Raw genomic sequence first — 63,977 nt, forward strand, 5'->3', positions numbered from 1 at the left:
TGAACAGCCCTTTTATCTATTCTGTAGGTACAAATGAAGCTGTCAAATTTGATCAGACGCTTGATATGACAGGCTGTGGGAGTCAGGACCCCTTGAACAGAGTGGGCCTTGTCTGTCACAGCCTGCCTGACACTTCCCATAATGCCCAGACTGATGAGATTCTGAGTAGGGCCCAGCACATTTTCAACTCTATTTTGGGTGAAAACCCTTCTTGAAAGATCTTGAAAGGAGCTGGCAGTTCAGCTGCCCGGATGATTAATGAGGGTTGGCTCCGCTGGATGGATTTCTCCTGGTGCCAACAGCCGTCCTCCCAACAGGCTAGAACATGTTGCCGTTGACTTCCCCCCGACACTTCCCCCTCACAGCAACACCCCACAAAAAAACCTTTCCCACCAGCCCTCGGACATGCCCCCCACCCCACCCCGCCACCCTGCACCTCTGCTCACAGCCACCTCTGTCCATGCATTGCCCCCACTCCTCTCTGGTTGTCTGAAGCAGGAGCAGCCCAGCATATGGAAACCGTTACCCGTCACAGCTGAGTGAGGCCTGGCTTCAGTGAGCAGCGCTCGCAGGTTTGAGGGGTGCAGAGGGGGGGGCTGAGGGGGGCCTGGAGCGGACAGGGACCCAAGCTCTCCTTGAGTACCATGTCCCACGCCCCAGTGGTGGGAGATGCTCCTCTCTGCTTTTTCTCCATGGATCTCAGGGGCCTGGGGACAGAAACCAAAAGGTGTCTCAAGCCCCAGAGAGATAAAGCATCCAAGTCCTTGTTTTTCTCTTGCCTCCCATTGTTTCTCAGAGGGGACATTATTGCTGCTTGGAGGAAGACAGGTCTTTACCGGGTGGACCTTCTGTGTGGGGTGAAAGGTTTAACATCCTTGGTCTCTAGACATCACTTGTTGGCAGTGTTGCACCCCCCTCCCCGCCCCACTTCAATAGGAGACAACCAGAAACAACCCCTACAATCCCCAAACCTGCTGGAATGGTACTAGTGTGGTAACGAGGCTCCTCCGTCCCTCCCCACCGAGGACCCTGCCCGGTTCTCTGCTCCTGCAGCTCTCACACCCCTGCAGCCCACTCAGCCAGGAAAGCACCTTGAACAAGGAGAAAGGAGGTTAGCCTGTTGCCCCATCCACCTCCAGTACCGACTTTTCTCTTCTGCCGCTTTCCCCGAACCAACCTTGCCCTATACCTCTTCTGCTTTCCCATTTTCTGCAACAGATTATGGCTTGTTCATGCTGCAGGGAAAAGAATGGCACCCAAAAGTTCTTTGGGGCTTATGACCTCTGAATCCTTCACGAACCAGCCAGTGGAGGGCAGCTGGGGTCAGGAACATGTTGTATTTTTTTGTTTGTTTGTTTTGGTTTGGTTTTTTTGTTTGCTTGGGTTTTGTTTGTTTTTTTTTTTAACAACCATAGATTTCTTTTTTAAACCAGTCTCTGTGAACCGGGGACTCTGTCAGAGGAGCAGCTGGGTGGGTCCCTGTGACCAGGGCCATCACCCAGGGTCTCAGGTGGAGCAAGGTAAGCACATTCCATGGGCCAGGCCATGAGGACGGTCCCCAAGAATCCCAAGCCATTTCCCATTTTCTTCTCCCCCTTTCCTTGTGACACAGAGAGAGAGAAAAATCCCATCATTTCTCTACCCCCAGGCCCCTGGGTAAATGCCCAATCAGCTCTGAGATCATCTGGCCCCCAAGCGGACCCAGCACCAGCATGGCATTTGTTCAGTACCATCTACTGAGCATCCGCTACATGTCAGGCACAGGGCTAGACTCTGGGCCCACAATAGTGAGTGAAAAGGCACATAGTGCCTGTTTTCCTGGAGCTTATAGACTAACAAGGAAGAAAAAAAACTAAACACGTCAATGTGTAATTAGAAATGTGATAATAGCAGTGAAGGAAAAGCAGAGTGCATACAGAAGACATGTCACAAGGAGCCCTCATCTAGAACTGAGGTCAGGGAGAGCCTCCTGGGAAGATGACCCCGAAGCTGAGACCTGGAGGCTCAGTAGGTAGCCAGGTGAAGAGGGAAGCGTGTCTCTGGCCGGGGAGACCCACACCTGAACATCTGCCTTCTTCTCCTGTCGGGAAGGTGCTTTCCCTTGGAGCTATGCTTCCAGGGAAGGACAAAAACTCAGTAACTCAGCCTGAGTCTGGGAAGAACCAGAAAGTCAGGGGAGCCAAGGGCTGTGGAGCAGGAGCCCTGGCTGCCCAGTCATCCCTCAGTCTGGGGCACCAACAACCGCCTTGGCAAGGCAGAACCCGGGAACCGACGCAAGCCACAGGGCGGTCAGAACCACATCTTTCCAAGGGCTGCAGAGAGCCCCTGGGGCAGAGCATTGAGGTTTGCCAGCTCCTGGAGCTCTTGCCTGGAGCTGCTGATAGAGACAGAAATCAAACTAATGATCACTCAAATCAATATGCAATTACAAGCGTGAAGCTTGGGAGAAACTCAGCTTTCTCCCTTGAAGAAAGATAACTTTCGCATGACGACTGGAAGAGTGTGTTTCTTACTCTTGGAAACCCACTGGTGCCCATTGTCGAATGAAGACCAAACCTTTAACCTGGCATTGGAGCCACCCATGGAATGGCCCCACAAACCTTTCCACCCTGCCCTACCAGAACCCTCCCAGGAACGAAACACAACTCACCGTTTCCTAGACATCACGCTCTTGCATCGAGTTGTTCCTTCTTTCTAAAAAGCATATCTCCACACAGCTCACTGGCTCACGTGCACCCCAACCAGTCATGGTTCCCCTGCGCCAAACCCCTTGAGCCACATACTTTTGCCTCCTTTATAGTCCTTCTCTATGGGAGGACCCCTCGTTGTGCCCCCCCACCACTGGACCATAACTTGCTTTAAGGCAAAATGGTGTTTTGTTGATCTGTGTGTCCCCCGCGTGCCTAGGGCAGTGCCAGGCATGTGGTGGATAGTGAATAAATGCTTGCTGAATTCCATGTAACCGGAAAATAGCCAAAGGGTTTAAACATTTGTCAATACCTTTGAAGTGAAGTCATTAGTTGGGTGAGAGAAGAGGCCCCACAGGTAAAACTCAAAGGCAGGACAGGGCCAGAGCCATCAGGAAAAGAGAGAATGTAAACTTCCGCCAGTGGCCCGGTGACTAGAAGCCTTTCCTTCTCTTCTCAGTGTCCCCATGCACAGAACAGGTAGGGTGGTCCCAAGGGCACGGGCAGCCACTCTGAGGATGTCAGCTTGGCCAGCAAATCCTTGGGGCAGACAGAGAAGACCCCCTGGGCACTGGGCAGTCAGCGACCTTCTTCCTCTACCAACCCACCAGGGCAGCTGAAATTCCCCCACTCAACTCATTCTTTGGAGCTAAACAATAAAGTCCTTCCAAAAAACCCTTAATGTGTGCCTGTCAAAGGGTGGGGGGGGAGAGAGGACAACCCTCTTAATACATCAGAGTTCACCAGACGTGTTTGGGAACAGCCAGCACTAGGTAGACAGAGAGCAGGGACTGCAGAGAATGAGACGTGAGACCACTGAGGGGTGGGAAGCAGCCAGGTCAGCAAAGTTCTGGAACATGAATGTTTTCCCAGGAAAGGCAGCTCCTGGGGTAGTGCCCCACCCCACAGAGACGCTGGCAGCTGGGCAGGGCACTCACCAGTGTGAAGTACGAGGGGACTTCCTTTCAGAGAGCAATTGGCCACAGTGTAGACTCTGTCTAATCCTTGCCACACCCAGTGAAAGCCGCCACCACGAGGCAGGGACCTTCACCTGGGCCATTGCTGGGCCTACAGTGTCCAGTCTATGCCCGGTACACAATGGCTACTCAAGACACATTCCTTCATCAAGTGAATGAATAAGGCTGTAGAAAGGAGATCAGAATGGACCCCAAAGGAAAGTTCATTCTCCCTCTGCATTCTGCAAAGGGACCCGAAGACCCGTGGAAGTTCAAGCTCATGTTGCTGGGAGCCATCCCTGAAATGACTGTCAAGTCCCCGTAGCTAGCAGACAGAGGTCCACACCTGAGTGGCTCGGAAAGGACACATTTTACACACTTACTCCACCAGCTCTTGGAATAGAATGGAGCTCCCTACTGTCTTTCACAATTTCTTCAGGGAGAAAAAGAATTTTCCTGGCCATTGGGCCAGAATATAAAAACAAGGCTACATAAAGCAGGCCTGAGAGGGAAGGAGTAGGCCAAAAACAATATGCTCCTCTCTCCCCTGTTTTTTTAGGACCTCAACTTCTTTTCCCAGTGAGGAGGAGGAAGAGAGGGGACCAAAGCCTAATGACCCTCTGACCCCTCGCCAGGACAGAGGCCCTCCAGGCAGGGAGTCAAAGCAAACTTTTCCGAGACTGATTACCGAGAGGGTAACTAGGTCCACCGAGCACATGTGAACAGGCTCCTCGTTTCCAATTCAGGACTGTCAGATGGTGATTAATGACTAACAGCCACAGAGCAGCCTTGATTGCCAAGTGCCGTATTGTTAATGCTGACATTTAATGAGGCCGGACACAACTCCAGCACAATTCCACACCATCATCTGCAAATAGCGCTCGACGGACTTAATTGGTTAAGTATCTGTGTGTGTGTGCGTGTCTGAGACAGAGAGCGAGGCATAAAAGGCCAGGGAGAGGGGTGAGAAGTCTGTGTGGAAATTTGCCGCATGTGCACATCCATATTTTAATATGTATGACTGTCTCATCACACAAGTCAGGTGAGGTAGGTCCCCATGGCCACGTCTGCAGACCTGCGCATCACCTTGGTCCCCCCAAAGCAAAGTCTCTGGCAGGTGAAACCTCAAACTGCACACCCAACTCCGACACTCCACCTGCCCCCTGCTGTGGTCTCCCCACCACCGCCACGGTCACCGTCACCGCCTAAGTCTCTGGGGGTCAGCCGAGAACTGGCATGTCTGTGAAGTTAAAACACAGGCAGGAGAGTTGAAAGAAGAAGTTGTCTGCGAGTGGGCGTGGATCCAGGGCTCCTGCAAAGCCACTTTCTCACTGGACTCAGATCAATGGGCCCTTGGCCTGCCTGGCGGGGCAGGTTCCTCCTTTGCCAAGAGAGAGCTCTTCCCCCCATTTCGGAACTCAACATTCTCTTAGGAGAGGAAGAGAATCCATCTTATTGTTCTAGAAATTGAGTCCCAGGCAATGGGGACAGAGAGACTGGCCCAGTAAGGTGACAGAGGGCACAGGAAAAGAAATGTTGGCTCCAAAGGGACAAGTCAATTCAAGGAGTCTGGACTCGCAGAACCCTGGCAGTCCTCGGGACGTTGTGGCTTTGCTTCCCTGGGATGGAGGAAGGGAGTGACACCCAAGTGGCCCAGCTAGCTGGAGAAATACCGAGTGGACAGAGAAGAGGAGCCTGGACAGCGGGGCCAAATGAGCAGCACAAGAGGTCAGTGTCACCACTCAGGGGAGAGGCCAGTTCAGAGGAAGAGGCCAGAAATGTCTAGAAAGGCCAGGGAGTATGCAAAGCAGTCTGAATGAGGGAAGGCCTCAGGGAGAAAGAGCTGGGAAGGCCGTTATTCAGGTGAGGGTTTGGGGAGGTTCAAGTCCCGTTAATTCCCCCCTTTAAATCCTTGTTCCTGGAAGCGTGGCCCTCAAACCAGCAGTGTTGACAAGGCCTGGGAGTCTATTAGAAATGCAGATTCTCAGGCCCTGCCCCAGACCTGTGACCCCAAATCTGCATTCAAGAAGACCCCTAGGTACCCGCGTGCACATCAAAGTTTTCGAAGTCCTGCTCTAAAGGCCCAGTCAAGAAGCACACAGAGGCAGGCCTGACCCGAAGACCTGCTGCCTGGACACCCCCTGACATTTGCCCTCTGTACGAGGGCTCCCTCTGTTTTCCTTGTCCTCCTTGTGGGTCCTATTGCTTTTTCCATTCGGAGCAGGGCCTAGCAAGATGGCTGGACAGCCTTAGTTTTAGGTCACGCTACCAAGAAGGTGCCCCCTGTGGAGGGTAGGGCTCTGGTCACAGGCAGGGACTTTTCTCCTGTGGGTATCCCACGTCTGGGGCCTTTTTCCCAGCCCAGTGGTTGAAGCCTAAACTCCCCGTGCTGAGGAATCCAGTTCATTACTGAGGCGTCTGTAACTACCATGGCCGGCTGGCCTTCGCTAGGCTGGGCATTCCTGACCTCCCTGAACACCCTCCCCAGCCACCTCAGCTGGGGGAGGGGCAGCCTCGGAAAATGAGGATTAAAAGCTAATGTTTTCTCTTGAGGCTCTGGGCCTACAGGTGCCCTCCTGTGACCCAACCTTCTAACCCCTTCCTGTGAACCAGCCCATCTCCCCTGCCTCGGCCCCTGTTTGAAACAACCGTTAAGGGCTCTTCCCATTCATTGCCTCTTCTTCCTCCCTCGGCCAAATTAAGATCCTTCCTCCCCAGCTTCAGTAAATGCTCCTATGACCCTGACCCTAGAGCCTTGCTCTGAAAGTGTAAGAAACAACTCAGACTAGAGCCCGGGTTCCAGTTCCTTCATTTCTGCCTCCCAGGTGACCCTGGGCAAAGCCCCTCACCCCTCCATGCCGCAATCTCCTCCTTACAGGAGGGCGTTGGGTAAAATGTGTGGTCACTAAGGTCCTTCTCAGCCCCGACAGTCCGTGATTTTATCTCAGAGGACTATCGTGAAGATCGAATAAAGTGAGATCATGGTCAGAGAACATGGAGGAAATTAAAATGATATGCAAACATATGGTAATGAGGAGTCTCTTTTTCTGGAATGGCCCGTCAGGCTGGAGTCTTTGTAAGGGTCCCACAGTTGTCACGGTTCACATTTTCCTCGACAGATTGGGGGCAACTCGAGGGCAAAGATGGCAGTTTCTATTTCTTTTGTACCCTCTCTCAGTGACTAATTCTCACAGAAGCCACCCAACAGTGTTGCTTTCCTCGGTGACAGTCTGATCACCCTCCTGGCCACCCAATCACCTAAAAGAACTTGTAAGAAACTTAACAGGAAAGTGGTCACCTTGACTTCTTAAGGGAAGAAGGTCAAGAACCTCTTTCAAATATGCATGTCTTACTTCTCTTGAGTAAACAAAAAAATAGTTTGCCCCCTTAAACTTAGTTGGATTTGGACATTTAAATGGAATTTTTAACACTGTCTTGCAAATTAGCACACACCAGGCCAATTCCATCCCCCAAGCACTCGCTGGGTGTGCTGTGCTCTGCTCAGTAGAAATATTACAGCGGAATTCTTAAACAAACATGGCAGGACTTAGATGTCAAAATAAATATCGCCCCATTGAAGATGATGTACACTACTCTAAAGTCTTACCTTGCTCTGAACTCTTTGGAACTCTTGGAAAACCATCTTCAAAGCCTGTCACATTCTTTACTGACAATGACAAATCTGTGTGTGTCCATTAGGTGAGAGAAATGTCTCTTGAAGACAAGCCTAGCGAGTAAGCTCGTTGGCCAGGCTCATTTAATCAGGTCAAAAATCTAAATACCGTGCCTCTCATAATGATGCTCTTCTTCACGACCATGTAGGAACAGCGCGCAGCCCTCCGCGGGCACACTTGAAAGGTCTTCTCTCGCAGACTTGCAAGGCATGGGCTGTGCCTGTGAAATCAACCTCACGAGAGAGCCCCTCGCTTCTGCTCGGCCCTCCACCCGACCCCCGACCCCCTCGGACTATTCTCAACACAGAAGCCCAAGAGTGCTTTTTAAAAATAAGTCAGATCGTGTGACTCGTCTGTTGAACCCCTGCAAGGGCTCCTGTCCTCCTGTGTAGAGGCCAAAGTCCACGCGGACTCCTGAGACCCTGCATGTCCCAGCTCCTGGATCCTCTCCCACCATCCCTTCCGGTCACTCATCTCCAGGCCCACAGCCTCCTGGCCATTCCTCAGCCACACTTGACGTGCTCCAACTCACAGGCTCGGCTCCAGCTGTCCCTTCTGTCCAGGAAGCTTTTCTCCCAGATACCCACTTGGGAAAATCTCTCATTTTCTTCACGTCTTTGGTCGATGCTCACTTTCTCAATAATATCGAGTCTGACCTTCAATTTAATACTCTATTAATAATGCCTTCTATTAATACCCTCCACTTAATAACTCCACACACATACGCACTCACCGACAAACATTCACTCCTGATCCCCCTTACCCTATTCTTCTTTTTCTTTTTTCCATGGCACTTACCACCTTTCACTTTACTATAAAACTCATCTCTATATTATTTGTAGTGTGTGTGCTTGTCTGTACCCCCAATTAGAATGTAGGCACGGGGGGCTAGTATCTTTGTATGCTTAGTTGACTCCCAAAAGCCCAGAGCGGGCATGGCTTTTGGACATGTTGGATTGGACAATGGCTTTTGGACAATGTTGGACTGCATTGGACTGACTTGGATTGGTTTGGGTTGAGGTGAATGACAGGTCCCAACTCATATAAAGTATAGTCCTTGCCTTCCAGTTGCATACAGATCTGATGGTGAGAACTAGTGACATGCACATGAAGGTGACTGAACAGTACACACCAATGACTAAGTGGAACCCACGGTAATGCCTTAGGAACTACGGTAAAAAAAAAAAAATGAACGCAAGCTGAAGGAGGAGAAAGAGCCAGGGCTGAGCCTTCTATTTAATCAAGCAAATCTTCTCCTGGTCCCCAGCACGTGCCCCACTCCTTCCAGCCTCATTTGTTCATGCCATCCCTCTGCCTGAAGTTCTCTACCCATCCCGCCCCCTCGCCCACACCCAACCCACCCATTAATGCTCGGCCCTAGCCCCCTTCCTCCACACAGCTTTCCTCACTGACTTCTATTTCCTCTGAGATGTACAGCACCTATATTTTGCATCAGACCACTTAGTCTTTAAAAAGAAATGTGTATGTGTTTTATTTCCCCAACTAAAAACCACATCCTTTGCTTCTCTCTTTGGCACAATGCCAGGCACTGTGCAGGAGTGACACCTGACACGGGTGGCACCAGTTGGCTGGGCAAGAGGCAGAGAGAGGAGAGGAGGGCACGCTAGGCACAGAACACCTCCAAAGCAAAGATGCCATGTTGTGGGTTGCCTTTAGAAGTATCTCCATGTGGTGGCCCAGACCAATTTTATCAGAATACCAGGAATGTGACCTAGACATCACTACTTTTTAAAAGCTCCCCAAGTTATTCTAATGTGTGCCTGGAGGTAAGAACAACCATAGCATTGGTTGGGGGGACCAGGAAAAATAATAGGAAAAAGGGGTATAAGGGAAATTTGAAAACAGGCCCCCAAAACTATAACTGTGCCTGTCCTTTTTTTCCATTCTGTTCCCATCAGTTAATCGTGGGAATTTGCCTTTGTCAGAGCAGCCTGGATGGATCGGCTGTGCGCAGATGTCTCTGTCCTCTGCTATGGAAAGAACGGGCCACACCAACACATGCGGGGGGCCTGGCGAGGCCAGGGTCACTCTGTACCCACAGGATTCAGGAAAGTTTGGGCGAACTAGAGGACTATTTTTGACCACTTGAAAATATAGGTTGCAATGCCTCCCCCACTTCAGATTGCTAGTATTCTGTTCACTCTCGCTAATGTCTGCCCATCATAAGAGACAAGAAGTATGTAAGTTGTATTCAGGCCCCCGATCCTGAGAAGCCTGACTAACTCTCCACACCCCTCCTCCCGCTGCATTCTCTGGAACTGCACAGAAGTTGCTCTTCTTTGCTCCCGAAGGTAACCTGGCTGGAGGGCACCGAAGAGCATGCCGGGAACTTGAAGAGCTGGTGAGGCCTCACCTTGTCGGGTCTGTAGATGTTCTCTAGCACACCACCTTTCCTCCTCTGTCCTGTCCCTCCTTTCTCTAGGTACAAAACTCACAGAATCAGACCAAGCAACCAAGCTGCACTTCCTGTGAGCTGCCTTCAAGGGCCCCTGGGCAGACGGGGCCTCTCCTTCCCACCCACCCACCAACCGCACCTCCACACACCAGAGATCACGATCGTCAAATGTTTAATCCACCACCTGCCGCCCTTAGGGACTCAGCTGACAAGACAAGTGCCTCTGGGAGAGGACAGGGCTTCCACTTGAAGTAGGCAGTGAAGGGCTGAGATGAAAGCTTTCCCTGAGTGCAAGATCCGCTCATTGGGGCTGGAGGGTAGGGGGTTGGGAAGAGCAGGGAAAGGAACATAAAGCAAAATACGTTGGCACTTGGTGGCTGAAGGAGGGAGCGCCAGGGGAGACGGGGGAGCATGTGGAAAGACAGGCAGGAGCGCTGACGACAGGCTTCCCCAAGTCCACCAGCTTGCCAAGACACAACCCTCCATCCCGAGGGGTCAGAGTGAGGGCTGACCTCTCAGGCCACCTCCTTTCCCCTTTTCACTCCCTGGTCTCTGTGCAGGAAATCAGGTCTGCCAGGTGCTGGCCAACCTGTGGCCTCTCCAGGCTGAAACCGGCCCCTTGGAAAGTCAAGGGGGAAGAGGCCAGCCCCCAGCAGTGATCCCCATATATATGGAGAGGTAACTCGAAACCCCAGAGCTGGGCCAGGGGAGGAGGGGACAGGCGGAGGGGGATGAGGTTTTTCCACTTCCATTCGCAACTGTCAGGCGGGTGATTAATGACCAACAGGTTTGGAATCGCCTTTATTGCCAGATCAGTATTGTTGCCCGTGACAGCTAATGAGGTTGGACAGGCTTCTCCACACTGAGCTTTATGGGGCCGGCTCCCTCCCCTGCAGAGCTCACAAGCCCTGCCAGCTTTTATGCGCAGGAATGTTCCAGCCCCACCCCCACCCCCTCCTTCATTCCCCCAACACACCTCTCCCTCAGTGCCCTGAACCACCATCTCACCCAGAACCCGCGCCCTCCACACAAGGAGCTGAGGGGCAGAGGTGTCTGACCCCCAGTCTGCCCAGAGAGGCCCATCTGTTACACCCACGCCCCGTCCCCCACCCCCACTGGGGCAGGTCCGTTACAGCCCCCGGTCGAGGACACGACATGGGGAAGAAGGCTCTGCGTGCTTGCTCTGGACAGTCTGACCAGCAGCCTTAACAAGCATTCCACAGTCTGCTGTAAAAGTCAAGGAGTATTTTACACACTTACCACTTCGAGCCAGAAAATGTGTTGAGGAGGTGAGGAAGGAGGAGTGAATGAATCTAGGACAGGAGGTCCAAAAAAGTCGATAATGATTTTTAACCAAGCGCCTTGGGCCCAGGTACACATAAACCAGGCTTCAGTGCAGAAAGTCAGTCGGGCCCAGGTCTCCGGGTAAGGAAACTCTGGCTTTGTTTTCTGCTCTTACAAATAATCTCTTTTACCTTTGTGTTCGCTCACATCTTGATGCGGTTAAGCACGTGTTTGCCTGGGGTTTAATATTTGAAGGAGTTGGAGCAATGTAATAAGCAAACAGCTTAAAAGGCCCAGAAAGACCCCCTCAGCTTAAAAATCTATTACTTTTCAATGTGATATAAATGTATTTTGCTTCTGCTCAGAGCAATTTCCTAGTTTACTCTTATTAAACCAGGAGACGGCTTAGCAGAGTTCTTGATTTATGAAACACATACTAGATTCATTAAAACCTTAAAAGATTTAATACATTTTATCAGGACATTAAATCTGTGCAGGCTTTTTAAATCAAATACCTGCCATATTTCATCCCCCACACCCTGCACACTTACTGAAGAACACTAAAATGCGGACCGACAAACATTACGGGTGTTTCAGGCCCGATTTCTCAGTGGCATTAAAGTCCTCCCCTCCAGGGTTTACAGCCTGGCCTCTCCCCAAGTCTGATCTTCTGAAGAACAAGTAATTTCCCTCTTTGGTATTCAGTTCAGTAGAATAAGCTGAAATCTATGTTCTAAATATATACACAAATGTTTCTACCTCTTCCACCCCCCCTCACTTCCCCACCCCTGTAGCCCCTGGCTGGTGGTTTTTGTCCCCACAGGTTCTCCAGGGCACCCCATCCAGGGACACCAGCCCCCACCTTCCCTCCTCCTCCAGAACTCCTCCTGGGCTCCCTGTGGCCACACTCATGACCTCTCCCCACATTCTCTCCTCCCCCAACTCCCTCTGGCCAGACAGAACTGTGCTGATACACGTCTGTCATACTGTGGGATGCCTGGAAAGCTGGCTGTCCCAGTCTCAATCCCCACCCCCCACCCCATTTAAGCCTTGCTATACAACAGTGATTTTCAGCTAGGGGCAACTTCGTCTTTCTCCCTCCCTCCCTCTCTCTCTCTCTCTCTCTCTCTCTCTCACACACACACACACACACACACACCAGGGAACACTCAGCAATGTCTGGAGGCACACTTGGTTGTCACAACTGAGTGTGTGTAGGAGGACAGTGATGGGGGGCGAGGGTGACGTTGCTATTGGCATCTAGGGTTAGAGCCAGAGATGCTGCTAAAATCCTGCAATGCACGGGGCAGACCTTCCCCTCAACAACAACAGAAGAATTANGCCTTGCTATACAACAGTGATTTTCAGCTAGGGGCAACTTCGTCTTTCTCCCTCCCTCCCTCTCTCTCTCTCTCTCTCTCTCTCTCTCACACACACACACACACACACACACCAGGGAACACTCGGCAATGTCTGGAGGCACACTTGGTTGTCAAAACTGAGTGTGTGTAGGAGGACAGTGATGGGGGGCGGGGGTGACGTTGCTACTGGCATCTAGGGTTAGAGCCAGAGATGCTGCTAAAATCCTGCAATGCACGGGGCAGACCTTCCCCTCAACAACAACAGAAGAATTATCCAGCCTGAACTATTAAGGTGGAAAGAGTAGGAAACCCTGCTATGGAAACTTAACAGTCTCCCCCACTCTTCTCCCATGCTTTCATCACTCAGGATTGTGGCTTATAGCTAGTGGGTGTTGAATAAATGTTTATGGAACAAAATTTCCATCCTAATACACTGACATTTTCCAAGTTCACAAATATAAGGGGGGAAGTATTGGGTTGACAATCAGATGATCTATCTATGACCTTGAGAAGCAACTTCACCTTCTAACTTGCACGATCTCATTTGTAAAACGAGATTAGAGGAAAACTATCCTCATGGATTATTATGAGGATAAAATGAGTTAATGTAACTGAAATCACTTTTTATATCCTAAGGGGTCATGTGATCTTTATTATTTTATTTAACAAGCACTTATTGACTGCCAATTATGTGCTAAGAATTATGTTGGACCCTCCGGGATGGAGGTGGGAGACACAGAGATTAATAACTAAGCCCACACCCTCCATGAGCTTACATTCTCAGGGGAGAAGCACTAACATCTAACCAGACTATTTCAGTGGATTCGAGTGAGTACCATACAAGAAGAATACACAACATGCTGTGAACAGGCAGAGGAGAAGCAGTTTTGAGGGATGTAAAACATGTCTTAAAGGATGAGTAAGAGGTGGTCTAGTAAAACATGAAAAACAACAGAAGAACATCATAAAAGTTGTGTCATATAAAGATCTCATATGACAAGCTAAGAAAGCATAAAAGCTGTATCATATAAACATCTTACATGACAAGCTAAGAGATTTGATATTTGGGGTTGTTTTTTTTTCCATAGGGGACCTACGATTGGGTGTTTAAGCAGAAAAGGTGCACGAAGACCACATGGAACACAATGCACAATAGAAGGTGCTCTGATTTAAGGGTAAGACGCAAGTTGGAGTAAGGAGATCTCCATCAGTAGATTCTTACAATAATCCAAGTAAGAGCTGATAAGGCCCTGAACTAGCACCATGTGTAGCTAGGAGGGTACAGGATCAAAGAATAATTTAGAGCCAAAAAACTAAATGATGAGGCAGATTAAGGCAGAGTCTGAGTGTCTGGCGTGGATGGGTGAGTGTGCAGTGACTCCTTTATTGGGAGGAGTACGTTTATTAGAAACTATGAGCTCTGCCCTGGCTGGTGTGGCTCAGTGGACTGAGTGCCGGCCTGCGAACCCAGCGATCTCCACTTCAATTCCTAGTCAGGGCACATGCCTGGGTTGTGGGCCAGCTCCCCAGTTAGGGGCGTGTGAAAGGCAACCAATAGATGTTTGTCTCCCTCTCCTTCTCCCTCCCTTACCCTCTCTCTAAAAATAAATAAATAAAACTTGAAAAAATACAAGACACCATGAGTTCAAGTTGAGACATGACTGATTTTTCTCCCTCCAACATCCACAACATCCAAAGAGATAGTACTGCCTGTAACTCATGGCTATTGATAGGCACTTGGGAGGGTCATCCACAACCACATAATTAGAATATTGAGAGCACGGGAGAGCTTCCAGAAAGAGAAAGTAGAGAGAGAAGAGCAGTCGGTCAAGGACAGAGTTCTGAGGAACACGTGAGGGTGAGCTCCTGCTGGAGACCACACAGGGAACACCTTGGACAAGTACGAGGAAAACCAGGAGGGACAGGGTCACACATAGAGGCCAAGGGTGGGGAGGGTTAAGCATTAAGGGGTAGGTCGACCCTATCAAGGGCATCGCAGAAAGGGATGAGGACTACAAACAAGGGGATGGGTAGTAAGGAAGTAAAGAATGGCGACCTTAAGGGACTTTTTAAAGAAGTTTGCTTGGAAAGGAGGCAAATCAAGCGAGGACTAGAGGCTTACACAGGATCAACAGAGGGGCTTGGGGGTCGGGGTGGGGAAATTTGCCCAAGACTGTAGGCTGCAGCTAAAGAACCGGGAGAGTGAGGAGGTAATTGAAGGCTCTAGGCCCCTGGGGAGAGAGGAAGAATGAGATTACGTGTCCAGGAGGGAAAAGACTGTCCTAGAACGGAGGGGACAGGGTTTTCCTTATCCTCTGAGAGTCGCACACCAAGGACACAAGGCAGATCTTTGTCGATGACAAAAAGGAGCCTACCAATGACACAGAGAGATGTAAAGATAAAGAAATACAGACATAATGCTGTACCGTCTCTTTTTTTCAGTGCCTAATATTAGTATAGATTCAGAGATGTCAAAAGAACGGTCATCCCTGGCAAAACTGGACAGGCCACACTGAGAACACTCAGGCCTCTTGGCACAGCCGCCCATGGTGGCAAGCTGCCTCCCCACCACCCCCCACCAGCCTGTGCGTTTTGACCCAGTCCCCTCTATGAAGACTTCCTCCCTTTTGCCCTCTGTTTCTCCAAGAGTGAAATAAATGGGTTGGATTAAAATCAGAGGCAGCAGTGTGTCTGTCCATGAACAGATTTATGGGTAAACAAATTGTTGTGTAGTTGTATAATGGAATATTACACAGTAATAAAAAGGAATGAGTTTTTGATATGCTCATCAACATGGATGAATGTCTAAATAACTATTCTGAGTAAAAAAAGAAAAAAGCCAGACTACCTCTCCCCCAAAAAAGAGTATATACTGTACGATTCCATTTATATAAAATTCTACAAAGTGCAAACTAATTTATGGTGACAAGCAGATCACTCGCTGGTTGGAAATGGGGGACAAGTAATGGAGAAGGGTGGGAGGGAGAGGTTGCCAAGAGGCATGAGGAAATTTGAGGGCACGAAGCGTGTGTTCACCATCTTGACTGGGGTCTCGGGTTCACAGGTGTGTAAGTGTGTCAAAACTTACCAAATTGTATACTTTATATGGGTTTTATTGTATGTCAATTATACCTCAATAAAACTGTAAAAACATACAATCATAAAATCATCTCTAGGTGACTTCCAACTGCCTTCCAACTCCATTTGCTTTTTCCTGTTTGAGCTCTTTATAGAACTTGCTCTAGGAAACACCCCGAGGCCCAAGCGAATGTCCTTTCGTTGTTAGAAGACACTAACCCTGGTTTTTCAAACGGAAAATAAGAGAGGAAAGTTCTAAGCAGCCCTCTTACTAATGGACAATATAGTTCACTCCTCCTTCCCCAAGATCGCCAAAGTTGTGCTGGGATTGAATGTCCTGAAAGACAACCTCTATTTTCTGTTTAGGGCATAAAGTCAAGAAGACCGAGCAAACCTTGTGACATAAGTGAGCTAAAGCCAAACATTCTAAGAGCTGCCTAGTTCCTCTGGGGCGAACCCAGTGATTCATGAAAAGGGTTCTTCTGAGTGTGAAAGGCAGGGTCTCCTCTCCTTTAGAGCGATTCTCTCACCAGTTATCCTTTCCGAGCACTGACAAAGCAGCCTCGATCAGGAGACAGCGAGGTGGGTGACGGTGGTGGGGACTGTTTCTTTGTATCCTGCCGCGACCTACGACTGCAAAATCAACTGGCCCAACTTACAGTTTCGCAATTTCTGACCACTGGGCTATATTCCTAAAAGGTTCCACGTGAAATAAATGTCGTAAGTGTGTGTGTGTGTGTGTGTGTGTGTGTGTGTGTGTTAGGCTGACTCATTATTTTCTAATTCATTGACTATAATGAAGAAATAGACTTGGGTCGTATGAATTCTGCCTTTGCAATCTGCAAGTTTTGTGATCTTGGGCAACCCTTAACTTCCCTAGGCTGCAACTTCCTCCTCTAAAATAGAGTTGAACTCCAAGGGCTGACCTCAAAAGTATATAAATAGAAAAAGGCAAGGGCCTGGTACATAAACAGAACTCAATAATGCTTTATGAAATCTGAATTGTAAGTACCTGTTCTGTATTATAAATATCAGTACCACATAACTTTGCGTTTATCTTTCTCTCACCATCTGTCACATAAATCATCTGAATCCACAAACAGGTAAGAACACATATAGGGAATGTGCTATTTAAAACAGCAACAGCTAATACAAGGAACCTTTAAAATGCTCCCAACATGGCATGTGCTTTTCCTAATCAGTCATTTCATCCTAACGAGAGTCTTACAAAGTTCATACTATTATTATTACCCCCATTTTACATATGAAGAAACTGAGGCACAAACAGATTAAGTCATTTTCCCAAGCTCGCATAGCTAATAAGAGGGGGTGGGAGGGACAGGGGATTTAAATTCAGGCAGACTGACTGTGGAATATCTGTGCTTAACCATTATACTACAAGTTTTTTAAAAATAAATGGATTCATAGGCACATTTGTGAAGTAAATCATCACAGACTTATCTGCCTGATAACTTTGGACACCAAGCCATAACAATCACAGGTCTCTTCAGAAAGGGATTTTCGGAAAGGTTGGAGCATGACCTACTGCGGTCTACCTCCCGCCCAGGGGCAGAGCCACAGCTAAACTGGCCAAGCCTGCTAGAAAGCCTCCTGAGAACAAAATCCCACTTCTGCTCATAGTTCATTACCAAGTTTAATAGTCAGGAAATTCTTAAATTACAACGAATTTAAATCCTTTATGCTTCAGGCTCAGCCCCATTCCTTGTTCCTGAGAAACCCCAATATTTCCATTCCTCTTACCCGTTCACTCAACTACAGAGTAAACATTTATTAAGCACATAGTCTGAGTTATATCACTAAACAAGTTCGGATAGGATCAGTCAGGAGCCTGGCCAGCTGGGGGGTAGGGAGGATTTGCAGGGACAAGGTGGGGAGAGGACAGGCCCTCGTTCGAGGGAATGGGCACAGAGCTCCCAGGCAGCACCATGCAGCCCAGCTGTGTGGGTACAACTATGTAATGCTGAAATTTCCCAACCAAGACTCACCCAGAGCAAACCCAGGGTGATCCCAAGGGAATCCCAGGCAGCCATGCCGGCTAACCCTACATTTTCCTTTTTCCTGGATCCTAAATCTAACACCATCAGCTTGCCACCCACCTTGCAAAAAAGCTTTTCATTTACTGAAGACTATGATTAAGCAGACCCTTTCTCTTCTGCAAACAAAATAACCTCAATGGTTGAATGAGAAATGCTCCAATATGATCCTGCCAAACAGTGAAGGCCATGTACAACCTGAGGCCCTTAGAGCCGGAGACACAAAGCCTGGAGCCTGGTGCTGGTTCCACTGTTCAGTCTGTATTTACTGAGCACCTAAGTACTCCACATGCTCAAGGGAAGATGCAGTCCCTGTCCTGAGAACTTACAGCCTAGTCAGGGAGACGAGGAGGTTCACAAGCACCTGTGACAGGAGACACAAAGGCAGTTAATTAGGCTCCAGATGTTAAGGAAGCGCCAAGAAGGCTTTCATCCACTATTACCCCCGTACTGAATTTAAATTGTGACCACTAAAATGGAAATAATAATTCCACCTTCATCTACTTTATGATGCCGTGGGGACCCCAAAGGCTAAAGCTCCTACAAAAGCATGCAGGACAGCTGAAGGTAGGTACTGTTGATCAGCGACATCCCTGACGTCGCTGATCAACACCTTTTAAAGGAGCTGATCTGCACATTTAAAAGATGTGTTTCCTTGAGGGGTGCTACAGAACAGCGGCGAGCAGAGGGCTAAAAACTGTTGCAAATCGCTAGTACCTGCTCCGAGGGGAAAAAAAAAGAAAAGACAGTCATGACCTAATGTGCAGGGGAATCCGGAGCAATCTCCCAAGTCAAAACGTCGAAAAATTACAAGCTCAGCACCGCTTGCGTCCTCCCTGGGATCACTCCCCAGGCGATCCACACCACCGACACCCCTGAAAATCCTAGACTCAAATCTTCGACCGCCCGACCCTTGTCGCTGGCGCTCCCTGGCGGCCACCGGCTGACACTGACCATTCGGAACGCGGGGGTGGAGCTAACAAAGTAGGGCGGTAAGGAGGTGTGGTCTTCTCGCGTGAACTAAGGCGTCCTGTAAGCGACGGACCCGGAAGGAAGTTGTGGGCTAAGGGGTGTGGCCGTTTCTGCGGTTGCACGGGGTTCGGACACAGTACGGAGCGCCTGGAGGGACAGCCTGGTACGCGGCCCCCGCCCCTTAGTGCGTGCACTGGGCCTAGCTGCGGCTCCTGGCCGCGCTAAGGAGTGATACTCCCCGGCCCCCCCGCCAGCTGCCTCTTCCTCAGTATCGAGAGAGCCACCCCTCTCTCCCGAATCTCTTTCTGTCCCTAGTTCCCAAGCAGGATCGAGCTGAGGCTCCTGGAGCCCCAGCTCCTACCCACAGCTCTTGGGATGCAAGACCTTCTCTCGGAAAGGGCGCGAGGTGGGGCGGGGGTTACCTCGGAAGGGAAGGACGCAGCTGCAAATCCGTAGCTGGAGGCCGCCTCGGTGAAATAAGCGCCTCGCAGATGTCTGCGCCCGACTTCTCCTAGATCCAGGAGGCAGAATCCAGGCCCTGCACGGATTGGCCCAGGCACCCCTCACCCTGAACTTTGGTGTCAGTTACCCTACTTTTTCCAGATCATTCAGTATGATGAATGAGTCTCCAAATCCCAACTCTTTCGCATCCTGGTGCCCGAGCGCAGTTGGACCCAGGAGTCCAGAATCTTCCCACCCTGGGGAGCCCCAGTTCTCTAACCGTGGGCTTGGGGACCTGTCGGGTACAAAGTAACAGGAATGTGGGAGGGAGTGGGCCTGCGGTCTTGTTCAGAGCCTTCTCTCATTTGTAGCCCGAGGTGTGACTGGAAGGGTGGACAGAAGGCCAGAGTCCCACCTTGGAACTCTTCGCCTGCTGCCTCTGTCGCTGCAGCCTCCAAAAGAGTAAATAATAGTTTCCTTTGAAGTGGCAGGCAATTAGGACCGGGAGGCTTTGACCAGAATTACAAGCCACAACTGCCTGTCACTCGACTTCCTCTGTAATTTGGGCCAACACACTGCAGCTGCCTCTTTTTCCTTTTACTAGTGTGAGTGGCCCCAGGGCTGGCACATTCGTGTTCATAGGAAGAGAAGGTTGCGTTCTGAGCGCTGCCCAGCACTGGTTCCCTGGGCCACGGCTGTAGCCGGAGCCACCGCCTGTTCCACGAGCTGGGGAACGGAATTCCACGATTAAGGAATGGGAATGGTGACTGGGAGCAAGGACAGAAAAGAGTTGTAGATCTAGCCTCGTGTTCATGCTGCAGTGGGCTGGATCGGAGCCGCCTCCAGGGAGCTCCGCTTGGTGAGGTACTCCGGCTGTCCGAGCTTGGCCGCTGCACCGCAGACCAGACACGTTTTCCGGTATCTTTTTCCCCAGGATAAAGGTTCACAGATGGCTCAGTTGGGAGCAGTTGTGGCTGTGGCTGCCAGTTTCTTTTGTGCATCTCTCTTCTCAGCTGTGCACAAGATAGAAGAGGGACATATTGGGGTCTATTACAGGTAAGGCAGAGTCAGGGAGAAGTTTACAACTTCCTGTTAAATGACTTTCCTAGTCAGGGCGGAGCAGATTCTGCTTAATATCTATGTGTGTGTTTTACTGAACACGGACGTCTTTCAGGTTGAGCTTTTGTGTTGGTGGCCATGAGGAGGGGAACACGTGTTGTATGTGTACATGCACACACATAACTGTAAATCTCAAGTTTAGCATTCTAAGTTGATGAATGGTGATTGGTTAGTGTATGTAGAGATTTAGCGACAAAACTGAAGGCAGCTAATGCTTCTTGCAGATTATCTCTGAGACATTGTTCTCTCCTACATCCCTCTGTGCATCTTGGTGCCACAAGGTTGCCTCTGATGAGGACCAGTTCCTGAAGGCAACTGGAGAATATAGCTTTGCTCTGTGAATTTGCACCTACTCTTTAATATTAACATTTTAGGAAAAGTGAAAGAGCCTGCAGCTTGATTTATATTAATCAAGGACCACTTAAAAGTCTTGGGCTACCTTCCTTTTAGTAACTTCCATAACCAAGTTTTTTGCTCTAAGTTTTTATGACCCCCTTCTGCCCTGGCTGGTGTGACTCAGTGGATTGGGTGCTAGTCTGCAAACTGAGGGGTCACTGGTTTGACTCCCAGTCAGGGCACATGCCTGGGTTGTGGGCCAGATCCCCAGTTGGGGGCATGAGAGAAACAACCAATCAATGTTTCTCTCCCACATGGATGTTTCCCTCTCTTTCTCCTTCCCTCTCTCGCTCTCTAAAAGTAAACAAATGAAATCTTTTTTTAAGTCTTTATGACCTTATTATGTGCCTTATGATGCTTATTTCTGGGTTTCTTATACCCCTTTAATTATTTCTCCCTACTTTCTGCTTATATGTCACCCAAGAAAAGGCTTTTTATTATCATTTACATACAACTTGACTAGAAAGATAACTCTACTGCCAAAAATACATTAAAATTATTTGTAAAGTGTACTTAAAATTATTTTTTTGGTTGTCAATGTCACTGGAATCCAACATTAGTGCAGTCAGTTAAAAACTGAATTACTGGATTTAAGTGCCCCAGTGGATTGCCACAAGTTCAATGGTTACTACAGAGTAAAACAGACTTCCTCTTAAGTATAGCTGGGGATTCTGCTGTCTTTATTCCACTTAGCCTATGTGCCTATTTTCCTCACTGCAAGAGCATGAATTGTGGTTTTATGTTTAAGCACTGGGCTTCCTAGAATATTAGGTCTACCTGGGAGGAAGGCAGGGATCTGTGGACGTGGCTCTGGCACTTGTCACTGTCTATTAAACATTTATACTTTTGGGAAAGTTGCCCAAAGAGTATCAGCGTGCAAGGTACCTCCTGCTAAATGAACTTCCCTCTTTCCTCTGCAGAGGCGGCGCCCTGCTGACTTCCACCAGCGGCCCTGGTTTCCATCTCATGCTCCCTTTCATCACATCGTATAAGTCTGTGCAGGTATACTTGCTTGGCTTGTGTGGTAGGGCTGGACACCTGCAGACTGGGGTGTGACTAAGGCATGATTTGGCACTGCTTAGCCATTGGATGAGTACAATGCCTTTTCAAGGAATCATTGAAGGATAAGTTTTATGTATAAAGAATGAGGCTCCATGAGCCATTAACTCTGGAGGGTTACTTGATTGTTGAAAGAGCTGATTGGGGTCCTTGCCTTGGCCTCTCAGCCCCAGCTGGGAGGTGTCTCTTCACTTCAAACAAAGCCAGAGAAGAATCTGTTTTAAATGTGTAGAAGGAAGAGTAGGATGTGTGTGTCTGTGTTTTAAATCACAGGCTACCGAGGTAGATGGAAACAAAATATGGTAATTTCGCTGGCTCTTATTTGTCCTTCCTGGGAAGGACAAGGGATATTGAACTTGGTGAGGGAAATGACCTCTCCAACAGGAGTAGGGTTATTGTGACAGATCTGAAGCCTAGCTGACTTAGACCTGCTGTCTCTGAAGTGTGTCTGGTATCCCGGGACACCTCCTCGGCACTTTCCTTGTAAGTTTCTTCTGCCGTGTACTCTGCCGTGTGGTTTTTGAAGTGCACATGTGCCCATGATCTCATTTGGGCCTCACAGTAATCCTGAGAATGGGCTGAGCAGGTCTTATAGGCAGAGACAGGTTAGAGGAAAGAATCTGTTTCAAGACCAGTAAATGGAAGAGGTAGAAGTAAATGCAGATCTTAGGATTTCTAGTCCAGGGTCTTTTTCACTAAACCATTACTACCCAGCTTGTTCACATCGTGGTTCACTTGCAGTGGACACTGGCTGGGCACCTGTGTTTGGTCAGTCTCACACCCTGTTACTTAGAAGGAGACGTTTATCAAAGACAGAGTTCAACCCAAATAGATGTTCGAGGACAAGGCCGTTCAGAATTCCAAAAGTAAGTTACTTTTTTGTCACTGCCGGTCTTACAGCATTGTACGTCTCCTCTATTTCCAGACCACACTGCAGACAGATGAGGTGAAGAATGTACCTTGCGGGACTAGGTAAGGTGCCTGGAATAAAACCGTTAGGCCTAAATAAGAGGAAGGGCTGGTGGGCTGGTTGCAGGAAGAGACGGTGAACAGGGAGGTACCCCCTGGTTTTACCAAGTTTCCTGACCACTAGCTCCGTGTTCTGATTCTCCTGGGTGGTGGGGTGCAGTAGAGAGAATCACGGAAGCTACGTTTGGGAGGGCCTCATATGCCATGAGAAGTCTGGACTTTTTCTGTTAGAAGTCAGGATCCTCTAAAGGTTTTTAGTCGATAAATGACTTCACAGAGGAAGTTAACTTTAGTATAACTAACTATAGAGAACGGCTCAATGGGGATGGGGCCTCAGCAGCAGGAAATCCAAAGATAACATCACAACGGCGGTCGGAGGTCGGCTGAAAGGAAAGAAGGTCTAACCTGGGACAGAGGAACAAAGCAAACACCACAGGAAACGTGGGCAAACCCGGGATCGGGACACCCCATGGGGTAATGGGTCTCATCCTGGCACAAAGTTGTATTTGGAGGGGCACTGGGGTGAAAAGGAAACTTAAAAGACAAACAAATGCGATGGTGAGCCTTAATTGGAACCTGATCGAAAAATAACAGCTGTGAAAGACTTGATGAAATTGTATTAGTCTGTTTGGGCTGCCATAACTGGATGGCTTAAACAACAGAAGTTTGCTTTCTCGCAGTTACAGAAGCTCCAAGTCCAAGCTCAAGGCACCTGCAGGGTTGGTTTCTGGTGAAGCCTGTCTTCCTGGCTTGCAGATGGCCACCGTGCTGTGTCCTCAAATGGCCTTTTGTCTGTACATTAGAGGAGAAAGCGACTCTAATGGGAGTTAGAGTTTCAACATAGGGGTTTGGGAGGGACACCGTTCAGTCCGTAATAGGAATCACTGGGGAGATCGGAGTGACTGGGTGTTTAGTAATGTTAAGGAATTACTGCTGATTTTCTTAGCTTTGGGAATGGTTTTGTGTCTCTGGAGGAGAATATCATTACACCTAAGTGATGTTGCCAAGTGTTAAGGGGTAAAGTATCATGAGTGTAACTCATTTTGAAGATTTCAGGGGGGAAAAGTAGATTAATCAGTAAGGTAAAATGTTAACAACTGTTAAATTTCAGTGTTGGCAAATGAGTTATTTAGTTCAACATTTCTGTATCTTTGAAATTTCCGTATAATGACGACTCGGAGGAAAGGGGAAGTGCCGACCTGGAGCGATGGGGAAGACAACGTGAGGAGACTGCCCACGAATTCCACAGTGGCCTTTCTGTCGTAAAACTCCTCCACCTCCTTTAGTCTTTTCCCTTCAATCATTGTTGTCAAAACGATTGCAGATTCAAAGATATAGGCCACTCTTTTATTACTGGTGTATCAAAAGTTTTGCTTTTTCCTTTGCAGAATTAGGAGGTGTGATTTCTTGGGAGATTGTGTCCTTGCTATAAGCTCGGAAGCTCCTTCATGCCTTCCAGCCTCTCATACACGCTTCTCCTTCTCCACCGAGTCGCATGTTAGGTCACCTAGGAGGCTGCACTGTATCCCAGAGCTCCTTCGTGACTTCTTTGTCCATCCTTCCTCTCACAGTGGTGGTGTGATGATCTACTTTGACAGAATTGAAGTGGTGAACTTCCTGGTCCCGAATGCAGGTATGTTTCTCCACTTGACCTCCCCCCCACCAGCTTACTGTCCCCAGCATGCCACCCCAGCGTCTGTCACAGCACCTCAGGAAGGGAAAGCTGCTCTGTCCAAGCAAGTTTTAAGTATCGCCTTCTCTTGTTCCGAAACCCCTCCCCGCCCAGTGTATGACATAGTGAAGAACTACACTGCTGACTACGACAAGGCCCTCATTTTCAACAAGATCCACCACGAACTGAACCAGTTCTGCAGTGTGCATACGCTTCAGGAGGTCTACATTGAGCTCTTTGGTAAGAAAGTCTCTTCTGATCAGAGCCTGCCTTAGCAGCCCTGCCTCCCCCACTGCCTACTTCTGAGCTACCCACGGGGTCGGGTGGCCACTGCTGGACCGGAGGGGTTAAAGAGTCCAGCGCTCAGGAACTGGTCACGAAGGGCGCTCCTCAAAAATGCCCGTGACAATGGAAGAGGGTGAGAGTGATGGAACTTTGGGTGCGGGAGTAATGGTGGACTATGGGGCTCACTCACCCCTGGCCCAAATCAGAGGACTGGAATGGAACTGTGTTTCTGAAACCTCGTTCTGAAATGAAGACAGGCTCAGCTCTAGAGGAACCTTAGAGATTATCCAGCCCAACATCCTTGTTTCAAAATAAGGGTACCAACGCGCAAAGAAAGTCATACAGCTGGGTGGTAACGGCTGAAGCTAGAACCTCCCCCTTGTGGGCCTCACTTGGTATGCTTTCCACCATGTCACACTGAATGGAGGACACCCAAAAAGGCTGAGGGGATGGGATGGCTCACCTTTAATTCTACAGGTGGGGCAAGGACCGTAGCTACTTACAGTTCCAAGAACCTTTGGGGGGGGGGTGTTTGTTTGTTTGTTTGTTTACCCTATACCTGTAGAGATGGATAGGAAAAAGCTTTCCTATAGAGATGAATAGGAAAAACTAAAAGGATCCACATACTTAAATAGACATTTCTTGTCTGTTTATCTGGTCAAATTAAACATAGCCTAACTTTAGCAATGAGGAAAGGAAGCATTTCAGTAATTGTTATAGCTCTTTTGTGGTAAAATGTTCTATTATAAACATCTAGAAGCTTTCTAGAAGTGCTCCCATGCTAGAAGTAAATGGATTTTTCAGCCCATAACACAGCTATTCTTGATACTGGGACTGGACAGTGATTTTTCCCCAAGACTCTCCATAAAAAGGACCCTGAGTGAGAATGTTTTGTAGAACAGACAGAAAGAGGAATCAGCCCTGGCTGGTGTAGCTCAGTGGATTGAGCATGGGCCTACGAACCAAAGGATCACAGTTCGATTCCCAGTCAGGGCATATGCCTGGGCTGCAGGCCAGTTCCCAGCAGGGGATGCATGAGAGGCAACCATACATTGATATTTCTCTCCCTCTCTCCTTCCCTTCCCCTCTAAAGATAAATAAAATCTTTAAAAAAAGAATCACTGATGTTGCCAATGACCTTAATTAAGCAAACAGCCTTTTGCACTGTGTTTCAGATTTGGGAAACTATCAGAATCACTTTTAGTTTTTAGCAGTAGAAAATGAATCTAAATTCACTTTATAGGGTTTAGACTATTTAATTAGATTTGAATTCACTGTGCTTTTAGGGAACTTTTGGTGTATTTGCTATTTTTTAACATCAAACAACTTTATAAAGTATCATTTGCTTTCTCTCTAGCTGTTGTTTACCAACTTGTACCATTAATTGAACATTTCAAAGCATTCAAAACAACAAAAAACAAAGGATCTCTAATTGCCATGAAGAGAAAATTAAAATGTGAAATTGTTTTGCATTAAAAAACTTTATTGTCTTGGAGATCAGCATGGTAGCTTAATAAAGTATAGCTTCTTTTTTAAAAAATATATTTTATTGATTATACCATTACAGTTGTTCTATTCCCCCCCTTCATTCCCCACCACCTGCACACTCCCTCCCCCACTTAGTTTATAACCACATGTCTCAAGTTCTTTAGATTCTATATTTCCCCCACTATTCTTGCCCTCCCCCCTATCTATTTTCTACCTACCCTCTATGCTATTTTCTGTACCTTCTCCCCCCTTCTCCTCCTCCCACTCCCCTGTTGCTAACCCTCCATGTGTTCTTCATTTCTATTGTTCCACTCCTGATCTAGCTGTCCTCTTGGTTTGCTTTTGTTTTAGGTGTGGTTGTTAATAACTGTGAGTTTGCTGTCCTTTCACTGTTAACATTTTTCATCTTCTTTTTCTTATATAAGTCCCTTTAGCATTTCATATAATAAGGGCTTGGTGATGATGAACTCCTTGAACTTGACCTTATCTGAGAAGCACTTTATCTGTCCTTCCATTCTAAATGAAAGTTTTGCTGGATAAAGCAATCTTGGCTGTAGGTCTTTGGATTTCATGACTTGGAATACTTCTTTCCAGCCCCTTCTTGCCTGTAAGGTCTCTTTTGAGAAATCCGCTGACAGTCTGATGGGTACTCCTTTGTAGGTGACTGTCCCCTTATCCCTTGCTGCTTCTAGGATTCTCTCCTTCATTTTGGTCTTGGCTAATGTAATTATGATGTGCCTTGGTGTGTTCCTTCTTGGGTCCAACTTCTTTGGCACTCTCTGAGCTTCCTGGATTTCCTGGAAGTCTATTTCCTTTGCCAGACTGGGGAAGTTCTCCTTTATTATTTGTTCAAATACGTTTTCCACTCGTGGCTGTTTCTTTCCCCCTTCTGGTACCCCTATAATCCGGATGTTGGAACGTTTAAAGATGTCCTGGAGGTTCCTAAGCCTCTCCTCATTTTTTTGAATTCTCATTTCTTCATTCCTTTCTGGTGGGATGTTTTGTTCTTCCTTCTGGTCCATTCCATTGATTTGAGTCCCAGTTTCCTTTCCATCACTATTGGTTTCCTGTGCATCTCCCTTCATTTCAGTTAGTTTAGCCTTCATATGTTCCTCTAATATGTGCATATGTTCCTCTAATTTGTGACTATAATCTACCAGTTCTGTGAGCATCCTGATAAATAGTGTCTTGAATTGTGCTTCTGAGAGGCTGGCAATTTCTCGGTCGCTTAGAGTTATTGGCTCTGGGACTTTGAGTTCTTGCACCATCTTTTGGGCTGTTCGTGCCTGTTCCGTAGCAGAATCAGAGCCCTAAAGTGTTCACTAGAACAGGGCAACTAAGTCGCTGGGTTGTGACGTTGTATGTGGGGGCGGGGTCAAAGAGGGACAATGGCTTCCGGGACTGCCGCCTGCCACCGCGGCCCGGCGCCACAACCACCACCATCACCAGGCGCACGCGTTTCGTTCCACTGCACGCGAGTGTGCCACCGCCGTCAGCCCTCCACCACTGGGTTCGCCCCCTGGGGCCTGCGTGGTCCGTCTCATTGTGCGCGAATGTGCGACCGTGGTCATTCTGCTCCACACCCCGACTGGTTCCGGACTGCCTGCGCGCCTAGGTCGGAGGGATCTGTCCTGCCCAACCCAGCTCCGCTGCTGGCTCCGCCTCTCTTACCATCCCCATTGAACGGTTCGTAGTTGTCGGACTTCCGTATAATTCCGTTTTCTGGTCTTTGGGTGTGTCCTAGTTCTCCAAACCTTTGTTGTGTTCAAACTTGGTTGTGGGAGAAGGCACAGTGTTTCCACCTATGCCTCCATCTTAGCGGAAGTCTCCTCAATTCCCCATCAAGGTTTTTTTCTATTGTAGTTCCCTCTTCTCAGCTCTCCTAGCCCTGACTTTGAACATGACTGCATAATTCTCATCCCTGCTCACTCTGATGCATCTTCTTTGCCCATTTTATGAAAATATCCAGCCCTGGCCAGGTGGCTCATTTGGTTGAAGCATCGTCCCATACACCAGAAGGTTGCAGGTTTGATTCCCAGTCAGGGCACACACCTAGGCTGCAGGTTTGCACCCTGGTGAAGCGTATAAAGGAGGCAACCAGTCAATGTTTCTCTCTATCTCCCTCTCTCCCTCCCTTCCTCTCTCTCTTTCTCAAATCAATGGAAGAGCCTGACCAGTGTGACTCGGTTGGGCATCATCCCACAAAGCGAAAGGTTGCTGGTTCGATTCCCAGTTAGGGCACATGTTTGGGTTGCAGGTTCAGTCCCCATTCAGAGGGCATATGAGAAGCAGCCGATCAATATTTCTCTCTCATCTTGATGTTTCTTTCCCTCTCTTTCTTTCTCCCTTCACCTCTCTGTAAAAATAAACAAAATAGATTTTAAAATCTATGGAAGAAAAGCATATCCTCTAATGAGGATTAAAATGTGTGTGTGTGTGTGTACACATATACTATATATGTATATAACATATATGTGATATAATTATGTATATATATACATATATGTATGTAAACTAGTATTTGTTCGAAAGTTTACCTGAATGACTTCCTGATGTATACTTAGTAACATACCTTAGCCAGCATTCATTAGCATAATTATAAACAACTTATCACCAGTGTTACTTTGGTAAACCACCTTTCAAAATATTTCTTTCAGATTTTCCCAGAAAGTTACTAGCCCATGGCCACAGGTTTCTACCTCAACTCAGATATAACTTGGTCTGATAAATGACTGTTATTAATAACTTATGGGAGGGTACAGGCCATCTGACTTAAAATTTGAGGGACCTCCTATTTAGAGTAGAAACTGTGAAACGTAATGCTCATCTCTAGCTGTCAGATTGTTGGACCAGTGTCAGGCACAAGGTCCTGCCTTTATGGGCCTCTCTCCTGCAGAGCTGAGAGCCTTGTGAGTGCATATCCAGTGCATAGAAACATTAAAACCCCTTGCTCACTGAGATGGTTGAAAAGGTACCATTTTAAGCCCTAAAAATCAAAACAGAGTAATTAAACAAGTTCATTATTTTGCCTACTAACTGGCTCGAGCACACCTCACCCTTTGTGGATCTCAGGCTGGGCACCTATAAAAGGCAGGAGTTAGAGTTTCTGTTTCTCAGAGGCTCCTGTCTGGGCACATGTGACCAAGAATGGCCACTTACAGCAGATGGCAGCTGGCAGTAAGGGAGGTGGTGGGTTCAGATGCCCCAGCCTGGTTTTGTGGCGTCTTTCTGTTGGTGCCCTTCCGGGATCTTACTTAGGGTCTCAGGCCAAAAAAAGGCAGCCTGGTGCCGCGGCCCTGGGACCGCAGCTAGAAGGGGACCAGTTCTAGTTCCTCCTACACTTGTCTGTGAAATGACTCACGTGTGAATTCCAGGCAGAGGAGTCGGGACCAAAGCAAACAACACATCAAAAGACTTGGGCTCATTTCCAGGACTCTAAATTTTTATTTTCCCCTTGTGTTATTTGATGGAGATCCTAATGGAAATAGTCTTCCTTGAGGCCACCTTGACGTCAGAATCTGTTTTTCTTTGGGGAACATCTAAAATTGTTAGACTTAATGTGCTCTGCTCTTTTCAAAATACCTAACATAGCCATTCCATCTTCTTTCTTCATGAAAACCGGGTGCCTGCCTTTTGTTTTGCTCCTGTTATCTGGAGAAAGGCTGCTGCCTGGTCCAAAAAAAGTGCTAGAATTGTTGTTTGTTCTTTAAAAAAAAAGAAAAAGCTATTTCCTTTGGGGGAAAGTTGATATTTTCAACAGCCTGGGTGATTCTGTCTAGAGACCACAGGAGAAGGAGACTTTCACATCTGGCCTGTGTAGAGGGACTGCGGAGGCACGTTGCTCCGAAAGTCTTGCTGGGGAACTTCCGATGTCTGAGCTGTGATAAGCGCTTTGCCTAGGGAAGGTCTTCTGCCTGGGAGATGCATTCTTGAGTTGGTATTTTACCTTTACTTCCTTCCACCTGCCTAGAAAGCGTGACAACCCCTTTTCCTGTCTTTCTGGGTTGCAGATCAGATTGATGAAAATCTCAAACTGGCTTTGCAACAGGACCTGACCTCCATGGCCCCTGGGCTTGTCATCCAGGTAAGCACTGCCACCGTGGAGTGTCCCCTGATGAAGGTAGACCCCCTCCCCCTTCCAGGGATGTCCTTTCTGTGCAGGAAGGTCAGGGACCAAAGGGAGCTGCTTGGGCCCCTCACCGCCCTGACTTCCCATCAGCTGCTGCGTTTCCCCTCCTGCAGGCTGTGCGGGTGACAAAGCCCAACATCCCTGAGGCGATCCGCAGAAACTACGAGTTGATGTGAGTATCCTCCGCCTGAGCTGTAACCACCACTCTCTCCCAGCTTGTCCCACCCCAGCGTTCACTTGTGCCAGGCTTTCACTGCCATCTTGAGTGTTTGTCACAGCCGGTGGCCCTGTGGAGTGGAGCAGGCATGCCAGGACGGTCACCTGGGCTCCATGTCGGGGACTGAGTGGCACGGAGAAGCCCTGTGGAGCAGTGATGCTTTTAGAGGGACCAGGGGCCTTGTCTGTGCTTCAGGCTCATGTCAAAGAAGATAGGAGGCAAAGACGATTAAGTGGGCAGGCAGGCTCACTTTACTGAAGTAAATTATGCTCTATTTCCCACAAATGAGTTATTTCGGAGGAGGAGGAGGTGAGCCATGTCTGCAACAGATCTGCTTTTACCCGGGACACTGAACCACCAACCAGGAGACAGGAAGAAATCTGAGTTTCCCCTTTCTCAGCAGAAGAGTTTGGCTTCTCCAAGGGACTGTGATGTTCCTCAGAAGCTCTTGCATAGCGACCTCACCACTGCATACTTTTTTCCCCTTCAGGGAAAGCGAGAAGACAAAGCTGCTCATCGCAGCCCAGAAACAGAAGGTGGTGGAAAAAGAAGCCGAGACAGAGCGGAAGAAGGCCCTCATTGGTCTGGATGTGGTTCTCTGATCCCCTTTCAGGCCAGAAGGACTGGGGTGGTGGGAAGCCTCCGGCACGGTTAGACCACATGGCTCGGCAAACCCTTGCCACCCGTAGGAGTGGCTCTTTGACTCCCAGAAGCAAAGCTGACATTGTCAGATTGGGGCCAGTGGCAATGAGTTCAAGTTTCCACATATATCTGAAATGAAAGGAGCCCTTACTGTTCACTCATAATGATGGTGGCTGACACTTACTACGAGCCATGAACTTTTCTGAGCTCTTACATGTAAAACCTCTCACTCCTCACAGCTAGCACGCGAGGGAGACACTTACTTTAACCTCACTTTGCTGAGCTGGAACACAGAGTGAAGCACAGAGGTGAACAGTGTGCCCAAGGTCATGTGGCAAGCGAAGTGGTGGGACTGTGGTTCAGACCCAGGGACTCTGCTCCAGAACCTGCGTCCTCGACCATTGCACTAGACTGTTGTGGCTGGAATAAACTTTTTAGAGAGTGCCTCATTCCTTAAAATAGTCCTTTAAGAGAAATACCCTTGTGATTTAAGAGAGAGGTAAGGGCCTGTTCCTTGATTTCATCAGCGTGACAGCTCTCCTCCCTTGGGCCCAACATCTCCCCAGTACCTGTCTTGCGCTGATGCCGTGGTTTGTGCTCACTGGTGTACTCCGTCTCTGCCCGTGGATGCCTGTCTGGTCGTCCTCTGGGGCCTGCATCTGATCTGACCCGCGCTCGCGCACCAGGGCCTCTGCTCGGGTGAAAGGCGAACTGAGTCGAACTCCTGAAATATCAGAGCTCTAAGCCTTTTCTCAACTCCATTCATACAGAGGCAGAAAAAGTGGCTCAGGTCGCAGAAATCACCTATGGACAGAAGGTGATGGAAAAGGAGACCGAGAAGAAGATTTCAGAAATTGAAGGTAAGAAATTCAAAGTAATTAATGCCTGGATTTTCCTCAGACCCCACTTCGTGGCAAGGGGGTAAAAACGGCATTTTCTTTGCTCTTTAACCTTTCTTCTAAGATCTCTCAATTTCTTTGGAGCATCACTTTTTCTCTGTACTTTCACTGTGGGGGAGATTTGGCGTTAATTTTCCACTTCAGGGAGCATTCATTCACTCAGCAAATGTCAGCTCCTCACCACTAGGCACGCTTACGTTAGGCATTAGAAAAAGGGATATCGCACAGTCCCTGCCGTCTTGGAGCTCGCAGTCTGGCATTGGAAATAAACTAAAAGACGAGGCCAAAACAGCAGCCCTCCCCACCATGCCTTACCTATGCCCTCCTTGGAAGTCGGCAAACACCATAGCTTTGGCCTCTGAGTCTGCTTGCAGGGACCCTGCACGTGGTAAGCTGGGTGTGAAGAAGACACGTTTGCGCATCAGCAACACTGGAGCTGGAGAGAGTGTTCCTTTGCTGGCTTTTCTGAATATCATTCACCTTCGATTCTCTGCCCCTCAGCTCTTACCTCATTCCCACCACCCACCTTTTCCTTCGGGTGGTATGTATCAAGCAAATTCTAGGACAAAAAGGGGGCCCCAAAGCCCAGCTTCAGGCTCCAAAGCTCTGTGTCCAGTTGTACACAGTATGGGGCTTGCCAGGCTTTGCAGGGGCTTAAAGAGGAGCCAATTAAGATTTTACACATCAGCAGCTCCTCTTTAGGGAACTCAGCAAAACAACAACTTTTCTTTCTTATAAATACATGTCATCGGATGCTGAGGCCAGGTAAGTCGGCCTCACGCAGCCAGACCTCCAGCCAGACTGCAGGCTCCTTCCAGGCCTTTTGCTGCAGATGCTACTCATGTGAGACCAGCCTCATTCCCAAGGCAAGGAAGTAAATATCCAAAATGTGCATCAGCTTGGCAGAGAGCAAGTCTCAGCAGACTGAGAAAGTGTATTGCTTGCAGAATAGAAGTTTAAACAGGTCTTAATTCAAACAGCTGTTAGTCCAGGCCATAGCTTGTAACTCGCTCAGAGTTGTGGCAGCTTACCCACTGTTAATTAGAAACTTCTTGAAATGATTGGTGGAAAGAAAAGGAAAGTGGAGTTGGAGAGGAACTGAACTATTTTATGCTTTCAGTGTTCAGTGTTGGGGTGGATCCGCCTCGGGCTGCACTCAGAACCTTCTCTGGGCCTCTCTTGCTTTTGCTGTGCAGCGTGAGAGGGCTGAGGTGGAAGGCGCAGACTGGAGGTTGAGGCAGGGTCCCTCCCCCACGCAGAGCTACAGGAGGAATAAGTGCAGAACCGGGAAGTGTCTCTGGGCAGCCCTGCTTTTCTCAGTAATGCTGTCAAATGAGATGTGGGCGATTTAACCGAACCACTTCTCCATTTACAAGCATTGCAGGAGGCAACTTAAATCCATTTTAAAGTTACGTGCAAGTGTAGATTAAAGGTGTCCATCGAGGTGACAGTGCTCCTGGTAGCATTCAGCCTGAATGTCAGTCCTTTCCCTGCAAAGACAGGGGGTGTTCTGAGGGAAAATAAGTAGGACCTCACAGTCAGCAAAAACCAAGAAAGGAAAAAAGAAAAGATGCTGGGCACGGCAACAGACTTCCTCACAGCTAGTCCCCGCCACGGAGATGCTGGCGAGGCCCTCGTTCCCCCATTTCACAGATGAGGAAACCAGGGCTGGGTGGGGGGCTGGGAAGCAATCTCCCCAAGGCCGGAGGCAGTCAGGGAAAGGGACAGGCACCAGACCCAGTGTTCTGGTGGCCTCCGCACTGTGGTTCACTGCATTCTCCCTCTCAGATGCTGCGTTCCTGGCCAGGGAGAAGGCGAAGGCTGACGCCGAGTGCTATACTGCTATGAAAATCGCCGAAGCAAATAAGGTAAACGCCCAGGGCCACCTGTTCAAGAGAATGTGTATGTGGGTTTGGGCTGATACTGTTTGAGAATCCCTGGTGTTGGAAGACCCCCTCCCCACCCAAAGCCCCTCGTGGCCGGAAGTGACCCCTGCACTGCGTGGAGCAGGCACTTCCCTTTTTCTTAGCAGTGCCTCGGTGGAAGTGCAATGTCTGTGCTAAACACGGAAACTCCTAAAACTCCTGCTGCTCTGGCCTTGAAAATCTGGGATTACTTTCTCTTAGAGAAGTGGTTACCCTGTTACTAATGTAACAGCGAGACCAGGAGAAGTAGAAGGAGCACATGTCTTTGACAGGGTCCCTCTCCTTATGACGAGTGAAGGGGCGCCACCCAATTTGCCCTCACCTGGCTCCACCTAAGTCTTCTTTCCCGTCTCCTTTTTTTACAGCTGAAGCTGACCCCTGAATATCTACAGCTGATGAAGTACAAGGCCATTGCTTCCAACAGCAAGATTTACTTTGGCAAAGACATCCCTAACATGTTCGTGGACTCTGCAGGCAGTCTGGGCAAGCAGTTTGAGGGACTAGCTGACAAGCTGAGTTTTGGCTTAGAAGATGAACCCTTGGAGGCAGACACCGAGGAGAACTGAAACAGGATTTTTATGCAGCCTCAGGTGACACTCAGAGAAAGAGATCTTTATTTTTTAATGACGAGCCCGGATGCTCCTCCCTCTCACACTAGCTTCTTTGTCTTCCACGTATTGTGGTGGAAAAGAAGAAATGGACTTAAATCTATTCCACTGGGAAGCAGGGGCAGGGATTGGTGATTTGGGGGTTTTAGTCAGGGACATAGGTTATATAACTTCTGTTAAGCTTTGTAAACCATTGGTTTGACTTTTGACCTCCAGGCATTAATTTTAATCCTTTGAAGCTGACTTAATTAAGGATGCTATCATAAGGAATGGGAGAAAGAGAGGGAGTTGCCTGTGGATGGTTTGATTTTGATTTCCCTAATTTGGGAAAATGCCATCCAGACCTCTCACCCCTGCCTTGAAGGTGGGAGATGCCTGCGGGTGAGGCTCACAACTGAGCGAACACGTTCTTGTCCATTTGCCGGGGGAGAGCCGTGGGCGAACAGCTGCAGCGTGTTTGGCCTTCCTGGCATTTTTGTCCGTGCAGGCGTGAGTTATTCTGGAGGTGCACTTCGTGAGCCCTCATCCAGCAGAACGGGTGCTAGATTTCCCAGCTTTTCTATACCTGCCGCCCTCCTCGCCCTGAGCCTAAAGTGGTGGCTTCTGACTTCATTGTCAGAGCCAGGGCCTGGTCTTCACCACATGATTCTTTTACAAACTCTTCACCTATCCTACAATTTGGGGGTTGTTTCCCCTCTCAATCTGCTTGTTGGTTTCAGTCAGCATCGAGAAGGCAGGAACAAACAACTCAAGTGTCTTAATAGCTGCAAAAGTCAGATCATTATGTCTGTTAGCAACAAAGGTTCCTGCCTGGCAAACTCTGTACGTTCCTTGAGGCCAAGTGTCTTTTTATTGTTCTGGAGATTCGACAGTGAACATTCTCTGGAAGAGAAGGGAGGGTCATCCAAAAGCATTCCTAATCTTAAGGCGTATGGCTTGTGCTGGGAGTGTGTCTGGTGCAGCGATGGGCCTGTTTTTAAATCCAGGGCTCCAGGCAGCCACACAGGCATCAGACTGAGTCTTCAGTCTCCAGAGACGGCTGTGTGGGTGCAAGGCCAAGTCCATGCCCAAGTCCCTGGGCTGAAGTAGCGGCATCAAAATCTGTTCTGATGTTTTCTTTCTCATTCCTAATTAGGAAAAGTTTGGGTCACTCTGGGAGATTGGGGAAGGGGGAGCGCAAACATGAGAGAAAGGTTTTCTCATATCCTGGAATTGGAGTTGAGGGCAGGACAGCCTGTATAGTCCCTAAATTGTGTACCGGATTGTTCAGCAGAAGACAGCTTTCTGGAGTTAACCTACCAGCAGGTTGGTAATCTCCATGACAAGCTCTGGTTTAGGACTTGGCCTTGTCATTAGCTTCTCTCCCTCCCCCAGAAAAACCCCACCCTCCACCCCCTGGCTCGGTGAAACTGTGAATGCTACTTTGTGGCACTGATCCCCGCCTCTTTTTTGGTCCCATGCTCAGACTTCCACTATGTCAAATGGCCCCAGAACTGGGCCAGCTTTCTCCAAAGTAGCAAGTTTGGGGAGCTTTCTGCCTGCCCAGGAAGAAGCAAAATGTTAACTCTTCTTAATTCAAATGTTGTCCTTCTCCTTTCTAACTTTGTGTCTAGAATTCTCAAACCACTGGTCCTGATCACTTTTTCTACAAGCAGCCCAATATTCCTGGGAGTGGCGGATTTGAATACCTTCTGGGGTCCTCACAGAAGGCAGTCAGTCTCCCCAGACCAACATAGGGTATCCATTACTAACACATTCTCACCCTCCTCCCACTTCAGTGCCACTAATCACTGCTGCCACCATCCCTAATTTACATATGTGTCTGCTCCCTCTACTCTGAGACCTGCTACGTAGGCCTCAGAAAACACTACTTCACTACAACTGAATAGGTAGCAAGGATATCTCAGTCCCTTGGAATAGCACGTTTGTTCATGTTCTTATGTTGAAAGTCTCTTAACACTAACATCCTGTGATGGCGTGTCTCTTGTATCAGCTACTGTGATCACGGGAGAGCCCCAGTACAGTCCTGCAGCCCTGCCCCTCTCGATGTTAGTGTGGCTTCCTCTTTAAACAAAAAATAAATGTTGTAGTACCCACTAGTTTAGACCCAGCAGTTGTCTGTACCTGCCCAAATGGTAAGATCTTGGAAGTGGGCTGTTTCCTTAGCATGGGACAACTAATCGATCTACCTGTGTAACTTTCTTCAGCGCACACTAGAAAATCTGAGCTTAACACTAGAATTCTAAATAAACAGATATGTGTTTATTCTAAACACATAAAATGTGACAGCCTGCAATTTTGTAGGCAGTAAGTCATGGCTGCTATTTATAAGTGGAACTTCTATCAAAATAAGTAACTGTTTATATAATTCAGTTTTTGTAGAATTTTCCAAGGAGAAGCCACCTTGGTTGAATGTTTCTCACTCATTAAACTTTGCAGAAGTGATTCATATTCAGTATTGGTTTTAATCACTTTTTTATAAAAGGACAGAATGTTTGTAAGGGAACCAAAGTTTGTTAATAATTTTTATATGACTAAAATAAAATAAATTTGGGGAGACCTACAATCATATTAAGTTGAGAGAGAAAAAATCACTGAATTTTAGCAATACAGCAGGTCCTCAAAAAAAATTATTTCATTCAACATCGTTCTGTTGTAACATTGATAAGATGCCATAGGAACTCAACTCTTGTTTATGTCAGTTAGCCTGTCATAAAATTAGTTTCATTATACGTCATTTGACTTAAAGTCACAGAACCTATCAACAATGGTGAGGACTTACTGTATATTGATCCAAAAAAAGACATTTCATAAATGCCCTGTTGCAAAATCTATGGGTCTGTCTTTGAACCCCAGTAAGTTTATCATTTATAGAGAGTAAATAGTGAAAGTAAGATCATATTTACTGAATTATCTATTTGGGTTTGAGGATAAAATGTATAGATGCTGCTCAATTTATGATGGAGTTTCATCCCAATAAATCCATCATAAGCTGAAAATCTCATTGAGCTGCCCTGGCCAATGCAGCTTGGTTGGTTGGCGCATCATCCCGTGCACCGAACAGTTGCAGGTTCGATTTCCTGTCAGGGCACAAACCTAGGTTGCAGGTTCAGTCCCCGGTCTGGACACATGCAGGAGGCAGCCGATCAGTGTTTCTCTCTCTCTCTCTCTCTCTCTCTCTCTATCTTCTCTTTTCTCTCTCTAAATCAATAAGTGTATCCACAGGCAAGGATTTTTTAAATTTTAATTTAAAAATATTAAGTTGAAAACTCATACATCAAAACTTACCTATCATTATAGCTTAGTATAGCCTACCTTAAATGTGTTTAGAACACTTACATTAGCGTGCAGTTGGGCAAAATCATCTGACACAAAACCTACTTTTTAATAAAATGTGACACTGTGACCATCATAAAGTCAAAAAATCCTAAGTAGGGGACAATCTGTATCTTGGCCAGTGGCTACTCTGTGTCTAAGAACTTGACCAGTGCTCTTCTTGTTCTGCTCATTAGGGGTCTTGCCACTGTTTCTGATGTTTTCTTGTAACAGAGGAAATGGTCAATCATTTTGTGTTTGTATTTCCATTCCTTTTTATTTCTAATTTTATGTAAGCAAGTGATCAATCAAAATAGTTCTAGTTTCAAAGAGCCCCGAAGGCTTAATGACCCCCTTTGTAACTGAAAAATGATTCTTGTTATATGAGCCACTCTGTAAATGAATGATATGCTGGATTCATTGCCTTGAGTTGCTAGCTAGAGGAATTGTTTGGGACAACACAGAAGATGTGAACTCATGTCTTAGTTTTATTTTCAGTCTTGCTAACTGAGTCTTTGTATTTACTTTTTTATCAAAGTGAAGTTTAGCACCAGCTAATAGTGGAATAGGTGATATAAGAAATAAAATATTCCTGCCAAGTGAGTGAGTGAGTACAAGATCACCCTAAAAATGTATTCAAATGAATATATTGGATTTGGCACAATAATGCCCCTTTCTTTTATTATAAAATCATATGCGTGTAATTCTGTAACATAAAAGTATCACATTCACCCTCTCTGCCATAGCTCAGTAGACTGAGTGTGGGCCTGCGAACCAAAGCATCACCGGTTCAGTTCCCATTGGGGGCACATGCCTGAGTTTCGGGCCAGGTCCCCAGCAGGGGTTGCGAGAGGCAACCACATATTAGTGTTTCATTCCCTCTCTTTCTCCTTCCCTTCCCCTCTCTCTAAAAATAAATAATTTTTTAAAAAAATATTTCACATTCAAGGATACTACATGACATTTTCGGTGAAATGTTCAAATTGAAACTATGAATTATTACACCTGTATTACTACCACACTCAAGCAGGCCTTCCTTCTACCAGACCCTGTATATCCCCATTATCAATGCAGAAACAGTAAAAACTAATTTGTAAACATGGCATAATTCTTGGTAGGTGCTATAGAGATTTATAATGTTAAAGAGTCTATACATCACTGCAATCCAGCTCCAAAGAGCAGAGATGCTTCTAATTGACCCAGAATTCATTTTGATATCAATTCAGTAGAAAAGTCCCAGTCTCTACCCTGAAACGATGCCCAGTCTAGGGATGCCAAGTACAGAATGCTCAGTTAAATATGAACTTCATATAAACAAATAATTGTTATTTTTTTAGTTATGGGACAGAAGGAAAGTCTTTTTTAAAATATTTTATTTATTTATTTTCAGAGAGAAGAGAAGTGAGGGAGAATAAAAGGGAGAGAAACACCCCCTACCAGGGGCCTGGCCCACAACCCAGGCACGTGCCCAGACTGGGAATCGAAAGGGCAACCCTCCAGTTTGCAGGCTGACACTCAATCCACTGAGCCACACCACCCAGGGCACAACATAATATTTAGCATTGAGTATCTCACAAATATTGTATGAGACACACTTATACTAGAAAGTTATTCATTGTTTACATAAAATTCACATTGAACTGAGTATACTGTCTTATATTTGCTAAATCTGACAACTCTAGCCCAGGCTTTCTCAGGTTTGGGCGGGTGGGTTACAGTTTTTTATTGTTGTTATTCTATTAGAGTTGTCCCAGTTTTTCCCCCTTTGCCCTTCTCTGCCCATCCCAACCCCCACTCCTGCAGTCCATCCCCGCACAGTTGTCCATGTCCATGGGTCATCCATACATGTTTTTTGACTGATCCCTTCCCCTCCCTCAGGTTTTTAATGGTGATCCCAGGCTTTATTGGTTTGGGAGCCCTACTACACAAATAGTATGACCTTAGTAAGAATATAAATACTGGAATGAAGCCACCAAGATTCAAATGATGACTCTACCACTTCCGAAGTATAAGGTCTTGAATAAATTCTTGAACCTGTTTGCGCCTCAGTCTCTTCATCTATAAAACGGGCTGAATGAACTAAATGAAATCATGCACAAGGCTTTAGCACTGTGGCTAGCCTGTGTAAGTGTTCAAAAACACTTCTTTTTCATCGTCTGGAAAAATAGGCCAGTACACAACTATTAAGTGGGTTCCACTAAGAAGAAAATCAGATGTGGTAACACAGAATAAGATTACAAATAGGACAGCCCATGGAGGAAGAAGGGAAGGACGCTGCAGTGCAGCAGACGCGGTACTGAGAACACACCTCCGCAGAGTGTAATGTGTGGAAAACAGCCTGGTTTGACCCTATTGATAGTCCGAATTGCTGTGTTCTGGGCTCTCCTGAGAAGAAAGACTTTAAAAGGCTAGAGAAAAAAGAAAACGTTAAAACCAAAAGGAAAAAGTAAGTGAAAAACAAAGTTCATGGGTTGACCCCAAGAAAGGCAGATGGGAAATTCACCAAACCTACATTTGTAAAAGTTGCATAATGGTTGGCAAGGTATTTTCTTCTGATTCTTCAGAGACCAAAGAGGAGGAATTAGTTTGCAGAATACAGTAGTTTTAGAGATTTTACTTACAACTGGCTAAAATTTGAAATGGATAGAAGTAACTTTCTACAAATAGAAAATAAATAAATCTAGGGATAAGCATGGATAACATTTTTCTCTCTGGTGGTCTCCAGAAACTGGGGAGATTCTATGGTTTAAATGTCACTCTTTCTATATGAAAGATCAAATGCTCTCTAAAGGTCCTCTCCAAGTCTAGGGTTCCAGAATCTGTACTGACATTTCAAGAGCCAGATGTGACAACATGTTTGCTGAGGGATTTCTGTCATGGCTACTCGGCCCGAATTCATTTAAACCGGGACATGAGCATTATTTCTCCATTTCTCTTCAGAGCCAAGTAACCAGGCAACAGTAATTTTCTATTATTTTATCTTTTTTTATCCCCCAAAAGACTCACAGTAAGCTCAGAAGGAAACACTTTTTAAATCCATAAATGTTTTTCTCATAATTCAAGGCATTAGACGACAGGGGTAATGTTTTAAAAGCTTCATGGCATTTATGGTGAGGAAGTATACTAGGTTTTAGATTATTTATGGAATCTGTCCCTCTGGGTATTCGGCTCTTTAATCTTTCCCTTTTCTTCTTTGTCCCTGCAAATTATTAGAGAAATATAAAGACAGTTAACTAGCGATAAAGTGATTTTGAACTTGCATTTTTCAAGGATTAGGTAATGGAAAAGGATAAATAAAAGGTTATATTAGATGTTTGAGCCCCGGCTGGTGGGGCTCAGTTGGGCATCATCCTGCAAATGGAAAGGTTACCAGTTCAATTCTCGGTCAGTGTACATGCTTGGGTTGCAGGTTCGATCTCTCCCACATGGATGTTTCTCTCCTCCTCTCTCTCCCTCCTTTCCCCTCTCTCATAAGTAAGTAAGTAGATAAATAAATAAATAAATAAATAGCCCTGGCTGGTATGGCTCAGTGGATTGAGGGCCCGCCTATGAACCAAAAGGTCCCCAGTTTGATTCTCTGTCAGGGCACAGGAATTGGGTGTGGGCCGGGTCTCCAGTTGGGGGCCTGTGAGAGGCAGCCACACATTGATGTTTCTCTCCCTCCTTTCCCCTTCTCTAAAAATAAATAAATAAAATCTTTGTTAAATATTTTTTTTAATTGGTAGATAAATAAGATGGTTGACATCCCAGGAAGAAGAAGAGAAGAAAGTAAACACGGAGAAAACAGTGGAATAAAGTTGATTGAAAAACACAGCTAAGAAGTGAAGAAATTGGAAAATGGGAAAAGATCATGGAAACGGGGTCACCGAGGTCTTTTTGTCCTTCCATTTTCATGAGGTCAAGAATGTTGGGGATAAAAAGCATCTTAGTAATGAATCCACAGTAAAGCCTGCCTCCCTCATCGTGGTCTCGCCCCGGGTGCCTCTACAGAGACCTACCTCCGTAAATATGCACTAAATGGGTAGGCCCACATTCACTGAACACTCGTGCCTGTTTCGGTCAGCAGTCTGCTAAGCATATTACATTGTCTTGACTGCTCCTTAATGCAACTCTGAAGGAGATGTTGACTCTATTTCATGAATGAAAAACTGAAAAGTTCAGTAACCTGTCCAAGATCCCAGTTTAGTGAGGAAACCAAGATTCAACTTGTGTCACTCCTACGCCACCTCCCCCCAATCTTGCCACCACGACGCTTACTGGCTTGAAAGTTTAAATCACTCTTCTGATACCCTTTTGGGAGCTACACACAGTTAGGCCATGATGGTGGGGTAAGGAGGATTGACCTTACAATTCAAAGAAGAGACCTGACCTGACCTGGCTTATGTTTTTTCAATGCTTTCCAAATAATATACCACTTTAAGTGTTTGGTGCTCACCCAATTCTTGCTCTATACGTCCCTTCCCAGGACTTCATCACTGTGATCCCTTGTTCCTCCCACCACCAACTGCTGGCTAGCACCTTTGAACCCTGTATTTATAGCAAATGTTACTCTATTCACCCCATGAAGGCTTATTCTAGGCATTTTTTAATTACTGCTTTGGCAGGAGTAGAGACGAAGTCCCGAGATATTTGAATACGATTACTCCTAATGTCTTTGACAACCCTAGTTATGTGTACCTGGTAAACGGGAACTTCCCAAAAAGAGGTCCCTGATGGCAAGGACATGTGAAACCTCATCTCAGTCCCTGGGGTCTGGGAACATGATGAGAGAAGAAAGAATATCGCCCATTTCCCAGTCACCTCAACACAACCTGGAGAACAAACGTGGGCCCTTTCTGCAACAAAATATCATCCCGCTTCCTTGAGTTGAATTAAATGTTTGAGAATCAACAGTACAGCCAAAAAGCGCTTTCCCTAACAAAACGGATCTCTTCCTACTTACCCCCATCACCTATTTCACCACCTGACAAATTTAGTATTTCACCTTTTAGTCTCCGTATTGTCTGGCTCCTCTTCCCGTTCATGGCTCTCACATTGCCCAGCGCCTGACACATGGGAGACTCAAGAACTAGACGGAATGTGGGCTGAGCTCGTGCCAGACCTCCTGTGCACTCCGACAGGGCAGCACTGGCCGCAGGTGGCTTCTGCCACTTGAAAGGTGGAGAGCTCGAACCGGGACATGCTGTAGGCCAAAACTACACCCGATTTTGGAAACCGGGTACGATAAAAAGAACTTAAAATATCTTGTTTGAAGTTTTCCCATTGGTACATGTGGAAAGCTTATTCTGCATATATTGGGTTAAATAAAATGTATCATTACGCTTTTACTTTTTACGTGCCTAGTCGAAATTATTTAATTACATATGTGAATCACCTATTTCTATTGGACAGCACTGGTCTCAAGGATGACAAGATGAAACTATACATTGAGTCATGCCATGTCGTTTATATCTCTCAGCGGTTCCTCACAAGACTACCTGAGATTCTAAAGGGATGTCCTCCGCTCTAGCAATTTTTAATCCTGGTCCCTGCCCACAGAAATCTTGGTTCACAGCTCTTTGAACGCCAGGGACTGAGAAATTTGGGAGGCATTTTGAAAGAAAATAGGACAGCAGGAGCAGGCCACGTTTTTCGCTTCAGAAAGATTCCGTTGGGGCGGGGGCAGCAGTGCATCAGGCGACACAGCCTTGAAGGCTCTCCGGGCGGCACAGAAACGCCCCCAGCGCTCTGCGCCCTGCGCCCCGCCATTCTATCCAAAGCGACCTCCTCAAGATGGCCTCCGTCAAAGGGCGGAGCCTCCACTACACCGCCCCCGCCCCGCCCCCGCAATGCCCGGTGTCGATTGGACGAAACGATTCTGTGGTGAGCGCTGATTGGAGCCCTACGGAGACGTAATTTGGACGGGACCGGAAGGTGGTTTCAACCCTGGGGTACCCGGGGCTGGGTCTGGACGTTGATCCCTAGGGGATGTGGAGAGCTGGCGGCATGTCGGCGGAGCTGGGAGTCGCGTTTGCTCTGCGGACAGTGAACGAGCGCGTGCAGCAGGCGGTGGCGCGGCGGCCGCGGGTGAGGAAGGGGACCGCGTGGGGACAGTGGGCGGCCGCCGTGAGGAGGGGGACTCCTGCGTGAGAATGGGTCGTCACGGTGACGCAGAGGGTTCTCCCGGAGGGGCGGGACCTGTCCACCTCCTCGGCGTTGGCACGGATCGCAGAGCCCCAAAAAGCTAGGGAAGGGCTTCCTCAGTGACCTCGAGATGAGCCTGTCAGGTTGCCTGGAGGTTGGCTTGGCTGGAACCGAAGGTATCCGCTACTCCGGGAAAATGACCAATGTCCGGGCATAAATCGCAGCCTTTGCTCCTCCCGCTTCGTGTGGGAGTCAGCAGCCTTAGGGGACGGGGGAAGGGCCAGGCCTGTGCCCAGCAGCGGCAAGAGAAGACGTCTCCTACAAGAGCACGGCAAAGGAGGCCAGATCTGCCTGATATCATGTGTGTGGCAGCGTCTAACACCTAGTAGATGCTCAGTAAATGTCAGTTCCACGTGTAGGCGAAGCAGATAGTATTGATCGGAGGCAGCGAGCTGTTCTTTCGCGTTTCCAGCACGGAGGAGCTGACATCTAATCCCCTTATGGGGAGACTCCCCCCGCACGCACACACACCTCTTATTGTTGTCTCCTCCAGGAATTTCATTAGACCAAGAGTCAGTCGATATCTGCTTCCCTCTGTGCAAGTTTAAGCTGGATGGTGTGGAGTTAGACATCCATCAACAGAGAGGTCAAAGGTTTCTCATCTGTACCTAGGGTGTCAGACTCTGAACGCAGGCCTGGAACTCACAGACACAGAGAGGAGGGGTGGTTGCTAGAGGGGAGGGCTGTTGGGGGAATGGGTGGAAGAAGTACAAATTGGCCGTTACAAAATAGTCACAGGCATGTAAAGTGTAGGGAGCATAGTCAATACCATTGCATTAGCTATGTAAGGTGACAGGTAGTTACTGGAAGTATCAGGGGAACACATTTAAAGCATATGATCGTCTAATCACTGTGTTGTACAATTTAAACCAATACAAAATAATACTGAAAGTAAACTATAATTGAAAAATAAAAATGAGACGCACACGCATACAGAATGTTAGCCTGCAGACAGAAACCTGCACTAGTGTAGCCTTTCCTTGGCTACTAGTTCGATATTACCTTGAACAAGTCACTTAACCACTTTGGCCCCAAGTTCCCTTATCTGTGTAGGAAAGGGAAGGAACTCTGATTGCTCCAAGCTCGCTCCTGGAGTTAACGTTCTGTGATTCCCAGTGGTTCTCCAGGATAAACTAGGGATTTCCCTAATAAACATCACCCTTGGAGATTGTCTCAGCAAATCTGCCTGTTCCCCATTTCGGTCTGGAAACCATCAACTCATCAAAGTAATCCCAGGAGTTATGACATGACCTTATAAAAGACTGTTAATATAGCCCTCAGAAAGACGAAGAAATTCTTTGTAATTCGTCTGACTCTTCAGGCCCTTTGAGGATACTGTGATTCTGTAAAAATTGCAAAAGGGTGATGGTGGACGTGAAAACTGAACTCTGTGAGGAGAGGTGAGTCTCTTCTCTTACGGCCTCAGTATGTGTTTGGTTGCAGTAGAATTTGGGGACGCCTTGCTCTCCATGTACTGGCCTTGAGAGGGGGGTTGGATAGATCTAGTCCTGAGTCCAGAGGTGGTTTCGTGTCCCTCCCTGAGGTCTGCCACTGGTTCTTCATTAGATTGAACAATAGATTATATAATTAAGCAGGCTGCTTTTGAATGTGACTAGAGTCAACACTAATAATTACACCAGGGCCAGAATGAGCTTCCAAAAAGGTTGACCTGGGGGTTTCAGAAACCAGAAGTGGCCCTCTAGTCAGAGAGTGATGCCTTCCTATAATGAAGTGATTCTTTTTTTTCTTTTTAATATTTTATTTATTTATTTTTAGAGAGAGGAGAAGGGAAGGAGAAAGAGTGGGAGAGAAACATCAATGTGTGGTTGCCTCTCTTGTGTTCCCCTACTGGGGACCTGGCCTGCAACCCAGGCATGTGCCCTGACTTGGAATCCAACTGGCAACCCTTTGCTTCACAGGCCTATGCTCAATCCACTGAGCTACACCAGCCAGGGCTGAAGTGATTCTTAAACCTCCAGCATTGGTGTGCAAGAGAATCACCTGGAGAGTTTATTTGAAAGGTGATTCTCAAGAGTCCAGCCCCAGAGATTCAGATTTAGTAGGTCTGGAGTGAGACCCAGGTGATGCTGACATAGTTGGTCAAAGACTGCATTTTAAGGAAATGTACTGCTTTTACTAACCTGTCCAGCTCTCCTAAGAACTATCTTTTGCTAGATATTAAAGTAGCTAGTGTATTAGATTTAAATGCTATGCATTTGGATATTTTTTATAATTTATTTATTTAATTGTTGTTCAAGTACAGTTTTGTGTCTTTTATTCCCATTTGTGTATTTTTAAGATCTTATTTATTTATTTTTAGAGAGGGGAAGGAAGGGAGAAAGAGAGGGAGAGAAACATCAGTGTGTGGTTGCCTCTTGCACCCCCTACTGGGGACCTGGCCCTCAACCCAGGCGTGTGCCCTGACTGGGAAGCAAACCAGCAACCCTTTGGTTTGCAGCCCAGAGCTCAGTCTTCTGAGCCACACCAGCCTAGGCTAAATGCAGTACATTTGAAAGACATACTTATCAACATGATTTGGCACTGATCTTCCTGCAGTATTGGAAAAATGGAGCTTACCAAATACCAAGTTAAGATCTATGCTGAACTTTTGAACAAGATCTCTTACAGGATTTATCAGGATAATGTAGCCAAACATTCACTCATCTGGCTCTCTCTTGGCAGGATCTCCCAGACATCCAGCCCCGGCTGGTAGCCGTCAGCAAAACCAAGCCTGCAGACATGGTGGTTGAGGCCTACAGTCATGGCCAGCGCACTTTCGGAGAGAACTATGTAAGCCCTTTTCCAAACCTCCTTTGGAAGAATCATGTTTGCCAAACTTCTGACGTCTCTTTCTTTTTACTTTATAGGTTCAAGAACTGCTAGAAAAAGCATCAAATCCTAAAGTAAGTAGATATCCGAAATCTTCAGTATATATCTAAATCTGAACATTTCATTGGAAAATTAGACCCATGTTGGTGGTTGAGTTTTGCACCAGGAGGTTGGGTTGGTGGTAGAAATGTCCATTTTACCTTGAGCCCCCAATATTTCTCATTTAGGTTTTCTTTCTTTATTAAGATTATAGTTTTCTCCTTTGCAGTTTTTTTGAAAATGGTGATTTTTAGGAGCTTGCTGTAATCTAGGATTCTTTTGAGATTTGAAAGCTTTAGTCAGTTGATTCTTAATGGATGATATCTGAAAGATGGAGGGAGTCGATGGGACCAAGGAAGAGAAACAGAACAAAAGCCTTAGGTGGTTTTCTAAGTATCCTTAGGAGCCTGGCTGAAGGTGGTGGTGGTGCCGTATTGCGTAGAAATGAAAGGTCAGAAGAGAGAGTATGCAAAGTATTTGAGCCAGCTAGACCTCCATAAAAATCGACGCCATGCCCTGGCTGGTGTGGCTCAGTTGGTTAAGTGTCGTCCCATAGACCAAAAGGTCACAGGTACAGCTCCTGCTCAGGGCACATACCCAGGTTGCGGGTTCAATTCCCTGTTGAGGCACATATGAGAAGGCAACCAATTGATGTTTCCCTCTCAAATCGATGTTTCTCTCTCTCTCTCTCTCTCTCTGCCATCACCCTCCTCTCTCTAAAAGCAATGAAAAAGTGTCCTTCAGTGAGGATAAAAGAAAAAAATCTAAGTCAAACACAGTTACCTTTTTCTTTTCAGATTCTGTCTTCATGTCCTGAGATTAAATGGCACTTCATTGGCCACTTACAGAAACAAAATGTCAACAAATTGATGGGTAAGATAAAACTCTAAATATGATTATATGATTTTTCTTTTTTAGTTTATTAACATGTTGAATTACATTTATTGATTTTCAAATGTTAAATCAACCGTGCATTCCTGGAGATGAATTTCACTTGGTCATAAAGTACTATCTTTTCAATATAATGTGTCATTTGATTTGTTAGGTGGTGTTTGGAGTTTTTGCATCTATATTCCCAAGGGACATTGGTCTCTAGTTTCCTTTTCTTGAACTATCTTTATTTGGGTTTCCTATCAGGATAATGCTGTCCTCATACAATGAATTGGGAAGTATTCCCTCCTTAAGTCTTCTGGAAGAGTTTGTGTGTGGAATTACTATTATCTCTTCCTTAACCATTTGGTAGAATTTACCAGTGAAGAACAGAGATTACCTTATGGAAAGGTTTTTAAATATAGTTTCAATTTCACTAGTAGATATAGGGCTGTTCACAAAATCTCTTTCTTCTTGGATTACCTTTGGTACTACGTGTCTTTCAAGAAATCTGTCTGTTTCATTGAATTAATGAATTTAGGGGCATAGGGTTGTTTGTAATTCCCTTTATTATCTTTTTTAAACCCCACATCTGAAAAGGCTGTAGTAATGTCAACTCTCTCATTCCTGGTATTAGTAATTTCTGTCTTCTCTTTTTTTCTAGACTCTCTGGCTAGAGATTTATCGGTCTTCTCACAGATTGATTTTATGTTTCTCCATTGTTTTATTATAATGTTATATAAGCAAAAACAATGATGTATTGTGGGGTTTATAACATGTGAAAGCAACCTACATTACAACAATAGCATAAAGAATAGAAAGGAAGAAACAGAAGTACACTGTCATAAGGTTCTTAGACTTTATGTGAAGCATTGTAACACCATTAAAGGTAGACTGTGATAAGTTTAACCTAAGGCAGCCAATAAAATAACACAATAAAGAGAGTAGTAAGTCAGCAAAGGAGATAAAATGGAGTTAAAAAAATATGTCAAGTGGTATCTTGTGATGGCTTTTATTTGCATTTCCCTGGTGACTAATGAGGTGAAGCACCTTTTTGTGGGCTTATTGGACATTTATATATCTTCTTTGGAGAAATGTCTGCTCACCTCCTTTGCTCATTTTTTAACTGGGTTATTTATCTTTCTATTGAACAATAAAAGTTCTTTATATATTCTGGATACCAGACCTATCATAAATGACTAGCAAATATTTCGTCCCACTCCATGGGTTGTCTTTTCACTATCTTGATGGCATCATTTCTAGTGCCCCCATCCTAGAAAGTTCAAGAACACGGTAATGTCATGCCAGAGAAGCCCTTTGGCTTCCACCGGTTATTCCCATATTGTCCCCTTCCAACTGTTTCTCTCAGTTGGAAGTGAGGTTGAGCTCCGTGACTGTCAGCCCCTTGGAGTGTGTGGGTACAGGTGCTGCAGGACTGTGGCGTGTCGGCGCTCTCCTCTCCTCGTTCGTGTTTGCTGATTAGACAGTGGTGACCTGGCATTTGAGCTTACATCTAGTAAAACTTCCACATAAGTCTTCTTAGCAGAACTGAGACTTAACTGTCTTTTTCTCTTCTTTTTGGTGCATGAGAAATTACTTTTCCATGCACCAAAAGCTGTTGCTAGCTGCAATAAGATACATGAAGAATGTTCTTGCTTCTTTCTTGTTTCAGCTGTCCCCAATCTCTTCATGCTGGAAACACTGGATTCTGTGAAGCTGGCAGACAGAGTGAACAGTTCGTGGCAGAAAAAAGGTTCTCCCGAAAGGTTAAAGGTTATGGTCCAGATTAACACCAGTGGAGAAGAGAGTAAGTGACCAGAACTGTATTGTAGATTTCTCCCCACCCCACCCCACCCCCAGGATACTGGAAGCCCAGGAAGAATGCTGGCCTAATTTACCTGATAACTAAGGTGATAGAAAGAAATCACGGACTGTTAAGTACGCTGTGTTGTGTAGGATCTAGGTGGCACAAGGGCATCCACGCCAGCCCACATACTATTCTTTAATACATCATGACTTGTTATTCTTAATTTTTGAGGAGGCAGACGGAGAAGCAAGAAGGGGATTGTGATTTTGGTCTCCCGAAAATTCCCAGAAGTCACCGTCACTCCTGAAAGAAGTTGCAAAATTACATGAGGAGTCACTCTTCCTGGGCCCTAAAAAATAAATTACTTAGTGCTACATTGGGAGAAACCAGAAGGCAAAGCAGTGTGAGCATCAGGCAGTGAATGTCATCTCAGGGCTAACGGTGTAACAGGGTGAGCAGGGCACAGGCTTTGAAGTCAGACACACCTTGGGTTTGAGCCCCACCACCGCCCAGCTTTGTAACCTCGCATGAATCACCTACCCCCCATACCTCAGTCTCCTTGCGGCGCAATGACAATGTGATAGCACTGTTGTGAGGACTGAATGTGCTCACACAGGTGAAGCCACTGGCATAGAACCTTGCACGTCTTGTTTGTTTACAAGATCAGTCACTTGCTTCCAGACATCAGAGCACTGGCATTCACCAGATCTGAGCGTGGAGGAGCTCAGTATAGGCCTCTGTTTTCCAAATAGGTGCTGGAGTCAGGCTACCTGGGTTCAAATCTAGGTCCACAGTTTTATTTGTGTGACCTTGGAAATGGTACTGAGCTTCCCTGTGTTTCATGTTTAGAACAGAGATCAGTTAAATTTACCAAATATATAGTCAGAACTGTGATATATACTTTATTTTACATTTTTACAATTTTACTAATAAATTATTAAAACTATAGAAATACCAGGTTTGGGGAAAAGCTCTGAGGTCAATCTGGCATTTTGGCAATATAAATCTTCTTGGTACCCCAAGAAAAGCAGTATTTTTTTTCTTTTCCTTGTACTCTAGCTGTTCTCAGCTCAGATATTGAAACAGAATCAGGAGAGTTCAATGTATAGCTCTTCTCTTGAGAAATTCAGACCTGACCAGAAGGGGAACTACATGCAGACCTCAAACATAAAGTTACTGTTTTGGACTTGAGAACAAGAGGAGGAGATCCTTGTCTGAGGATTGCCTCCTCTGTTAGAAAGGAAGGGTGAAAATGGACCCTATCTCTGGCTACTTAAAACATTTTAGTATAAGGGTCCTCAATTTTTTTTATTTTTATTTTTATTTTGTGTGTGTGTAAAGGTAAACATGGCCTTCTACCGTCAGAGACAGTAGCCATGGTGGAACACATAAATGCCAAGTGCCCCAGCCTGGAATTCGTGGGGCTGATGACCATAGGAAGCTTTGGGCACGATCTTAGTCAAGGACCAAATCCGGACTTCCAGGTATGGGGACCAGGGGTGGGGGATCTCCCACGTGCTGAAGGACTGTGTTAGCACACTGCTGCTGCAGGGCTGGCTGTTAGCACAAACTTTGAAGACCCCCAGGTGCCATCTGTCAGAGGTTATAACCCTCTTCCAAGCTGTTTCCTCTGTGAAAAGAGAACGGGTCTCCAAAACCCTACAGAGCTTTCTCAGCTCAGTCTGAACCTGGCTCAGACACACTCTTTAGAGAAAACGAGCTCCTTCTTCTCCAGGAACTGAGTTTTCTTTCTGAAAGTAGGATAATTTGAAGGGAAAAAAAAAAACCTTTCAGTAACTACTGGCAATTTTGACAGACCTTGAAACCATGAGAAGTAAATAACCTTTGTCAGAGATGTTCAGATCCACCGCTCCCAGGCATCTGTGGAGAGGCAGGGATGAAACAGGTGTCGCACGTGTCTTTCTGTCAGATGTTGTCGTCCCTCCGTGAGGAGCTGTGCAAGAAGCTGAGCATCCCCACTGGCCGGGTGGAGCTGAGCATGGGCATGTCCACGGACTTCCAGCATGCAGTAAGTGTCCTTCTGGGGACCGTGTGATGGCAGGGTCCCAGAAGCCCAGCGAGAGCCGGGCTTTGCTGGAGGAACCTTTGAAATGCCTCATCATAGCAATAGGGCCTCGAGTGGCAGTGGTTCTCAACCATTCTAATGTTCTCCGCCCCTTCTTTATTTATCCATGTGTGAGTACTTTAAGTATATGTTATCATCCCCTTCTTTTTGAAATGAAATGTATAAAACATAGCCTAACACGTAATTTAATTTTCTAGCATAATTCCCTAAGTGGAATCTAAAGGAAAATAAGGAGAAATTAAACCATCATTTTTTAAAAGACATCTTGCTATGTAAACACTTGTATATAGATACATGACAGTAAGTCATGATGAAGTCCGAGGCTTGATCTTAGGCGTAAATCCAACGCACATGGTACAGCTGTTCTGTATTGTCAACTCAAATACATGATTTCTGGAACAGCAAGTAACGAAGTTGCAGAAATCAAAGAATAAACTTCCCTCTGTGTAGACAATAGTTGCATTGCTGGAAAATTGTATGGGTTAAAACAGTGCAAAAATACTTTGTGTTTTTGAGTAAAATGGAATTAGATCCTATACAGAGACAATGATAAGGCTTTTTCATCTGCCTGACCAGGGAATATGAGAGAGTATGTGTGCTGCCGTGTGTCTGTCACACACACACACACACACACACACACACACGCACGCACGCACGCACGCGCTGGGACTTCTGCCATACCTGTGAAAGCCAAAGAAATCCTCGCTTATTTCTGAAACACCCCTCCAAGGTCATATTGCCCCCAAGGACAACCACTGCCCCCTCCACCCCCGTCCACCTCAGCTGCATCACCATCCATGCCCTCAGAGGCCCTCAGGAGCCAGAATGAGAGACACAGCCTCAGCGCCAGCTGCAGCCATTCATTCACACTCAGCCCTCAACACTTGCTCTTCTTTCCCACAGATTGAAGTAGGATCTACAAATGTTCGCATAGGAAGCACCATTTTTGGAGAGCGAGATTACTCAAAGAAACCTGCCCTGGACAAGTCCGCAGCAGACCTGAAAGCCGCGGTGGAGGTGACACAGGCACACTGAGCCAAGGAACAGCCAGCAGCGGCTCGCCGCCCACGGGCCTAGTCTGGGAAGACTGACTGTGCGCTCACCTGGGTTTCCACTCTGATGTTCCCCGGGTTGTAGCACAACCATGCTCTCCTTGTGACCTGGCGAGAACACATGGAGGATCATGTGTATTGATGGAAGCCATCTGTATTCCTTGTCTGACAATGGAGGCTCTCTTTACATTGTGGCTCTGCATTGGACCTGAGAAATCCCAACATTTCTGCAGAGCAATTACCACGTCAATAGCCAGGAATTGAGCTCAGTATTGAATCCTGTCCAGGAGCACCAACCAACCCATGAATGCCTTCCCCAGGTTAAAATTAGGTCACAGATGCATATAATCAATGTCAGAGGAATCCCCATTTGTCATTCGCTGTAACAGAAAATTCCCTGTGATTACCAACTTCATGCAAAACCCTGCTGAGTAATCATCTTTGCTGCTCTGGAATGAGGTGGTTTTGCTGCCCCCCACCCCCACTCAGTAAATACTTCTCTCTACTCTGGAATAGAAGTACAGGTAACTTCAGGAAATGGTTCCAGTTAATGCCCTAAACCCAAATGATTGTTGATGAGAATTTGTCATTGACTACCCTGTACTGTTGACCCTGAAAAATGTAGGGGTAACATGAATGGGACTTGGGCATTTCTAACATCCTCCTGAAGAGACAGGGCCTTGAGCTTTTCCCCCCAGGCCCTACAGTGATGAGTTAATGATATGATTCTCTTAGGGTGATTTCTTATCAAAGACAGTGACTCATAGATCCCCAGACATGAAAGGTTCCTTCAAAGCGGGCTCAGGTTCACAGTTTCAGCCAGGCCTGGTTGACCTTGAGGTTCCTGTTCCTGAGGAGCACTTTCCAGGCCTCCCCTTGCCCCGCCCCCTCCCCATGCGCACACTATTCATGAGCCGAACTGCAGCTCTTGTTGATGGACTAGCAGGATACTTTGGGCTGTTTATTACCTAGATGGCTTTTTCTTATTTATTCAAGCCCCACTCTGTAACTTTATGAAATAACTTTCAGAATAGGATGCTGCTGCTGAATGTAATTTTGTAAAACTTTAGCCGGTATGATCCCTGTACTCTTTCAGTCAGAGCTAGAGTGTGATATTTCAGAGTCTATTAAATAAAAATGTGAGTTTGAATTATGCCATCTGTGCCAATTACAAAGCAATTAAAAGATTTATTTTTTAAGATCTGGTGTAGTGAGTGAGTGTAACAGGAGAGGGGCCTTGGATCCAACAGGATGCAGCTGTGCCTGTCACTGGCCTCGCACCAGCCGGCCTTGGAGGAGGGCTTCCCTTGGGTCACAGATGCTGCCAAAGCCACACCATGGATGAAAAAGGGATTCTGAACTTGCAAGGGCAAGAAAACGAAATGTCGGCATTTCAGGAATTAGCAAAAATAGAAGTTGCCTACCTCTTGCTGGAAGATACTTTTAAATTGCCTCTAGATGGCGACATTGGCTAGCCTGCGGTGGATCGCACTGGGGCTCCACGGTCAGCACAGGACCTTGCAAGGGACTCACCCTTCCTCTCACACCCTCTTTACCGGGCAGCCATGGAGGTCAGAGAGGACACGATTTTCCCAAGCGATAGGGCTGACTCCTGCAGAGCCACTAGATTCCTTCAGATACGCCCCTTTGCCGACTCAACTGAGGGTTCTGATGGTGGCTGTGGAGCGCTTGCTTCGGGAAAGGTGAAATGGTCTGAGCAATAACGGGCTTGTGGCCAGTCACGGAGAACAACAAAGGAGGTGAGCCACGGAGGCTGAATCAAACCCACGTAAGGAAAGTAGACCACAGTATGTCTCTCCAGAGTACCCACTGCAGCCCAGGGCTTCAGCAATGGGAAAACTGAGCAAAGTTGTGACTGTCTTTTGTTATTCCACATGATGAGCAGCAGGTCTGAAAACTTCTAGGTTTTCATCAAAGCAGTGATGACATCCTCAGCAGTTTCCTGAGCGACAATAGCAGGCTGCCCAGGGTCAGACCCACCCAGACAGCCCATGACGCTTCAGAGAGCTATCATCGGCCTGGGCCCTTGTCTGCCTGGTGCCGGCCTCAGGTTTGCATACCCCAAGGCTCCCAATAATCCATTGAGACTTTGTCCTCAAGAAATACGTCATGGATTCTGACTGCTGCATCTCTCCACAAAGCAGCCTCTCAATGCTCGAATTGTACTCCCTGCTTCTTAAAACATTCATGGCACGTAAACCACTATCCCATGTAGTCTCTCAGTTTTCCCCACAGCATTTGGGAGGGGAATGTAGGCTATTTGCCAATACCCCATTGTGGGCCAGGCACTTGTCTGAGGTCAGAGCTGGTGGGGGACAGGGTAAGAAGTAAATTCAAGACTCTCAATTCCTGGTCCAGAACTTGGCCACTGCATCACACTGGCACCTTCTCTTGTCTCGGGCTTTAACAATTGGTAAGCGGCATATTCTTAGATTTACAGGCTTAATTTACAAGACACTTCCTAACATAAAAGAAATGTATGTTTTTTAGTCTATTGTAGGGTTGAGAACTGACACATCCTAATGCAGAACAAACTCCCAAACTATAAGCAGTGGGCATGAGAAAGAAGGAGAAAATCGAACCTGACCTGGGTGGAGCTAGCCTTCCCCTCTGTCACCCATTTTCCCTAACACCCGCCTTCCACCCCCCACATTCACACTGCCCCACAGTCTGCAAGGCTCCGAGTGTGTATGCCCTTCATCCCCCAGAGGGGGACTGGCAGTACGTTCTGTCCTCCAAGTCTGGACAAGAAGGAATGATGTCCAATGGGACATTCTTTTTTTTTTTTAACATTTTATTTATTTTTTAAGAGAGGGAGAGAAACATCAATGTGTGGTTGCCTCTCACATGCCCCTTACTGGGGCCTTGTCTTGCAACAGGCGTGTGCCTTAGACTGGGAATCAAACCGATGACCTTTTGATTCTCAGGCAGGCACTCAATCCACTGAGCCACTCAACCAGCCAGGGCCAATGGGACATTCTTAAAATCCAAGACATCTTTGCCCTTCCAGAAAAAAAAAAAAAATGTGGCCCGGTGCTTCCCACCAAGGCTCCGAAGGAGGAAGGACTCGCCCACCAGTTCCTGGAGGGCCGCGATAAGGGTGGATGCCATTGCGGTGCAATTGGAAATGATTTGCTCTGGGAACCGTGGCTGTCTTTAGCATGCAATCAGTGGACTGCTATTACATCAGCCTCATACTAAAGGCAAAAGAATCCCAACCATCTACCAAGATGCTTTACTAATCTGCCCTCTCCCCTCAGGAAGCACGTAGGTAAAGAAAAAAGCTTTCTTTCCCATCCAGTATGCATGGACAGCTATGTGTGGTTAAGTAGCAATTTACAAGGTAGGGGCCCTGAACCCTAAGTTCCTCTCCCAGAATCACTTCAAGGTCCCAAGGAACCTCAGAACTAACACTTTTGTCCTATAAAGTGCAGCACAGAGAAGCCTAAATATCCCCAGGTAGGGACTGAGAGGACACTTTGGGTCGTACCCTTCTTATGTTGAAAATAAATTTTACGAGCTCAAGCTCTCAAGCTTTGAGATCACTAAGGAGTGGAAACCACCTTTGGGGTGCTGGAGTTGCCTTCTAAACGGCCCCCCCAAAGGGGCACAGGCTGCACTCCCCCCACGGCATGTGCTCTGGCGGAGGGAGCGAGCTGTGCTGCTCTCCAGCCTCACAGCTAAGCTTGACCCAGCTGCCAATCTCCAAAATAAAATCAATGTGTGACCTTATTCACCAGCTGTACCGAAGAAACTAGCACAAACTAGGGCCAACTTTGAAGCCAAAAAGGGAAGATGAGATGTTGGGAGAGTGAAAGGGAGGGGGGAAATCTTGGCTGGACATGAAAGGTGTCTTGTCTGTCTGTTCCCCATTAGGAGTAATTCTCTCGCAATCTGCAGCCTCGATATAATTCTCTTGACCAGAAACTCTCCAGAGAGATAGTGTCAGAAGGAAAAACAAAGAGAATAGCATCTCTGACAGCAAAGTCACTTAAAAGCCTATTTGGGAGGGAGGGGTTGCAGGGAGATGCAACAGCACGCAGGGGAGGGCACCCTCCACATTCGGAGACACGGTTCACCCTGGGAAGGGATGGGGGCGCAGGAGGGGAGGGGAGCCCGGGAGAGGGCTGCGTGCAAGGCAAGGCCAGCCCCAGAAAGCCCAGATCCCAGTCCTCTGCCCTCCCAGCCCCGCTGCTGCCTCAAGACCCACCGCCTTATGCAGCTTTCTCAACTGTACGCTCAACACGTAAACCCGTGGTACAGGGCTTCTCACAGCCCCGTGGTGCATTGAGGGGATCCAGAAGGCTGCTATAGTTAAAAAGTGTCCCCAATGTGTCCTAACTTCGCTTTCCCATGTCTGCCCACCACCAGCAGCCACGGAACCCAGTTACTCCTGTCAGCGGGCAGCTGACGCCCCAGGCAGCGAAGGCCCATTCTCCCCAAGCCCCTTTTTGACCTGCCTGTGAGCTAAGCCAGCTAGTGTTAGGGAAGCCAGGCCCCACCCTCTCCTGCAGGCACCCAGGGGGTGAGGACTCTGGAGTGCGGGGTGCAGGGAAAGAGAGGGCAGTTCTGTGCTCAAGTTTCTGGGGCAGGCATCCTGTTTTAAGAGAGAACTTTTTTTAAAAGGAATAAAAACTAATCAGAAGAAAGAAGCGAGAGTCTTTCCCTGCCTTTCGGACTTGTTTATTACTAGGATATCTGATTTCAGCAGAGGAAGCCGGCACTGAAGCAAGGTTTTTATTGGCCGTGAGCAAGAGGAATTCAGGCTTTGCCTTTGATTTGGCTTCCCCAGAACATGAGGCATTGAAGAGTGCTCGCTGCTTTGATGGAGCAGCTCAGGACTTGGGGGCCCCCAGAACTCCCTGCTTTCTGCAGCACCGACTAAAACTCCCTTTGGGGTGTGAGGGTGGAGCTGGGGTCCCAGAGTGGAAGGTGGGACCCCAGCTCTCCTACCCATTTCAGAGAGGAGAGCCAAATAGGGGACAAAGGTACAAAGTTCTAAAACTGGCTCCCGGGGAGCAGAAGTGAGGCCATGCTCACTGCCCCCCTTCCCCTGAGTGGGGACCTGGAGGAGGGAAGGCCTGGTTTGGATGAAAGCACAGTGTCTCCAGCAGACAGAGCTGGGCAGGCTGCAGTCAGGACTGACCTGATGGTTTCAATGTGTGAGGAAGATAAAGCCAGAGATCTGCAGAGGCAGCCTCTGCCAACAGCCCTCCTTGGCTGGGGCCTGGCTGGCCCCTGCAGAGGCCAGATTACCAGCTGGGCCCCAGGCTTGCAGAGCTGCTGCTGATCCCAGAGCTCCCCCACAGACACCTCCACACACATGCGGGCCGCTGTTTGGGGTCTGGAGCCCCAGCCAGCCTCATTTGCCTCCTGCCAGCTTCCAAACGCGGGCATCTACACCACTGGAGAAAAAGAATGTCCCTCCATTTGAGGCTTGTGCGTGAGCTCAGCCATCTTCCTTTCTCCTTTTTGCCCTTGGAGCCGGGTTCTCTAAGTATCCCATGCTTTGCCTAGTATCCAACAGTGAGGGAGGGAGTTAGCCACTGTGGGTGCTAGGACTCGGGTACCCGCACCGACTATAGAGGGCGGCCCCTCTGTTGGAAGGTGGCTCCCCCTGGTTATGGCTGTGTCCCTTTTCCAGGTTTGTGATCAGGGACTTAGGTCCAGGTGGGAGTCACCTTCTCCCTCGCCGCAGGTGTGGGCCTTCACAGGCACTTCTGTGCGTGCCTCTGTGACTGGGCCTGGTCAGGGGCCTGGCTCCCAGACAGAGCATGCGCCTCGGCTGTGGGGCTGGCTGTCCCTAGCGTGGCCCTGCTCACCCGGGAGGCCCAGGCCCAATTTGGCAGCCCCCGTGCTGCTTGGCGCTCTGAGCTGAGGCCCAGAGCCTGGGGCATGGGGTAGGGAGTGGGGAACAGGGCTCTCACTGTGTCCACTTCAAGGAACCCAGGCATCAAAAGGACTTTCTGCAGAAAGTTCAGGAACATACAGGGAGAAGAGCTGCAAGATTGAAAGCAGGTCCCCACCGGAGGGAGGAGGGAAACACACACAGCAGCGGGGTGCTTGCTCCAGGACCCTCACACCAGTCTGTGTGGGTTTGTATTTCAAATCTGCTCTTTACCCGTCAAATTAACTTGGGCTAAAGAATTTACGCCTTGGCGCCTCAGTTTGCTCATCTGTAGATAGGGATGATATTGCACCATAGAGCAACTGCCCCATGGTGTTGTTGTGAAGTTTAAATGTGATAAAGCATGTAAAGTGCTGTGCACAAAACCCGGTGGGAGGCGGAAGCTCAGTCAAGGTTAGAGGCCACACACTGGACCCGGCCCAGCTGGGCTTTACAGTCTGTCTGAGTCTCCCCACAGAAACAGGGCGGAGCACTGATGCACAGAGCAGATAAGGACTGTTGGGAAAACTCTTGCCTTCCTGCGTAAATGAAACATGATACTCTAAGGCCAATGAGGAAGGGGTCCCTCCAAGAAGCAACTAAAGCCCTGGGTGCACACAACAAGCTCCCTCGTGGGTGTCCCACTGAGTGCAGCTGGTACACGGGGCTGGACATGGGGAGGTGGAAAAGCCCAGCTTCCCCGTAACACGCTGCCCAAACATGGGCACCCAAACCTTCCCTTTCACTCCCCCACAGCGTTAAACTAAAGACCTAACTAGGGACTGGGGCGTAAACACAGCAAAATCAGCCCAGAGTGAAACCAAAACTGGATACTCTAAATCACACCCTCGGGAGGTCCAGACTCCAGTGACACGCAAGCTGCCTGAGTGTGTCCCCGGGACCTCAGGCCTAGAAAGAGGGCTCCTCTTACATTTCTCCCAGCCTCCCCTCCATGACCATGGCCTTCCCAGGCCTGAGGCAGCCCAACAGGTCTTAGGTAATGCACAGAAGTTTGACCTTGACCTTCCAGAGAAAGAGAAAGGGGAGGGTGCACAAAGAGGGCGAGAGAGCAGAGGAGAAAGACAAACACAGAGAAAGGGAAAGGAGGAGAAGGAGATGATAGAAGGGATAGATTCTGAAGGGCTGGCCCCAGAGACCCACTGCAAGCCCAGGAGGCACCAAGATGACCGCTCCTGCGGGGAATTAGGGTTCCATGCACAGACTTTCCCAGAAAATTAGAAATCCAACCTGCCAGGCTGCTGATGAACCTCCGCTGTGTATAAATGAGGGTGTCTCTCTGAGACACCTCTGTGACTAGAGGGGCTTCCCACTTGCCCCAAGCCTGGTGACTGACCCATAGGGAAGGGGCCACGGTATTGGGAGAGGGCCACAGTGACCCAGAGAACCAGGCTTGGAAATCTGCAGAGAGCCACCGGGAGGGGAGCTCCTGGAGGCTGGCAGTGCAAACCCACTACCAGACAAGAAGCTCTCCCAGGTACTGAGCCTCCTTCCGGGAAGTGGGAACCAAAAGCAGGACCAGCTAAAAGCCGCCTCTGGGGGACAGGGCTGGGAGGGACCACTGCTTTTCATTCTAGGCTCTTCCACACGGTTTCATTTTTGAACCATATGCGTGCACGGCTTGGATAAAAATACTCTTGGTCAATAGTGGTGAGGCTAGGCATCTCTGTGGAGGAGATGTTCACATTTGCCTCAACACTGGCCCAGCCTTGAGCCTTGTAAAAGGAGACCCCACTTCTCAGTCTGACCAGCCCTCTGGGGCCCAGTGCTGGGCGGGGGTGACCCCAAACACTCTGGTCTTGTAGTCCCCCTCTCCTCCAGCCCAGAACAACACCTGCCACTTTCCCCAAACAGCTTTTTGCTCCTCTTCTTTTATCTTCAGTGCTGCTTTAGGTCTCTCCCCCGAGGGTGTGTGAACCTGGGCCCAGTGTTGTGGAGACCAGAGAGCCACACCCACTCCCCCGGCTCCGCCCCCCAAGGTGACAGGTGGAGTGGGAGGGGCGTCTCTCCCCCCTGCTCACTGCGCTCCAACCGCCCACACAGGGCCCTACCCCTTCCTTGCTGGAACACAGGAAGTGCGCTCCTACCTTGCTGCCACTTGCTGTGCCCTCTGCCTGGAATGCCCTGTCCCCCCCAAATCCATGGGGCCTGCTTCCTCCTTCCTTCAGAACTCTGCTCAAAGTTCATCTTGCCAGAGAGCTCCCCCATCACCTTCGTTCCCTGCTTCACTGTGCTTCACTGATCTTCTGCCGCCTGCTGGATTACGCATGTGCATGGCGTATTTGTTTACGCACGCGTTACCTGGCTCCCCCTGCTATGTTAGCTCCATGAAACCACACACTTTCTTGGGGTTTATTGCTGCATCTTCAGTGCCCAAAACAGTATCTGGGCCATGGCAGATACTCAATAAATTTTGTTTAAGTAAATGACTGAGGCCTCAGTAACACTTTGTTGAACAAGTTAAATAAATGTCTCCTCTATTTGTTGGGCACTAACACAGGCTGAGAATCAGAGAAATGCAGAAAAGAACTCCTTCTGGAATGTTGCGTTCTAATGGAAGAGTCAACTGTGCAGGCAGTGGACTATAACGTGTAGGTGTGTTATAAGAAGCATTCGGACCTCACAGAGCTGTGTAGGTACAAACAAGAAAAAGAGCAGCAAGCCCTAGGAGCTGCAGGTTAGCTCGCAAGTTAACATTTCCTGAGGACTTCCATGTGCCAGGCTGGGGTGTTCTCAGACACCAATCCATTCTCCAATTCTCTGATCTCTACTGGGCGCCCACAACTGAGATCAGTTCTGACACTGACAGCTCAGAGTTAGTGTGGACCCCCCAGGTGAAGGGCTGGGTCCCACAAGACTTCCTCTACTTCAGACGCCAAGTGCAAGTCTGGGCCCCCTGGACATCTGACTGACTGGCTATAAATCCTCAGAGATTTCTACGACACTCTCTTTGGTTTTTATTTTTTTTCTCTTCCCTTTTTTTCCTTTTTTTCCCCTAGAACTGCTCATAGAACTCGGGGAAAACTTACATTTGCTGGTTTATCATAGAGATCAGGAACAACCAACTAGAAGAGATGTGTAGGGCAAGATAGGGGGAGGAGCATGGAGCTGCCTTATGCATTCCAGGTGTGCCACCCTCCCAGCACCTTGAGGAGGTCACCCACCTAGAAGCTCTCTGAACACCATTACCCAAGAGGGCTCATAAAGCTCAGTCTCCAGCAGCCCCTCCCCTTCCGGGGGCTGGTGGGCGGTGCTGAAAGTGCCAGCCCTCCAATCACTTGCTCTTTCTGGTGACTAGCCCCACCCTGAGGTTATCTAAAAGCAGCACCCTAAATTACCTCATTAGCACAAATACAGGTGTGCTTGAACAGGGTCCTGAGGGATAACAAAACATGTTCCTACTACTCAGGAAATGCCAAGGGCTTTAGAAGCTCTGGGTCAGAAACCAGAGACAAAGACCAAATACTTTTGTACCATACCACCCACGCTCATTTACATATGTCAACATAAGAAAGGTCCAGACCTACTGAGAATTTTTATGAGTTTATCTGAGCCAAACTGACAACAATTGCCAGGAACAAAAATCTCAATGGGCTGAGAAAATGCTCTGGAGAACGGCAGTTTTGCGGCTTATTTTATACTAGAACAAGAGGAGAGACGTGAGGAAGTTACAAGAAATCCCGGTGGTACTTTAGAGAGGCAGGGAATTCCTGACATTGGATAAAAAGCAACATGGAGAGACACATACTTCCTTTGCATTGGTGGGTAGAGATAGTAAATACCTAACATTTACAGCACAGCAGAGACGGTATTCGGGGAACAAGATAATGAGGGGTTCTGTGCTCTACCTGACAAGATTACTCTGTCATTTCAAAGTTATCTTACACACAAACAGACAATAAACAGGCTCATTTAGGGTAAAGGCTGACTTTTGTCAAGGACGCTACAGGCCTAGAACCAAACTACCTGCCATGACTCACTTTTAGTTCGGAAATTTTCATTTCAGGCCACCCAATGTGGTTACTTTCCGCCTCTGAGTTTGTGAGGCCGCCACTCAGGCCTCCCCTGAGCTTGCCGGGTTGAGTATGGGGCACCATTTTCATCCACACATGCAACTGAGATCAACATCACAATCGCCTGAAGCAAATAATGACTATCTCCCCTTTCACAGATGAGCAAACGGAGGCCTGGGCAAATTAAGTGACTCGCCCAAAGTCGCACGACTGGTAAAATGGAGAGACAGGGTTTGACTTCAATTTCAGAGTTCATGCTCTGAGCCACAGTGTTCATAGTGAGGAAATACTCCATTGTCTGAAAAATGGGAGTAGATCTCGCTCATAGAATGAGTCATATTGTAGTGGAGACAGAGCTTATAGCCCTGGAAATGTCTAAATTGTATATAGGTATCTGGTATGTGGTGAAACCTGAGCACCAAAGGAAAGCCCTTGCAGCCCCAAATATTCTAGATAGGGATGAATTCTCATTCATTCCTTCTGGTTGAGGCACAAGTATCTGTCATGAGCACTCGGTGTGAAAGTTCCGACAGGACAGGCAGCTCAGCACAGCCCCCCACGGGGAGGTACAAGGCAGGAAAGAGGGGGACAGAGTCCTCAGAAGACTGCCCAGTAGAGCCAACCCGGGAGGGGGCAGGTGCGAGAATGGGGTGGGGGGTGTCCTGGGCTCAGTGCCTCCACTGTCTTTGCAAGCTAATGGAGCCCTAGAAAAACGTCCCATTTGCACTGTCCATTCAATTATGGGCTATGATCTTACCCACTGTTGTCCTGAGGTTGTGTTTGGACCTTGCCTCTGAAAGGCAACAAGGCACAGAAGGAGCTAGAAAACCTAAAAAATAAAGGTGAACATCCAGGGTGGGGCCTCCACAGCAGGTTCTGGAGCTGGGATATGTTCTGACTCTGTACATGTTATGCCCTCTTGCCAGCCCTTATTCACCCCTCGCTTCCTCCTAGACGAATAGTGAAGCTCCTTTGAAAGGTTCCAGTCTTTCGTGACTCTGATGGAAGAACAGGGGAGTGGATCCTCATATGACATACTGTGGTCATACTGTGGTTCTATTCACAGCTCTGATTTGGGAGAGGACATCTTTAAAGGTCAGAGAGGGGCCAGAAAGTCAAAATAAGGAAACCTCAAGGGGAGTAAAACTTGTGGGGGAATTGTTGAGAGTCCCTTTTCTCCCCTAGAAATGATAGAGCACGTCAGCTAAAACTTTGGAGTCCCGAATACCTGGTCCAAATTCTGGTTCTATTGCTCACTATATGTCACTGGGCAAGTTACCCTTAAGGTACCTCTTCACCTTTCAGTTCCCTGCCTGTTAAAACAGTCATCTTCACTCTGTCGTGAGGACTAACTGAGCGAATTCTTACCAAATGCTGTCAACAAATGCCTGGCACATGACAAGCATTCCGTGAGGTTACCTTCCTTAGGCACAGGTCCGAGGTAGCCCTGGTCCGCTCCAGTCTTGGAGAGAGAGGTCAGTGACCCGTTCCCCCTGAGAGCAGCTGCTCCTAGTGAAGGGCCTGGG

At 47.5% G+C, this 63,977-nt stretch overlaps 2 protein-coding genes across 5 annotated transcripts; both read left to right on the plus strand.

The window, feature by feature from the left end:
- The first annotated feature begins 18,556 nt into the window (after positions 1-18,556).
- Positions 18,557-36,903, plus strand: ERLIN2 (ER lipid raft associated 2). Of its 3 annotated transcripts, none has more exons than XM_037055352.1 (12): positions 18,557-18,645; positions 19,858-19,979; positions 21,359-21,440; positions 22,423-22,469; positions 24,038-24,099; positions 24,253-24,378; positions 29,922-29,995; positions 30,154-30,212; positions 30,748-30,839; positions 31,670-31,759; positions 33,587-33,666; positions 34,089-36,903. In XM_037055352.1, exons 2-12 carry the CDS (start codon positions 19,873-19,875, stop codon positions 34,287-34,289), a joined length of 1,020 nt encoding a protein of 339 aa, XP_036911247.1. In that variant the 5' UTR covers positions 18,557-18,645; positions 19,858-19,872; the 3' UTR covers positions 34,290-36,903. The 3 variants fall into 3 exon arrangements, with proteins under 3 accessions (XP_036911247.1, XP_036911245.1, XP_036911246.1); XM_037055350.1 differs by lacking the exon at positions 18,557-18,645 and adding an exon at positions 18,657-19,062; XM_037055351.1 differs by lacking the exon at positions 18,557-18,645 and adding an exon at positions 18,657-19,038.
- Positions 36,904-43,520: 6,617 nt separating this feature from the next.
- On the plus strand, positions 43,521-53,711 carry PLPBP (pyridoxal phosphate binding protein). 2 transcript variants are annotated; one of them, XM_037055353.1, is made up of 8 exons: positions 43,521-43,712; positions 46,512-46,619; positions 46,697-46,732; positions 47,495-47,570; positions 49,240-49,374; positions 50,716-50,858; positions 51,305-51,403; positions 52,364-53,711. In XM_037055353.1, exons 1-8 carry the CDS (start codon positions 43,614-43,616, stop codon positions 52,493-52,495), a joined length of 828 nt encoding a protein of 275 aa, XP_036911248.1. In that variant the 5' UTR covers positions 43,521-43,613; the 3' UTR covers positions 52,496-53,711. The 2 variants fall into 2 exon arrangements, with proteins under 2 accessions (XP_036911248.1, XP_036911249.1); XM_037055354.1 differs by lacking the exon at positions 43,521-43,712 and adding an exon at positions 43,823-43,899.
- Positions 53,712-63,977: the final 10,266 nt, after the last annotated feature.

Source organism: Sturnira hondurensis, unplaced genomic scaffold, assembly GCF_014824575.4.
Source record: "Sturnira hondurensis isolate 20B ecotype Veracruz unplaced genomic scaffold, ASM1482457v3 Scaffold0008640, whole genome shotgun sequence".
Taxonomy (NCBI): Eukaryota; Metazoa; Chordata; class Mammalia; order Chiroptera; family Phyllostomidae; genus Sturnira; species Sturnira hondurensis.

What these genes read in the sequence shown, in the direction of transcription:
- ERLIN2 (XM_037055352.1), top strand. Translation starts at nt 19,873, where the DNA reads ATGGCTCAGTTGGGAGCAGTTGTGGCTGTGGCTGCCAGTTTCTTTTGT. An exon ending in CATCGTATAAGTCTGTGCAG is followed by an intron (nt 21,441 to 22,422) that starts GTATACTTGCTT and finishes CTCTATTTCCAG; the next exon opens with ACCACACTGCAGACAGATGA. An exon ending in GCGGAAGAAGGCCCTCATTG is followed by an intron (nt 30,840 to 31,669) that starts GTCTGGATGTGG and finishes CCATTCATACAG; the next exon opens with AGGCAGAAAAAGTGGCTCAG.
- PLPBP (XM_037055353.1), top strand. Translation starts at nt 43,614, where the DNA reads ATGTGGAGAGCTGGCGGCATGTCGGCGGAGCTGGGAGTCGCGTTTGCT. An exon ending in GCACTTTCGGAGAGAACTAT is followed by an intron (nt 46,620 to 46,696) that starts GTAAGCCCTTTT and finishes TTTACTTTATAG; the next exon opens with GTTCAAGAACTGCTAGAAAA. An exon ending in CCACGGACTTCCAGCATGCA is followed by an intron (nt 51,404 to 52,363) that starts GTAAGTGTCCTT and finishes TCTTTCCCACAG; the next exon opens with ATTGAAGTAGGATCTACAAA.